Source organism: Eumetopias jubatus, unplaced genomic scaffold (genome assembly GCF_037043125.1).
Source record: "Eumetopias jubatus isolate StellerSeaLion01/CBP00866 unplaced genomic scaffold, mEumJub1_p1.0 scaffold_5, whole genome shotgun sequence".
In the NCBI taxonomy this organism is placed as follows: Eukaryota; Metazoa; Chordata; class Mammalia; order Carnivora; family Otariidae; genus Eumetopias; species Eumetopias jubatus.
The window spans coordinates 119,960,060-120,032,148 of record NW_028274811.1 but is presented as its reverse complement, the minus strand read 5'-3'; the positions used below and the strand labels follow the sequence as shown (position 1 = coordinate 120,032,148).

Below are 72,089 nucleotides of genomic sequence, written 5' to 3'. Positions count from 1 at the left end.
CTTGACATCTTCCACAAACCTATACATCAGGATTTGGAGCGGGGGACCAGTCATTTGAATCATTTTGAAGCTCCATAGGTGATTCTGATGGACACCTCTATTGAGAACCATTGCCTAAAGGAATCAGAGTTTTTTGTTTTGTTTTTTAAAGATTTTATTTATTTATTTGAGAGAGAGAATGAGAGAGAGAGAGCACGAGACGGAAGAGGGTCAGAGGGAGAAGCAGACTCCCTGCTGAGCAGGGAGCCCGATGTGGGACTCGATCCCGGGACTCCAGGATCATGACCCGAGCCGAAGGCAGTCGTTTAACCAACTGAGCCACCCAGGCGCCCGGAATCAGAGTTTTTTAAGTAGCTTGGTGAAACTAAGAGTTTCTGGTTTCGGGGACAAGGGTGACAAGTCATAAAAAAACATTATCTGGTGGAAAGATATGGAAAAATTCAACCCCACTCTGGGCTTGGTTTACAGCCAGATTGTTTCCAAGTGGAGCTGTTAGTCTATTTAGGAGGAAAGTAAGACAGGTGTAAAGGCTTCTTCCCTCTAGGCCTGCCTGGTAGAAAAGAGAGGTCCACAGCAGGTGTGAGCAGGCCTAAGGAGGTTCGGGTTCTAGTCCAGCTTTGCTGCTAATCAGCTTTGAGAATAAGACTATAGGGTAGGGTGAGGATAATTGGCTTCTAATCCCGCCTTTTTTACAAACTGGTTGCATAACTTCAGAGTATGTACTTAACTTTTCTGTAAATAAGGAGTCAGGCTGGACAATCTCCAAAATCCTGCCATACTTCCTCTATAATTGCCCTGTTTCATGCAGTAGCCTTTGTCCATATGTGACCCCTGGGCATTTGAAATATGCTAGTCCAAATTCAGATGCACTGTGAACACAAAATACACACCCAGATTTCAAAGACTTAGTACAAAAAATATAAAATATTTCATAAATAATTTTCATATTGATTACATGCTGAAATGTAATTGGGTATAAATGTATTTGGATATATTGAGTTGAATAAAATACTATTAAAATTAACTTCACTTGTTTCTTTTTACTTTTTTTATATGACTACTCAAAATTTTAAGTCACATATGTAGCTTACATTATATTTGCGTTGGGCAGTTGCTTTGTAAGGTCAAGAGCTAGAGGTCAGAATTGTCCCTCCAGCTGTCAAGATTACTTAAACAAGCTCCAATTTCACCATCAAGAACAACCATAAAAAAGGATGAAATCTTGCCATTTGCAACAACATGGATGGATCCAGAGGGTATAATGCTAAATGAAATAAATCAGTCAGAGAAAGACAAATACCATATGATTTCACTCAGGTGTAGAATTTATGAAACAAACAAAGAAAATAAGAGACAAACAAAAAACCAGACTCTTAAAATATAGAGAACTGGTGGTTACCAAAGGGGTGGTGGTTAAGGAGATGGGTGAAATAGGTGATGGGGATTAAGAGCACACTTACCATGATGAGCACTGAGTAATGTACAGAATTCTTGAGAAACATTCTGTACACCTGAGACTAATATAACACTGAAGGTTAATTATACTTCAACTTAAAAAATAAATACAAATTTTTAAAAAGAGAAGCAAATTAAAAAGAAAAAGGACTGGAGTTATAATAAACTAGGAAAAGGGAGCTTTGGAGTACATGGGTCTAGGCAAAGGTGGCGGCCTGAATGACCCAGTCCTGCCGAGCAGCAGTTCCAGACTCTGCCACCAAACAAGGGGACGCTTCCACAGGTCTAGGTAATAGAGCACAGAGAACCTGCAGAGGTGACCTGCTTCTCCACAGTAGAAAAAAGCCTCTGTTCAGATAAAATGAAGGGTGACTATCGGATAACCCAGAGAGATTTTTAATCCAACAGGAAGGCTGGGCTCAATGTACTTACCCTTGTGTTCTTATTTGCTTCTCTATTTGATGGGACAGTTTCCATTTCACCACATGCCTGCTCTTCTGATACGGAATGTCACCAAGGGCCTGCCAGGAAGAAGGCATAGGGACAGAAATGCAAACTCTTGGACAACAATGGGGCTCCTCCTTGAGTTGTCTCAGATGGTTAGCATTTTCCCTCTCCTTCCCACTTCTTCCCCGGGGGGGCCACTGCAATGAGATGGTGGTATGGCAGACAGGCACCACTCCTGAAATTACCACAATTATTAGAAGGACAGCCTTGGGGCAAGGCTGTTATGTCAGCCTGCTGTTAAAAGGCAAGCCTGACACCCACCAGCAAGAACCAATAAACCACTGGAAAACCTTATGCTGTATTGTTATGTAACAAGAATGAGAGGCATGCTGGGCAGATCAGTTTGATTGGAGTGAGGGCAAATGGAAGGATGGAATTTTTGCCTGGGGAGTACACGGTGCAAGCTACAGTTATGGGGTATGTGTGTCTGTGTGTGACAGGATGTTCACTAGGCAGACACAGAACAGAATTAACTAGGAAGGAGCCTCAAAAGAGTGAGATCAGGGGCGCCTGGGTGGATCAGTCAGTTTAGCGTCTGTCTCGGTTCAGGCCATGATCCCAGGGTCCTGGGATCAAGTCCTGCTTTGGACTCCCTGCTCGGCGGGGAGTCTGCTGCTCCCTCTCCCCCTCCCCTCTGCCCCAGTGGGGAGTCTGCTGCTCCATCTCCCTCTCCCCTCTGCCCGTCCCCCCTGCTCATGGTCTCCCTTTCTCGGGCGATCTCTCTCTCTCTCAAATAAATAAATAAGATCTATTAAAAAAAAAGAGTGAGATCAGAACAACTTTGATTATTCAAATATTTTTATCTGGGTTTGGAGCTTCTACAAAACCAAATGAGGAGAAGCCTGGGAAATGTGTGCCTTTAGTACCTAGGGGATAGTTGGAGGGTAGAGCCATAGAACGAAACAGTTTGAGGACAACCTAAAACTATCTGTGGTTTTGTGTTTTCCATTGTGAAACATCCCTGGCTAAGGATGCCAGGATGCAAACTTTAAAAAAATTATCTTTTAGGGCGCCGGGGTGGCTCATTTGGTTAAGCGACTGCCTTCAGCTCAGGTCATGATCCTGGAGTCCCGGGATCGAGTCCCACATCGGGCTCCCTGCTGAACGGGGAGTCTGCTTCTCCCTCTGACCCTCTCCCCTCTCATGCTCTCTCTCTCTCAAATAAATAAATAAAATCTTAAAAAAAATTCTCTTTTGAATTTTACCAGGAAAAAGCAAATCATTTCACCTTAAAGAAAGTATAAACCTCAGACTTTCATAAAAATACTTGATACCATCCATGCTCTAGGTAAAATGACCAGTGGATTAGGAGGATGAAGATTTCTAAACAGTAGCTTTCACAAAATAAAATTAAGCCAGTGAACTTCCCTTGAAGATTTGTCTTGAAAATAAGTAGATAGATGGACTATTTTGAAAATGGTGTCAGGGGCACCTGGGTGGCTCAGCCAGTTAAGCGCCTGCCTTCAGCTCAGGTCATGATCCCAGGGTCCTGGGATGGAGACCTGCATCGGGTTCCCTGCCCAGTGGGGAGCCTGCTTCCCCCTCTCCCTCTGCCACTCCCCCTGCTTATTTTCTCTCTCTGTCAAATAAATAAATAAAATCTTAAAAAAAAAAAAAAGAAATGATGTCAACATGTCTTAGAAGAATTTACAATTTAATGGACCCCCTTCCATGAATCTTCTGGTGTTGAGAAAAATCACCTTTTAATATATGTGTTATTTGAGTTCTGATTTGCAAATAGTGGATTTGATGAAACAGGGCAGGGCCTAACAGGGAGCTCATATTAAAAACTGGGCTCCAGGGGCACCTGGGTGGCTCAGTCAAATAAATAAATAAAATCTTTAAAAACAAAAAACTGGGCTCCAAGTATTTCATGGCAGGCTCTGAGTTACAATGTTTAGTAATTGTATGCTATCTTTTCTGACTACAGAATGATATTAGGTCCATTGTAGAAAATTTGGAGCTTGTAAAAAAGTATAAGGAAGAAAAATACTTAGATATCCAGAAATAAGCTTTCTTAACCTGTTGGTGCATATCCTTCCAGTTTTCTATGAAGATCTAGTCATTCATACATTGGATAAACCTTTACCAGGACTCTCCTATGTGCAAGATGTTGTGTTACACAGATGGCAAAGGGGCCATGGTCCCTAGCACAGGGAGGACCGGATTATTTATTTTTTATTTATTTTTTAAATATTTTATTTATTTGACAGAAAGAGAGAGCAAGAGAGGGGACACAAGCAGGGGGAGTGGGAGAGGGAAAAGCAGGCTTCTGGCTGAGCAGGGAGCCCGACACGGGGTTCGATCCCAGGACCCTGGGATCATGACCGGAGCTGAAGGCAGACGCCCAATGACTAAGCCACCCAGGTGCCCCAGGGAGGACCGGATTATTAAGCAAGCCATAACAATAGTCTGCTAAGTGCCAATACAGGCAAGTGCTTAGGGTACTCGGAGCAGGGATGTTTTACCCAGTCTGGAAATGAACCAGCTTGAAAAGATGCTTTTTTTTTTTTTTTTTTTTTTTAAGTAGGCTCCATGCCCAGGATGGAGACCAATGCAGGGCTTGAACTCATGACCCTGAGATCAAGACCTGAGCTGAGATCGAGTCAGACACTTAACCGACTTAACCACCCAGTCTTTTTAACTGTTGCATAGTTTAGTATTTCATGATTCGGGGGTATTGTATTTTATCGAACCCACCTCTTAATACTGAACTTTTAGATTGTGGATTTTTTCCCCACTATCATCAATAATTCCTCATCGGATCACTTCTATAATTCAAACCTTTATGCTGATTCTTCAGAATAAATTTTGAAAAGCAGGACTGCATAGTTAAAGGCTATAGTTATTTGAAAGGCTTTTGATACATACTCAGGCGAGGCTGAAAATTTTACCTACATGTTTTTCTCTAGTACTTTGTACAGTTTTCCAGTGTCCTGCAATGATAGCTCTGATGATATAAAGCAAATTATGTGCTTTAAAATGGTTCTGGAGATCACATGGCAGGGCGCTTCTGTCCTCTGGTCTCTTTCCCAAGTCAGGATTTAAAGACTTTCTTGTGCAAGGCCTATGACCCCCTCAGTGCACCTCGTGTAAATAGAAAAAGGTGTCCCTTTCTGGGTGGACCCACAGCGTGACAAGCAGAAGGTACTTGCAGAAACAAAAGCTCCGTTGCTCAGGGCACCTGGGTGCTCAGTCAATTAAGCGTCTGCCTTCAGCTCAGGTCATGATCTCAGGGTCCTGGGATGGAGCCCCATGTCAGGCTCCCTACTCAGTGGGGAGTCTGCTTCTCTCTCTTCTTCTGCCCCCGCCCACTTGTACTCCCTCTCTCAAATAAATAAAATCTTAAAAAAAAAAAGCTCCTTTTCTCTATTAAAAAAGGGGAGGGTGTGCCCCTTCCTCTGGGAAAATGGAACTAGGGTGTATGACTTGGCAAGCAAACATGCAAACACCCTGTATTTTCACCTCCTAGTCCTTTCTCAGCAGGTTGCCTTCCACAGTGCACAAACTGAACAACTGTCCACAGCAACCCTGATTTTCCTGTTTCTTCTCTGATCTCGTTCCCCTTGCCTGGAACAAGCATCCTCTCCCATTCTCTTTCATCCCATCTAGAAAACTCCTCATTCTTTAAGGCACAGCTCCAATGTCACTCTGTGAATCTTCCTGCCCTCCTTGTTTGCTTTCTTACCCCTAGTCTTCCAGGCTGCACCTTGAGAGCAGGAAAGTTGCAGTTAGCTTTGCCTCCCTCAAGTGCAGCTCCAGGCCAGACACATAGAAGTTTCACTCACGTTTGTGAAAGAATGCCTGTTTAATCATTGTTACTGTACTCAACACCTATGTTTTTATAAACTTTTGTTCTGACTTAATGTTCTTGGGGCCTGGGTGGCTCGGTTGTTAAGCGTCTGCCTTCAGCTTGGGTCATGATCCTGGGGTCCTGGGATCGAGCCCCATGTTGGGCTTCCTGCTCGGCAGGAAGCCTGCTTCTCCCTCTCCCACTCCCCCTGCTTGTGTTCCCTCTCTCGCTATATCTCTCTGTCAAATAAATAAATAAAATCTTTAAAAAAAATAAAGTTCTTTGTAAAATACTTATATCGATATAAAATATCTTTATTTATGTTAATATATAATTATATATGTAACAATCTATTGTATGAAAATATAAAAATCATTCATAACCAAGTAGTGCATCAAATATGAACTCTTTAACATTTGGATGTATGTCCTCTTAGATATTTCTCATTGGTCTCTAAGTAGTATATTTTATTCTTACAAAAATAGAGTCATATAACACTTCATATTTTGTGAGATTTATTTTTAGTTAACAGATCAGGAATAGTCCTCTATAGCCATACTTATAGATCTGTAATTTTTTTTTCTTGCAGTGGTTTAATAGTATTCAATCATGTGGTTTTGCTATAATTTATTTCCTTGATTTTCCCCAAATGCTGGCTATTTAGGTAGTTTGGTTATGGTACCTTTCTGGTGTTTATTACTATTATGGAGATGCAATAATAATTGGCCCTATGTATTTTGTTCATTCATCTCATATTTTAAGGAAATTCTTAGAAATGGAACTTCTCAAAGGGTATGCTCATTTATTTTTTTAGATGTATTTATTTATTTGAGTGAGAGAGAGCGAGAGAGTACAAGCGGGGGAGCAGCAGAGGGAGAGGGAGAAGCAGGATTCCTGCCAAGCAGGGAGCCTGACGCGGGGCTCAGTCCCAGGACCCTGAGATCATGACTTGAGCCGAAGGCAGCTGCTCAACCGACTGAGCCACCCAGGCGCCCCGGGTATGCCCATTTAAATCACTTTTTAATAGACATTGCCAAGTTATCTCACCGTATTGTAAACACCTATGTGTGTGCCTCTATCCTCCAGCAGAGTAGGGCTCAGTGAGGGCAGGACTTGTATTTTATTCATCATTCTAGCCCAGTACCTGGTTCAGTGCTCAACAAATACTAGAGGCTTAGTTTGTTGAATGAATAAGGAATTGGATTATTCAAATAAGCAGGACTTCACTATATGGGCAAAATCTTGCCAGTGTGGCCACAGAAGTCTACAATTGGTACTTTTGTTCTTTTCTGAGTATCTATAACCTAATTCGTAATAATATTTTAAATGTTCGTTTCTCAGAAGGAATTGTTTTCTATGCCATATAGAAAACAAAAAAATTAGACATAGGAGTTTTCCTTACAGCATGGAGGATGATTAGTGATAAAAGTATATGTCATCAGAAGATTTATAGGCTTGAAACTAGGACCAAGGGCAGTGAGTGAGTGTGTGTGTGTGTGTTTATGTGTGATATTTCAGAAATCTGTTTTCTTTAGAAACAAGATAGAACATCTTCCAGCCGAGGTGGCTTCTAGGAGAGCCAAGCCAGGCTGTGGTTTCATGATTTACACTCTGTAGTTAAACGTGTGATAGGGTGGGGCATCAGATATGCCAAAGTAAACAGGGAAGAAAAAAACGCAGGACTAATCAGTGAGAACAGAGTTTGAACCTACAGCCAAAGTAGGGAATTTCCCTTGCACTGAATTTCTTATTCCTGGTTAACATTTTAGTTTCCTTTTCAGACTTGAACGTGTAACTGTTTTCTTTTTTAGCATTCATGCTTTCCAGATATGTACACAATCCCAATTCATTCCAATATCGTTATCAGTTTTATAGTATACTGAGGCACAGAAGTTAGGTGACTTGACTAGATTAGTCACTAAATTGGGAATCATAGAGCAGAATACTATCTCAATCTAATAAAAACAAAAAGAATGCCCCCAGGAAAATCTTAAAAAGGAGAGCAGTGGTGGGTAACTAGCCTTTCTGGATGTTAAAATATACTGTGTGTGTGTGTGTGTGTGTGTGTGTGTGTGTGTGTGTGTGTGTATAAAATGCTTGTGAGAATTTAATATATAATAAAGTTAGCATTTTACATCAGGGAAAACTGTGGATTATTCAATGAACGTTTTGAAACTACTGGTTAACCATGTGGAAGAAAATTAAGTTGAAGCTTTAAATTTCTGATGTATTAAATATCTAATGTAAAGAATTAAAATATAAAAGTATCCAAGGGCGCCTGGGTGGCTCAGTCGTTAAGCGTCTGCCTTCGGCTCAGGTCATGATCCCAGGGTCCTGGGATCGAGCCCCGCATCGGGCTCCCTGCTTGGCAGGAAGCCTGCTTCTCCCTCTCCCACTCCCCCGGTTGTGTTCCCTCTCTTGCTGTGTCTCTGTCAAATAAATAAATAAAATCTTTAAAAAGTAAAATAAAATAAAATATAAAAGTATCCAAAGGAAATATTGCAGATTTTTTTTTCAAGTTTTGGGGCAGGGAAGGACTTTATAAGCATAAAACAAGACTCAGAAACCAAAAAGAAAAGAATGAAAAGTTTGTACAAAAAAGTGAAATTCCATAATGGAAAAATAAAACCCAATAAAAGACAAATGACAAAAGGTTGTGTGTGGGAGGGGGCGCCTGGCTGGCTCAGTCAGAAGAGCATGCAACTCTTGATCCCAGGGTCATGAGTTTGAGCCCCACACTGGGTGTAGAGATTACTTAAATGAATAAATAAACAAAAATGTTAAAAAAAAACCACTAGCGTGTGGGAAAGAGGACATTTGTAAGACAATAGACAACAGACAAAGGGCTATTATATAAAGAGATCTTGTATATCAATAAGAGGCCAGTGACCCAATGGGAAAATGGGCTATGGATATGAACATGTAGTTCACAGAAATAAAAAGGCTTATACACATTTTCTTAATGCTTGACATTATTCAAAATTACTTAAACACCCATAAAAACAACAAAATGAGACACATTTTTCACCTGCAAAGCCTGGCAAAGAGTAAAGTGTTTCATGTTACATGGTGTTAGCAAGTGTTGACTCATATGTAGGTAGTAGGAGTGTAAATTGGTGCAAAGTCTTAGGACATTAATTTGGCAATATATGTCAATTTAAAATGAAGATACCCTTTGACAAAAGAGTCTCACTACATACCTACACACAACACACAGATGCATGCACGTGCTTGTATATACGTAGATTTCTGGAACGATGAAGCACAAGTTCTTATTAGCAGTTGCCCCTGTGAAGGGTAAAGGTCTGAGGTGGTAGACAAATCTCCTTTTCATTTTATATACTTTTTTATTGTTTGAATTTTTATTAAGTACATTAGTTTTCTATTGCTGAATAACAAATTAGCACCAACTTAGTGGCTTAAAACATCTGTTTCTTTATTAGCTCGCAGTTTCCATGCGTCAGGGGTCAAGTGTGACCCAACTGGATCATCTGGCCAGGATCTCACCAGGCTGCCATCAAAGTATCAGCCAGGGCCCCAGTCTCATCTGAGGCTCAGGCTCCTTTCCGAGCCCATGGGGTAGTTGGCATTCATTGCCTTGCAGCTGAACTCATGGTGGCTTCTTCTTCATGGTCAGCAGGAGAATCTCTGATCTCCAGATCCTCTTTTAAAGAGCTCACCTGATTAGATCAGGCCAACCCAGGATAATCGCATCTTTGATTAACTTGAAGTCAACTTTAAGGACTTCAATTAGATCTGCAAAATTCCTTCATCATTGCCACATTCTATCGGTTAGAAGCAACTCACAGGTCCCACCTGCACTCAAGTCAAGGGTATTGTACAGTGGTGTGGATACCAGGAAGCCTGAGTCCCCAGGCTCTTCTTAGAATTCTGCCTACCACACCAATATGACCAACTATAAAACCACCATCAGCACCACAATAGTATCCAATACTTAAGTAGAGCTTATTCTGTAGTAGGCACTGTTTCAAACATTTTGCATATATTAGGTCAGGACAATCCTATGAAGTTGGAATTCTTCCTCCCTTTTACAGATAAGGAAACAGAGGCATAAGTTTAAATAGTTTCCCAGGGTCATAGAGCTTATAAGTGATGGCGCTAGCAATGCAAGCCAGGCGGTCTATATCCAGGGTTCTGTGTTTCTTGCTACCCTCTGCATACATCTGGCAAATACAGACAGTGATAAAAAAGAGTTTAATGTTCCAATACCTGAGACTAAGCAACAAATATACCAACATTTGTAGCTTAAAGTACCGCAGCACTTGGTTTGCTCATGAGTCTACTTTTCAGGCAGGGTACGGCTCACACCTGCTCCACTCAGCATCACCCTGAATGGTTCGAGGCTGTAAGTTAGAATCATCTGGAGGGGCTCACTCACTCCTGTACAAGCAGTTGACTCTGGTTGTAGGTTGGGAACCTTAGTTGTTCCTTACGTGGGCCTCTCCGTGTGACGAGTTTGCCTTCCGCACAGCATGGTGGTGGGTTTCCAAGGGCGAGCACCCCATGAGTGAGTGAGCCAGGGAGAAGCTGTATTGCCCTTGATGACCTATCTTGGAATTTATACTGGTTCACTTCTACTGCATTCGATTCATCTGGATAGTCAAAAAGTCCTACCCGTGTTGAAGGGCAGGGGAAATAGACTTCAACTCTCAGTGGTGAGTGGCAAGGTTCTAGAAGAACATGAGGACCTAAAATATTGCTGTCAATCTTCCACAAAAGATTAATCAATTGAGTCCTCCATCTCAGAACCAGTCTGTACTCAAACCATCCCAATAATTTAGCTATTCTTTTCTTCAGAAGCATCAAGAAAAAGGCCCCAAAATCTTAAATAATAAAACAGTAATGTCTTTCTTTTTCCTGTTTTTATACTCCTAGATCACCTTTCCCCCTTACATTTCCCTCAGGGTGGAGAACAAATGAAATTTTAAGCTCCTATCAGGTCTTTGCTGCTGGCTTTGAACCTGAATAATTACATTTTCTTTCTTTTGGCTGACATTTCAGGGAAGATGCCTGAGGTAGGACTATCTAGGACATGTCAGCTCTTATCTTCTAAGAAAATAGGGAAGGATGAAGTAAATATAACCATCCAGTCATTCATCTATTCAGTGGAATGTTCGAGTTTCCCCCTTGCACTGAGCACAGCCCTAGGGAAGAGATGCAGACAACGACTGCCCTCAAGAAACCCAAGCTGGTGGAGGAAGAGAGAAAGAGAAACAACAATTTCAATATTAATTCCTATGGTAGGGTCCATCCTTTTCTGTTCCTCAGGGTGAGTCTTTTGTTACTCTCTCCAGTGGGCCAAATCAAGACAACCACCCTTACCAGTCTCCAGCTGGATCTTTGTCTTGTCTGGGACTGATGGTTCCCAGCACCCGAGCCCTCAGAAAGAAGGCTGCCATTGCATTCAAATTAGTAAGGAAGATCCTAAACTGTGTGTCAAGGCACCCTGGGGTGCTGGGATGAACTCTTAGGGGTGTTGTGGGATATTCTAAATTATTGAGGGAAACAACAGATGTCTGTTGGACACCACCCAACTACTACTATTAAGTCATTTGGATCAACCTAAATAACCCGAGCTACTTGGTATTTCTTTTGACCTAGTGGTATGGTGAAAAAATCACTGACATTAAGAACACCAACTGTAAGCCAAGAAAGTTTGGTAACCTCTGAGTAACTCATCTATCAATCAATCTTCCTGATACTTCCTCACATTTTTCTTCAAAGTGAACACACACTGTGTGAGCTTTTCTTTCTCTAGGACAAAGCCTTCTTATCCCTTGAGCCTCCTGAAGGCACTTCTCCCTGGGCCTTCAGAGGGATCCCTCAGGCAGGCATCATTTCCTATCTCTTCCTGCTTCTGCCTCCCTTTCAGTAGCCTTCTCCCCATATCACACCTTCACCCCATGCTCCACTCTGGCACCTCTCTATGGAAATAATCACGTCTCGATCCTCACAGGTGCCTTGTGGTGACATGCAGATTTGCATTCCTGTCCTTATCTCCTCTGCCCAGGTATTGCTACTCAGTTAACGGTAAGGGTGGGGAAGAAAGGTAAGGGCCATTGTTGGTTCAGCACCCCAAGATTAATTCCCATTTGAACTTCTGGTGATGAGAAAGTGCTATCCCTTTCGTTAACATATCTTTGCACTGGTTGCTCCATAACCAATATCCTGGGGCTATTATCCCAAGCTATCACTTGCCTCACCTGAGCATTCTACTTTAACTGACCATACGGTAAATGCCCAAATGTGTACTAAATTTTTTTAAGATTTATTTATTTTAAAGAGAGAGAAAGAATGCACAGGGGGAGGGGCAGAGGGAGAGGGAGACTCTCAAGCAGACTCCCGCTGAGCAAGGAACCTGATGCGGGACTCGATTCCGGACCCTGGGATCATGACCTGAGCCAAAGGCACCCAGGCACCCAGAACATTACTTCTTAATACAAGGCCTGCTACAGAGTAGAAACATCAAACACTTGTTCAGTGGCCAACTGAACCAGTGTTGTATGAGGGCAAGTACTGTATTCATTTTCACCCAAATGAACTATGGATGTTTAATTGGCCTAGGCTTTTATGAATTTAAATCTTTTTTTTCATGGAGAATAGAGAAATAGTTTATACAAAGATTCAACAGTTCTACATGGAGAAAACAGAGGACAAATAGAACCATAGTGTCAATAGCAAAGGAAAAAAAGAAGGATATTATCTTCCCAAGAGCAAACTTAACTCTGGCAAGACGAGTTGGAGGCTATCTCCCCAGAACTCGAGGAGCCCCACCATTACTGGGACAAGGAGCTGGGATTATAGAAAGTTAGAGCAGGAAAAGAGTCTTGGAAGGCATTTGGCCTATTCCTCATTGGCTCAAAAAGGACATGTGACTTATCCAAAGACATCAGGGTTAGATTCCGGTCCTGTGCACAGGACTCAAAAGAGCAGTCTTAAGTATGTGAGAGGTGTCCTGCCAGCTCATATTAAACAAACAAAACCACCAGCAACAAAACAACAATTAAAAATCTCTAGGGATAAGCAGAAGAATGGACCCCAAAGATCTCCACATCTTAATCCCTGGGACCAGTGAATAGATTACCCTCCATGGCAAAAGAGGCTTTGCAAATGTGATAAATAACCTTGAGATGAGGAACTTTGCCTGGATTATCCAGCTGGGCTCAAGATAATCACATGCATCTGTGAATACGAGAATCTTCCCAACTGTGGCCCGAGAGAGAGGTGACAATGGTAAGAGTTTGGTAGTGCAAAGATCAGAAAGACACATGTGAAGAAAACTGACCTACCATTGCTAGCTTTGAAGATAGAATAAGGGGGCCACTAGCCAAGGGATGTAGGCGGCCATCTAGACACTGAAGGAGCCAAGGAAACAGATTCTTACCTACGAACTCAGATAGAACACCTCCCTGCTGATGCCTTGATTTTAACCCAGTGAGACCTGTTTTGGATTTCTGACATGCAGAACTGTAACACTTATGTTGTTTTAAACCACTAAATTCATGGTAATTTGTTATAGAAGCAAAAGAAGAGTAATTTGGGACACACACAGGCATGCACCCTATAACCCCTAAGCAGGCCAAGTAGACAGGCTTCCCATCTCTCTCCATTCCTTCTTCTCACTCTTTTGTAGTATTTTTACCCTTTCAAAGATTCCCCTGAGGTTTATTTTAATCCCATCTCTCTTGGATTGATAGGTGAAGATTGGAGCAGAGGGCTTGCAGAGTGATTGGCTCTGGGTCTCACCCCTGAGAAATGGCACAGCCCTTTCCAGAAGGATTGGCCTGGGCTACATGACACCCTTCATGAAGCCAAATTGACAAAGAGCGGTCCTGTGCCAATCTGTTTAGCATCTAGAGAAACACTAGAGTCTCTGCTGGCCAGGAGACCAGGCCCAGCACTGAGGGACGATTGTTACAGACTCTGGGCAAAAAGCGTGGCAGTCCAGGAAGCTGGAAGGGTAGTATTTACACACGGTTCTCCAAGAAGAGCAGGGCCTCTAGAGCACACAATGAGGTCGTTATAGCAGGGTCTCTCACGAATACTCTATAAAACTCCAAGCATTCCCTGTGACTTCGTGCAAAAGCTGAGGGTAGTGAGGTATGACCTGTGTCATTTAGATATGTTATACCTGCATGTGGTCTGTTATGTAACCACTATCCCACAATTTATACTTTATTTAGCATCACCCAGATATCTTCGGAAAATGTTCTCTGCCTTCCACGTTGCGTGCATGGCACCAGTGTTGCTGACCTGGGAACCTGGGCGGGGCTTGAATTAAGTCAAATGAACATTTGAGAAATGATTCTCAAATATTCATAATAATAAGTAAATAATGAGAAAGGGTGTGTGAATTCAAATGGGTACTTTCTTTGAAAGCTCACACAGAGTACTGAGGGGGATCAGAATGGGTGTTAGAGCTTGAATTTGACATTCCCCTCCTCTTGCCAAATGTTGAAGCAACATTACTTAATGCTGCTGGGTATGTAAGCCAAAAAACTCCTTGCAAGGTCAGGCAAAGGGTAAAATGCCTCAGAAACACTTAAATTGGCATCATTATTCCTGGGAAGTAAAGAAATGCCAAGGGGACATAGGTGGCAATGCCTTGGGTTTATGCAAAGTGCAAAGTAACTGTGGAGATTGAATATCAATATGAATTTCTCAGATCAGTGGAATGCTGTGAGCTTCCTGGCTTGGGGCTGGATCTAATAGGGGCAGATATTCTGGGGCTTGTCTTGTTCCATACTTGAAAAAAAATTGTTCAGTAGTGAGCAAAGTATTATTAAATCCCCAGTTGAAGTCAGGTGGCAGGTCGAGTCAGCAGGGCTTGGTAACAACTTTCAAAACATGTGGCCTGAAGCGGAACTGGGGAAAGCAGACTATGTGGATTATACGGATTGGCTAATTGGAGAGTACACGAGGGTAGCTGGGCACTGGAGTGCTGAAACAGTACACAGGAACCTCCAGCACCACAGAGGTAGGACAGGAACAGAGTTAAATGTACCTAGCACAGGACTGGATGGACCTGGGGGCAAAGGAAGCTTGGGAAAAATTAAAGGTATCGATAAGGCAAAGAGTTGGCTCAAGGAAGAGGAGGGAAGGGAATGAAGTTAAAGAAACAGGTTGGGTCTACAGTCATGGTTCTTAAAGTGGGGTTCCTGAACAGCTACTTCCTATGGTCAACCTAAAATTGTCAGGAGGCAATAATTAAGAAGGAACGTTTACTTGGGATCAAAGAATTGCAATTCGGGGTACACAAATTTGGGTAGTAACCCAAATAGTGTCCCATTAGAGAGCAAAGTCAGGTTTTTAAAGCAAAAAAGTAAAGTTTGTATAGGTTGTTTACAAAGAATTTTTTATTGGTGTTGACGGCAGAAAGCTACTCTTGACCCAGTATAATTGGTTACTAAGGCTATCACTAAGCAAAGTCTCTTACTATAGCAAGTTGCAGGTGTTCAGGCTGAGTCCTTGGAATATTTGCAGTCTGACCCAGTTCAAAAGTTCATGGATCCATCAGTGAGGATGTGCAAAAGGCCCACCTCCTTAATGGCCTCCCGGCTGCATTTTAAAACCCCTTCACACAAGTGACCCCATCTCATTTCACCTTTCACAGTATCAACTGGGAACTTGTTAGAAATGCAAATTCTTGGAACCTACGGAGTCAAAACTCTGGAGGCAGATCTCAAGCAATCCCTGTTCTAACAAGTCTTACAGGTGATTCTGATGTATGTTAGAGTTTGAGAACCACTGGTCTAGAAAAAGTAAACAATGTTTGAGATCTCAGCAGTGAGCAGTGTCCTCCAAAGAGGTACAGAGGACTGTTGTACTGGTTCATGGCTGATGTGATGTGGTGATGAGTCAGTGGTTAAAGAAGGGAATATTCAGGTGACTCATCTGACGACTGAGGATAAAATCAAGGGTTGGAATAAAAGGAAAAAAGAGATCCAGGTGCTTATATCATCAAAGAAGGTGAAAGTGAGTCTTGGAGGATAGTCTGTGAAGGTAAAGATTGAGAATGAGTAATATATTGGGATACCAAATGAAAGAAACTGAGAACTATGGTAGATAAAAGGTTTAGCCATGACAGTAATGAGCAAGGACCAGAACAGCCCCTATTTTCTCTCCTCTTTAGTTGGGAAAATGGGAAAAACTAAGTAATTGTCAAAAGAAAAAGGAGCCAGGGAGTGTCCGCCTGATTGGAGATAGTGATGGTGGCTGCCTAAGTTGAAGAAAGGAGGGGAGGATACATGGGAGTTTTAACTTAGCCCACCGCTGAAAGCAAACTAGGCTTGAGGATGAGTAGAAAACAGTTCAATGGTGGAAGTTCTTCTGAGTAGTTAGCATAACTAACATGCCTCAAGAACACAGTAGACCGGAAGGTCGATCAGTGGACCAGCCTCCATTAAATGAATGGAGGACATCTAGTGGATGGAGAAAACACATACATGCAAACAAGATATAATCCAATTTTCAATATAATGTACTGACGCAAACTTTTTCAGTAAGATAAAAAAACAAAATGGTGGCATGGGAAGTTGGCTGTTATATTTCTAGACATTACAACCACAGCTGTTATAGACTATTTAGAGGACAAGGAGCATTTCTGATGGTAGAGGAAGGAACAAGGATAAACCCACACTTAAAATCTGTAGTTACTGTTTAAGCAAGGAGTCATGGTCAAAGTGAATTCCCATTCTAATACAAAAAGTTAGAGGACAGCCCCCAAAATGCCAGTGTGATATTCTTATATAAGGTCCTATATTTTAATGGCATTCCTTTGTTTAATATGGAGAAAGAAAAAAGTAGAGTTTTGTAATTTAGTCAGAAAAAGTGATACAAGATACATGTTTTATTTCCATGGATTTCTGAAATTATATACTTAAAAAAAATCTCCCTATTCAAATTTACCCCCACTATATAATATTTATTATACCAACCAAACTGACACAATCATTGCTCTTGAAAGATAACAGATGTAAAATCTAACAGATTCTAAAACATAATTAGATTGCAACCAACTGGCTAACAACAAAAAGAAAAACTAAAGAACGTGAACCTTTACAACAATTTACACAGCTCTGTTTAACTTAATAAATAAGAAAAATATGCTTTGGATAAGCCATTATTTCACCATTTCTCAGAGAATAAGGCACACAATCACTAGCATTACAAATCACAAATGTGTAAGAAAATCTAAAGACAACAAATGGTATTGGGGAAAAAAAGCAAGTGCCATCAGGACATGACTTTTATACCAAAATAACATTAAACTATGAAAATGTAAAATTTTATAGCAACTAAATTTTCTTTCTCTAATAAAGGTTAATCATTTTTAACAGATCACCTGAAAGAACAAAGGAAAAAGCAAATTTCCTAAAAATCCTTCATTTTAAAAAACGTTTTGTTTCTCAGTATCAGTATTTTTTTCCCCCTAAAGATTCTATTTATTTATTTGACAGAGAGAGACACAGCAAGAGAGGGAACACAAGCAGGGAGAGTGGGAGAGGGAGAGCAGGCTTCCCTCCGAGCATGGAGCCCGATGCGGGGCTCGATCCCAGGACCCTGGGATCACGACCTGAGCCAAAGGCAGACGCTTAACTGAACCACCCAGGCGCCCTAAAAAAAAAAAAAGTGTACGTGCCTCCTGAACAAGAGGATTCAGGAACTATAATAATAAATTTAATATGTTGTTAAAAATTCACTTGATAATGTCGGCCACCCTTAATTATCATTATCGGAACCACCTGCTTCTCTAAGACTGGCATACGGTTACCTCAGACGTCAATATGGATCCCATGTTTTGAAGACATCATTTGCCTGGTCCCTGTGAAATACATAACGAACGAACAGATGTGAGGTAAAGAGGAGGTGATAATGACATAAAGCCAGAATGGCAAAGGAGAGGTTTTTCCAAATGGGCATATCCACAGGCCGTGACGAATTCCATCTCGGATATGATGTGAGGTCCACGATATAAATAACATCCAGGGAAGAAAGCACCATGAGTCTTTGAGCTTGAAAAGGTGCATAGTAAACCTCAGGGTCAGAACCACAACTGGTATGACAGTAGAGCAGTGAAGAAAAGGTCTTCGTGGAAGAGTCAAAGCAGCCTGCCGGGGAGAGCAGTAGCTAGTATCATTACCCTCTTGGCAAACAACATTTGGTAGATGCTTCTTAATATTCTAAAACATCTTCTATGAGTCTATTAGAAATACAATGGAAACATTTTCTGCATCACCTATGAATACATGTATTAAATCTGTTACATATAAAGCAAAGAAGAGTGAGTGGGATATTCTCTGCATTAACAATGAAACCAAGATCTCAAGAACATGGTGATTAATTTTTTAAAGCTTCCTATTAGTTGCTTAGAAAAGTCACAGTACAAATGTAAATTTATATCCCAAATGTATAGTTTGTGTAAATTTGGAGTTTTAGAGAATTATCTGGGGCCTCTAAGCATTGAAAAAAATCTCACAACTGAATAAAATATTCTATTAATAAGGGCATGAAAAGGAAATGTTTTTGTTGTAACCACTTTATATTAGCCTTGAATATTTTCAGAATGCACTTAAAACAACATTTAGAAAGATTGTATTATTTTAAATAAGTATATAAAGTTGAGTTAAACTCCAGTAAAAATTTTAAACCAGTACAAAAAATTTAATCAGTAACTAAACAAATGAAAATTTCAGGGTTAACCAACCCCTGAATGATTCTTTTCTTTTTTTTTTAAGATTCTATTTATTTATTTGACAGAGAAAGCACAACCAGGGAAGCAGGAGAAAGAGAGGGAGGAGCAGGCTCCCTGCTGAGCAGAGAGCCCAATGCGGGATCATAACCTGAGCCAAAGCAGATGCTTAACCAACTGAGCCACCCAGGCACCCCCCTGAATGATTCCTGAGTAAGGTTTTGCTCTCATATACTCTAAAGGCTAATTTTCAATTAGATAATTTCTAAATAAAAAGGAAGCCAAGGGCAGTGAAGATTGCCTAAATCCGAATCTCCCCACACATCCTCAAAAACATTACAGACAAGGGCAAATAAAACTATACCAAACCCCACTCAGCATAGACAGAAGCCAGAGTGCCCAAAACTTCAAATACTCTGAAGTATTAAAATACATACCACATCTGTGCGCTTTCTCTCACACTCCCACCACAAGCCAGGAAAGATGAGGGGACCTACGATTGATCTAAAATTACCACTGGAAAGAGAAGTATTGAAAACGGTCCTGGTTGATCAGAGCACTGGCTACAAAGCAAGGACTTAAAAGTGTGCATGTTTCAAGGCTTTAAGAGGCACTGGTTCTGGGGCAGAAGATGGCAAAAAGGAAGGGAGGGGAATCATTTGGACAATGGGTGGTAAAGAGGAAAAGAAGGAGTAAAAAAAAAAATTAGGTACCTATAAAAAAAAATTAGAGGCATGACCTTCCCACCATTAAAATACAAGGCATCCATTAAAGGGATTATACCTTCACCATGTGCAGTCACATGATCCTTAAACCTGTGTCTTTAACTCTCACCTATTGACTGAATATCAATCAAAGAGTTTACGCTACATTCTTCTTCCTTCTCCCTTACGATAAATTCTAGATCAATGTATTTAGGAACCACACTTTTTATGATGCTTGGTAGTTTATTCCAATCTCTACTCTAACATTTATTGTGAACTATTTGCCGGGGTCTGTCCTTTAATGTGCTCATTTAACACCCATGACTGCCCCGTGAGGTAAGTAATGACAGAATCCACACTTTACAGAAGACATTGAGACAAGAAAGTGCTCTAACACCACATACTAGGATTCAAACTCATGTCTTCTGATTCCAATCTCAAACACAATGTTATTCTGCCTTCACCTACAGCAAAAAAGCTAAAATTTGTCTTTAATCAGGAATTACTGATTCCTTACTGAAGTTTTTTAATAAGTGAGACAACCTCTGAGAAATACCTGGTATGTGACACATAAAAGGAAGAAGTGATCATTTCTCATTCGTTCAACAAACACCTACTGAACCCCTTCTAGATGAGCCAGGCACTATTCCAGGCCAGCGGTGAACAAAGCAAAGTCCTTGCTCTGTGAATGTTTACAGGTCATAAGCATGGAAAAGGTAGGCAAATCTGTTGACACTTAGAAAAAATGATCTTAGAACAGCGAAAAAAGACCCAGGAGAACGCTGACAATGACCCCCATTATTTTAAACCAGTTGATTAATGCTTCCTTCAAGACTTGGCGAAGTACCATCCTCTGTAAAGCCAACACAGAACTCCTCAGGTACATATAGTGAGTCCTTAGCTCTGTACGCATCCTTGGCACTTGGTGATGCCAATAACTTGATTAGCAACATGTCTGTGTTCGCCTTCAAGGAAGTACTAAGTGCTCAAAAAAAAGTTGGATGAATGGGCTTTCTTATTTTAAAATAAAGATAATCTTCTCTAGTTCTAAAATGATGCTGTGAAGATCAATATAATGGTGCTAAAGAAATTAAAGACCAGAAAAATTAAACATAAATGCCTCTTACCTTTAAAGATAAAGATCCAGCTAGAAAAAAGTGGTCTACATCAATAACAGAGGCTAAAAATCCAGCTAAAATGATTTCTCCAAAGTCAGTTGTCTTCTTGACTCCAATGACAATTGCCCACAACCACATGCCAATCACACAATGTACGGCGTTATCTGAGAGGGCTCGAAGCCAGTCATTTTGCTGAATTATCGAAAACTGAAGAAGTCTATCGGCTACTAGGCAAAATATCCCCAGACCAAGGCTGGAAATAAGAGACTCAGTGCTACAAGACTGGAGTAAAGCATGGGTCTTCTCAGCCTCAGATGCCATCCCAGACAATCCGTCAGTATATACTAAAAGCCATCAGGAAACAAATAGCTTATTTTTGTTTACATTCCCAGTCACCCTAAAACAGAAAGCAGAGGAAAAGATTAATGCCACGTAACATTTAAACAAAACAATTTCAGCAATAATTTCACAAATACAAAACCAAGCTGTAAAACTGGTATTTTTTTTTGACCATTGTCAGTAATTTCATTTTATTTTTCCCAGCTTCACTGAGGTATAGTTGGTAGATAATACTTAAGTTTAAGGTATATACTGTGATGATTTCATATACAGACATATTGTGAACTGATGGCCACAATAAGGTTAGTTAACATCTCCATCACCTCACATAGTTACCTTTTTGTGCATGTGGTGAGAACATTAAGACTACTCTCCTAGTAACTTTCAAATATAACAAAACTGTACTTCTTACATGTTATATACAATACGCCATGCAGCCCAAAGAGAATAGGTTAGCTTTACAGGAACAACAGTTTACACGTTAGTATGTATCAAGGTAAATTTAAGAAAGCCCACCAACTGTAATCTATTACTTTGAGGTCATCAAATAGTTTCATCTCTCAGCAATGTGTGCTACATGGTAGTGGGCACCCATTGTGTCTCTGTACCCAGCAACTATTTTCCAAACTTCTGAAAACAGCATCTCCTTCATTTAGGAAAACTGCTCATCACAATACCCAAACTCTGGAACTGACCAATTAGAATTCTCTCTCTTATCAGTAGTAGTAATTAATTAGTAATTATTAATTAGTCATCATTTTCCAGTAGTGATTAGACTAGTGATAAATAATATGGTGATTAAGGTGATCCAGGCTGGACCAATCAGACTTCCTTCTAGAATTTCCTAACTGGAGCTGGTGGGAGAAAGTTCCTTTTCTTCTTACAGACCTGGGCTCCACTACATGGAGCAGCATAAGTAAAAAGAATCATAAGGACATCAACTCCTCAGGTCCAATCTTTGAGTTTTTCAGAGCTGCCCTAGTTCTTACAGCTTACCCTTTACTTTACTTCTATGAGCTAACCCAGGATTCTTCCAATAAATCCCTTTTTCTTTCCTGTTGCCTCTAACCACAGAAGTTTAATTGATATAAAAAGGCAATCATAATTCTGTGCTGAGTACTTACCTGGCATAGAATACTGAAATCATTTATCCAGTTAAAGTTATCAATATTATGTGATACCTGAAGTTTTTGTTTTGTATTGTTTTAATTCTGAGACTAAAGAATAACTAAATGATGTATTAAAGATGATTCAACTTTCATTCTGTAATAAAAACTATCCATAGCTCATTATATATATATATTCTAAAATTTATAGGGAAACACAAAAGACTAGAACAGGAAAACAATTTGGAAAAAGATGAGCTAAGTTGAAGGACTTAAACCATCTGACTTCAAGTCTTACACAGCTGCAGTAATTAACGACAGTGTGGTATTGGTATACAGACAGACATGAATAGAGCAATGAAACAGAACAGAAAGAGCAATGAAATAGAATAGAAAGGACGATCAGAAATAGACCCACACAGGGATTCCTGGGCGGCTCAGCTGGTTGAACACTTGATTCCTGATCTCAGCTCAGGTCTTGACCTCAGGGTTGTGAATTCAAGCCCTGTGTTGGGCTTCACACTGGGTGTGGAGCCTACTTAAAATATATATATATAAAATAAATTAAAAAAAGAGATAGGTCCACACATACACTGTCAATTGATGTTTGACAAACATGCAAAAGCAAGTAAATGGAGAAAAGATAGTCCTTTCAGCAAATGGTGCTGAAACAAGTGGATAGCCACAGGCAAAAATAATGACTCTCAAACCACACTTTACTCCATATACAAAAATTAAGTCAAAATGGATCACAGAACTAAAAGTAAAACATAAAACTATAAAAATCCTGGAAGAAAACACAGAATATTCTTATGTCCTTGGGTTATGCAAAAAGTTCTTAGAAGCAACATCAAAAGGCTGATCTGCTTTTTAAAAATTGATAAATTGAACTTCATCAAAATTAAGAACTTCTGCTCTTTGAAAGACTATGTTAAGAGAACGAAAAGACAAGCCACAGACTGGGAGAAAATATCTGCATATCTCATATTTGATAAAGGATTTATATCTAGAACAAAGAATTCTGGAAACACAATAGAAAAATAAACTAATACAAAAATGGGCAAAATATGTGAAAAGGTACTTTACAAAGATGATATACAGGTGATCAATAAGCACATGAAATATACTCAACCTCATTAATTATTAGGGAAATGCAAATCAAGACCACAATGAGATAAAAGACATACCTAATTAGAATGGCTAAAATTAAAGACTTATCATCCCAAACGTAGAAAAGATGTGGAGCAACCAGAACTCTCATACACTGCTGGAGGAAATTTAAAATGATAAACCACTTTTCAGTTTCTCAAAATGTTAAACATACTTCTATCATAGATTCAGTCATTCTACTCCTAGGTATTTACCTGAGAGAAATGCAAGCATACACCCACACACAGACTTGTACATGAATGTTACAGCAGCTTTATCTACATTAGCTCCAAACTGGAACAAGCCAACTGGATAAACAAAACATGGAACAAAAAGAGACAAAAAAGTAATACAAACAAAAACATTGATGAATTTCAAAATAATACTTAGTGAAATAAGCCAAACAAAAAGAAAAGAAAAATAGAGTATACAGTCAAAACTTATGGAACTGTACAACACAAAGAATGAACCCTCATGTAACTATGGACTTCAATCAATATATCAATGTTGGTATATTAATTGTCAGAAGGTATCACACTAATGCAGAATGTTAATAATAAGGAGAAATGTGTGTGGGGGGAGAAGTAACATACGGGAACACTCTATACAGTCTGCTCAATTTTTCTGTAAACCAAAAATTGCAATAAAAAAGAAAGTCTTAATTTTTAAAAAGTAAATAAATGAAGTAAGTATGGAAAATGTTATAATTGTTTAATATAGGTAATGGATATACTATAGTTCATTATATTATCTTCTACTTTTCTATATATTTGCAATTTTCATTTGGAAATACTTTTAAAAGAGTACAGAACATGATTCCATTTATATAAAATTCAAGAAAATGTAAACCAATTTAAGTGACAGAAAGCAGATCAGTGGGGCCAGAAGGATAAAAAAGGAGCATTAAGAAACTTTGGGGGAACAGATGTGTTCATTATCTTGACTGTGGTGATAGTTTCATGGTTTATAGTTTCATATATACATCAAAATGTACCAAAATGTTATGTGTCAATTATACTCCAACAAAGATGTTAAAAAGTTAGGAGAATATACTTTATTGTCAATAACAACATCAGGCTTTCAAAGGAGCACTCTGAAAACAAGAGCTTATGGAGATGAAAAGTCTGATTGCCCAAATAAAAGCTCATCAGGAACAATGCATAGTAAAATGAATGCTTCAAAAAACACAACTAGTGAATAAGAACATTTTTGAAGAATTTTCTCAAAGCTTGTTGGGGAAAAAAATGACAAAGAGTTAAGCACTGAAAGAAAAAATAAATTCAAAAAATAAAGATAAAATCCTTTAGAGTTTCCAAATCCTGCCCTCCCCCCCAGCCAAAAAGGTTATCTGCAAAAGGAAAATGTGATTTGGCAATGCCAAAATACTGTGGGCCAACATTACTAAGCTCTGAGAAATGGATCATGACTGTAGGATTCTACATAAACTAAATTATGGCACCTCTGTGACAATCATGAATTTCATAATTTTGCCTTCCAAATTATAACAGCTATATACGATTTCTGGGGGAAGAAGGATGGAGGAACAAGACTTCTAAATCACTAGGGAGACAGAAGAGGAATAAAGAAAACTTGATCAGTACAGCAAAACAGAAAAGGAAAAAAAAGAAAAAAGACTTTACTGTCACCCCAACCCCCCAAAAGAGTAAAAGGGACCAAACATCAAACACACATGTATTGGGGCGCCTGGGTGGCTCAGGTGGTTAAGCGACTGCCTTTGGCTCAGGTCATGATCCTGGAGTCCCGGGATCGAGTCCCGCATCGGGCTCCCTGCTCAGTGGGGAGTCTGCTTCTCCCTCCTACCCTCTCCCCTCTCATGCTCTCTCTCTATCTCATTCTCTCTCTCAAATAAATAAATAAAATCTTTAAAAAAAAAACCACACATGTATTAAATTTATCTATAAAGAAACAGATCGGGACAAAAGGAAACACCCCAGTTATTGTTCATAAGAAAATATCTCAAACAAAAAGTCTCAGCAATATACAAAATAAAGAGATGAGAAAATGTGTATCTAGAATATACAAGCCAAATAAAGCAGCTGTGGTAGTATTAATATCAAATACAAAATTCATGGCAAAAGACTTAGTGGTACTAAAAGAGATAAAATAAAGTTATATAAGATGCTTACAGGGCACTGGGGTAGCTCAGTTGGTTAAGCGTCCAACTCTTGATTTTGGTCATTGGATAGAGCCCTGAGTCAAGCTGCATGCTCAGAGCGGAGACTACTTGAAAATCTTTCTCCCTCTCCCTCTGTCTCTCCCCCCGCTCATGCTCTCTCTTGCATTCTTGCTCTCCCTCTATAAATAAATAAGTAAATAAATAAAATCTTTAAAAAAAAAGATGCTTATGTGACAAACCACAAATTTGTAACTAATACAAGAGCCAGACCATTTTATTGAGTAAGAAGACAACATTGATGGTGTTATTCTCCTATTCTCCTCAAATAAAATCTATAAATTTAATATTAATCTAATTAAAAGCAGTAAGATATGTAAATTATATCAAGTAGCCAAAAATAGGTATAGATAATCTAAACAATATAATTACAAGTTTGATTTCATATGCAGGTCTAAAATGACACATTTTACATGGAAAACACATTCTTTCCAATTGTCCATGAAACATTTACAAAAGTTAACTACCCATTTACTCATCCACAAGAAAAACTTCAATAAAATCTAAATACTGGAAATGTTCAGGCCAAATTCTCTGACGACAATGCAATTCATCACTTTTTTTTTTAAGATTTTAGTTATTTTATTTATTTGACAGAGAGAGACACAGCAAGGGAGGGAACACAAGCAGGGGGAATGGGACCTGGTTAAAAAGAAAAATACAGTGGCCTAGTTAGCTCAAAGAAACTAAGCTTAAATGGTGGTGCAAGTAATACCTTTAGAGCCAAAAGACTTGTTTTCAAGTATTTATGCTCTGTACACATTTCAGGAAGGAAAACAAAAGTTCAGAGAGCAAGGACTCAGTCAACTTTGTTCACTACTGTATCTTTCATACATACTAAGTGCTCAATAAGTGTTGAATGAATTCATGAAAAATCTTCATATACTGGATCTGTTATCCAGCAGGAATTGCATATTAAATACTTAAATGGCATTTAGCAAAATGTAATATCCATTCCTGGGATCTGCATTTTTAGCAAGTATAACTACCAAGTAATTTTTATATTCACTAAACATTGAGAAACACTAGTTTACCAGAAACCAAAAACATGAAAACCGAGAAACATTACCTTAAAAGTTAGAAACAGTAAAGCTATCAGAATATTGTTCTGGCAGTTTCATTCCACTTAACCAGGCAAGGAAGGGATGGAGGGAGGGGGGAAGAAAATGTATCATTACCTCACCAGGAAGAACAAGATAATTACATTAGTTGGCAAGTGAAATGACTGCCTATTCAAGAGAATCCATTGAAAACCATTAGAATTTAAGTTGCAAATGGTGGCTAATTCAAGATAAATACTAAAATAACCTTTACAATATACAAGTAATCGTCATAAGAAAAAAGTGGGAAAAAACAGTCACAACAGCAATAAAAACCCAAATACCAAGGAATAATCAAAAAATATTTGTGAGGAAAACAACAAAGCTGTATTAAAGGACACAAAAGATCAATCGTTCTTTCGAGCTCTGGTGGCTTCATACTATGTCAGCTCAGCTTAGTTGGAAGCACGTTTTTCAGAATTCCCTTCCTTGTAAAGTTCTTGTATAGTTCCTCCTTGCATGTGGAGCTTGCACATGATCTGTTAGCTTGCCTTGTTGGCATGGGGAAGTGGACTGGCCTGCAGCTCCTTCAGCTTCTCCAAATCCTGGGTCTGCATGTGCAATCCCCGGGTCAAGGGTGCTAGCCTCTCCTGTAGATCATCACCCACAGCATCAAAACTGGAGTTGGTGAGAAGCCAATGCAGATTCCATTCTGTCCCTGCTCTCCTCCACATCCACTTTCCCTTCTCAACTGTGTCTAGCTGGTTTGTAACCTCTTCAGGCTCAACAACAGACTCAGAGGCAGGAGTCTGTCCAGACTGCTTTCCCAGTGCCCCCAATTACAGAATGTCTAACCCCTAAGTCTCAGGCAAAGTAGTTCTGCTTCTTTGATGGAATGTAACTAATACAAGAGCCAGACCATTTTATTGAGTAAGAAGACAACATTGATGGTGTTATTCTCCTATTCTCCTCAAATAAAATCTATAAATTTAATATTAATCTAATTAAAATCATAAAGGGATTTTCTTTTAGGAACTTCACAAAGTGTTTCTAAATTTCATTTAAAAGAGTTAATGCCAATAAACTTGGAAAAGCAGAGTGTACTGAAAGGTGAATACAAAGTCTAGAAATCGAGTAAGTGTGTGTATGGGGGTATGGGGAATGTGTATATAATTCTAAATTGGTAGAGGAACAATTATTATTTAACTCTGATCCTGTATCGTTAGGATTCTTAAGTGCATGGAAAAGAAAACACTCTGGCAGTAAATGCAAAAAACAAATTTATTAAAAGGATACTGGGAAATCACAGATTTGCCAGGTTTCAAGAATCAGGCCTCAAAGCTATGCCTCAAGCACCTCAGTGAAAATGACACCAGACAACTGGTCTGGTGAAGACCTCCCCACCACGGAGCCCAACTTACACTGCCTAACCCCCTGTCACCAGGTATTACCACTGGCACTGAGTCAGTGCTGCCCTGTCCACTGCTGCCGTGGAAGACTCTTGACTGTATTTGCTTATTTGAGCTCATACACTATTTGGATGGGGGAGGGTATGTGTCCGATTGGCTGGGCCTACATCACATGACTAGCTGCAAGGGAGGCTGGAAAAGACAGTATTTGGCTTTCTCAGCACATATTGTGGAAAGTGGGCTCTGTTTCTTCCAGTTGCATTAGAACAGCATACTGACAAATATACTATGCTGGACAGAAAGAGCCGTCCACACTAGTAGGCAGTCTGTTAGGCTTTAATTGCTAAGTAATACTGGAGAGAGTCAATCATCAGACGAAACCTGAGATTGGATCATCTGCTTTCAATCTATGCAATGCATAGTTCAATACAGTAGAGTTGTTTAATCAAACAACTCCAGGTTTCAAAATGTCACATCCACACAGATCAGTTTTGCAACGTAATAGAACATTTCCCTGGTTAAATTAACAAAGGGAATCAGTTTCGTTGACTAGCCCTGGAAAATGTCTATGATTAGACAGCTTTTGTAATCAGTTTGGTTATCAAGTTTGGGATATTTACATGAATTTGTAAACAGACTTCTACATAGTCGAGCTAGCTTGACTTTTAGAGAGGAGCTCAAAATTATTTTTATTTAAAAAATTTTTTTTTAATTTATTTGTCAGAGAGACAGTACCAGCAGGGAGAACGGCAGGCAGAGGGGAGAAGCAGGCTCTACACTGAGCAAGGAGCCCGATGCAGTACTTGATCCCAGGACCCCGGGATCATGACCTGAGCCAAAGGCAGATGTTTAACCAACTGAGCCACCCAGGTGTCCCTCTAAATTATTTTTAAAATATTGATAGACATGACTACATAAGAATGTAAAACTTATACATGGCAAAGTTAAAGACAATGGAGGAATTGTGATTCTCTTTATGATGGGGAAAGATTCGAAGTTTTACTTTATTAAGGACTCTTAAAATTAAGAAGAAAAAATAAGTATTCCAATAATAAAGTGGGCAATGTCCATCAAAAGGCAATTTGGAAAAGGAAGAAATACAAATGATCAAAAAAAATTATTCGAAGGTTTCAACTTTATTAGCAATCAATTGAATTATATTAAAACAATATTTCAATGTACAATTGACAAAAGATTGCTAATGCTTTCTGTTAGTAGTGGTAGGAAGATGATCACTCGTACTGTTTATTAACAGGAGTATAAGTTAGTATAATTTTCTAGTACACAATTTGACAATATATATCAAAAATCACTTAAAAATAAGCAAATATGGGGTGCCTGGGTGGCTCAGTGGTTAAGCGTCTGCCTTCGGCTCAGGTCATGATCCCAGGGTCCTGGGATGGAGCCCTGCATCGGGCTCCTTGCTCAGCAGGAAGCCTGCTTCTCCCTCTCCCACTCCCCCTGCTTATGTTCCCTCTCTAGCTGTCTCTTTCTCTTTAATAAATAAGTAACAAATCTTAAAAAAAAAAAAAAGAAAGAAATCTTTAGGGAATTATGGGTGCTTGGGTAGCACGAGATCCCAGGACCATGGGATCATGACCGGAGCCAAAGGCCGACGCTTAACGACTGAGCCACCCAGGTGCCCCTCCCTAAAGATTTCTAATGTCTTTCTATTATGACCACAAAACAAATAAAGCTACTCTGAAATTAGTCAGAAGTCATTAAACAACTCAGACCACGATGCTAAAGTCAGTCTCTTAAAGGTATAATTTTTGAAAAGTAGAAACATACTTATAACATTAAAAATATGTATTAATAAAAATATTAGAATATATAACATCAATAAACATTAATAAAATTTTATACAATTCTTTTAAGTAAAACTGATAATATAAAAATAATTTGTTCATGTTTATGTATTAGTTGACACATGCAAAGTCTGTACAAAAGATTTCTATATCTCCAGGTGAAAAAAGTTATATAGATACCTTTAATTCTTTCATATGGTGAAGAAGACTTGCTTTGCACTGAACAACTGTTTTGTTAATGATAATGGAGTCTACAACAATCCTCAAATTCTTGGTCATTTGCAATAATGAAAATTGTTCTGAAAAGCACTAAGATTGGGTTAAAGTGTACAGATTCTTCCAGGATGAGGAAATGAGTGATTTCAACATACTTTCAGGCAAGACCAAAATGTAAAAAATGCAAAAGATACGTCCAAGTCATGAAACCTTTCTATAAACTTCAGGATTTACAGTCCCATAAATTATGAAGCATTTGTTTCTACTTTACAAAATAAACTCTTGACACTTGCATGGATAAAGAAGTCAACATGTTTAAAGGTTCGGTGCATATAATTTTAAAGTTTATAAAATATCCCTTTGAACCAAAGACAGATGCCAATATCCACTTAGCTGGATGGGAACTGGGACACACAAATTTCAATTTACGACCACGCCAGAGAAGTACTACACTAGCAGAAAAATTCCCCTCCTTCAGTAAGCTGTGGCCTGCAAATTAGCCCAAAGAAGAAAGGCCACCAGGTGAATGAGCATAAGAATGTAGGCTGGACACACTTACATAGAAGTTCAAGAGAAAAGCTCTGCTGCCACTCAACTATGCTTATATCTGCATTTATGACAAATTTATTTTCAAATCTTATCCCAGAAAGGGGACAAAAATAAGAGGTCATTATCCACTTAATTGCAAATTGCATGATGCTACTATAAAGCCACTGCATTACATCCATCTTCTTTTACTCTTGTAAAAGAGGAAAATTTTTCATCACCCCAAATATATTTAAATGTTACTTACCTTGTGTTTTAAGTTCAGATTTTAAAAAGATGGAGAGGCTAATGATGTGTTACGAGCAAAGTGAAGCATCAAAAGATCACTTCAAGTCTTTAAATGATGATCCAAATTTAGTGACCTGAAAAAGAAAACCCTATCGTTTATAATAATATAACTATATCATGGTTTATGATTAGGAACACATACACATAATGGGGCAGCACGAAATGGATTTTATAAATGGAGAGTATACAACAGCTTGCTTGATGACAGAGGAACAAAAAGCTAATGAGTGAACATGGAAGGAGATCCTTCAGCCCCAGTCAAGTTTTTAGATGACTAGAGCCCTGCAAACGTCTGGACTATAACTGCATGGGCCCCTGGGCCAGAATCATCCAGCTAAGCCTCTTGCAAAGTCCTAGCCCACAGACACAGTGAGATAATACTTGTTAAATGTTTTAAGTCTCTAAGTTTTAGGGTGATTTGTTATACAGTAATAGGTATCTAACACAATACTCTTTCCATTTTTATAAAGGTACAATTATGGTCCCAGAAACACAATTCTGACATCTATTCCACTCTATTAGGGCATATATTTAACATCCTTAGCTTAGATTCTGAGCATGAGGATAAGAAAAAAATATTTTTGGCGGGGGAGAAAGAACATTAATAAGTGTACTGCCTTTAATTTACTGTCTCTAAGACACCCAAGTGTACCCATTTTTCTTCATACCTTTTTCTTCCTTTTTCCACTCCCCTACAAATAGAATGGACCCTGGAACCTCAAAAACTGTAACATAACTTTGTTTATTCTACATACTTACTTTTGTTGGGTAGTTCCCTTAAGAGTAGTAATTATAATTTTGTTAAGCCTCTCATGCATAAAATCAATGTGCTGAAGGTATTTAATAAATATTTCATTATACTAATACAAAGGGTAAGCAGGTAAGCAACCCTCAGCCTATGAACTAAAAATATTTTGGGGATGACTTCTTATCTCATAATAGCCTAACATGTCCTTATGACTTGCAGCCACTTTCTACAATGGTCAAACTGCCACACCCCATTCCATTATAGTAAAATATCGTCAAATATGGGGCCTTTTAAGTATACATAGTAGTAATCTTCCCTGTCCTTAACTCCACAAACATAATTAGCCAGTCACTTTAGTTATACACTATTATACAGTTTGTTAATCATTTTAGACAAATATTTCTGCCAAAATAAAGAACAAATTCCCAAAGTAAATAGCATTTGCTTCACTCTTCCCATCACACAGATATTCACAAAAACCTGAGGTAAAAGCAGTCTAAAATCTGATAACTACCTTTAGTATTGTTTCACAAATAAGTCTTTTTCAATATCAGTACTGTGAAAGTTAAAATATTTAATTTTTTCTTAATTTTAATTTTTTAAAGTAATATCTACACCGGATGTGGGGCCTAAACTCACAACCCCGAGATCAAGAGTCACACACTCCACCGACTGAGCCAGCCAGGCGCCCCTAATATATTTAATTTTTTAATGCTATAATACCTAAAGCAGATGCCAAATGCAGCTAATTTGCAAAGGTAAGAAACACAAATCCTGCTCAGTTTCACAGAAACTTTTGTTTAGTTCCTACACCATTAGGAATAAAACATACAATTCTGAATTTAAACATTTATCGAGTCTCAGCAAATTCCCCAAATCATTCTTTCCCAAGGCTGGTGTGATGCAGTAATTTTAAAATGCCCATTAAGAAAACAGGGTAGGAAGCCCTGGCGTCATAGCATTTCCTATGCAAGGAAGGGATCCTGTCACACTTACAGTAGTCACGCCTTCAGGGACCCGGGGCGCCTGGGACTCTCATGCCTGTGGAAGAGGGCAATGGGCAACTCCGGCAAGAACCCCGTCACCCCGCTCTGGGCCAGGGAAACGCCGCCAGGGACAGAGCCTAGGCAAGGACTGGGTGCCTGTGGAATCTCAAAGGCTCCAGGAAGCCGGAGGAAGGAGCCGGGGCTAGGCGCACATCCCGGGATCGTCGGACAGTGCCGGCGGTCAAGCACACCCCGCTGGCTCTCGGGTCCCGCGCGCTCGCCGCCCCTGCACGCCCTCCCCATCTGGAACCTGGGGCTTTGGCTTCCCACCTCAGGACGCAGTTTGGCGGCGTCCACTCCGACCCCCTCCCGCCCGGGCCCTCCCCGAGCTCAGCCGCGCCCACCTTCGTCTTTCCAGCCTGAAGCCCGCAGCGCAAACGGTGGCCCTGCCCCTTTACCGTCCACGCGGCCGGCACCATAGAGAAGCCGGCCGCCGGCCGCCGGCCAGAGCGGCTCCAGCCCCCAAACGCCGGCGGAGAGGACGCCGGGATACCGGCCCCATTCTTAACGGACGAGAACCAGTAGCTCGGTTTTTTTTTTGGAGGAGGTGGTGGGTACTATGAGTTCTTCCCCGCCGTGCCCCATAAGGAAACCTTTGGGACAGCGGGGTGAGAAGTGCCAAGTGCCTTGTTGGTTTCCTCTGTCAAACCTGAGCATTCGTTCTTGGCTTTGCCGGCGCCGTGCCCCAGACTTAGCAGCCGACATACGACGCACCCCTACTGGCGGCTGGGAAGCTGGGGACGAAGTGACCTCACCTAATGTCGGATGTGCGGGCCCAACACCCAGACCTTGAGCTAGGAGCCACGGGCCATCTTGGGTCTCGAAGGGATAGAGAAATTTTCGGCTTCCTTTACCGGGTGTTTCAGGTTGGCCGCCGGAGTTTTTCCACGAGATGGAGGGACAGCGCGATCCTGCAGATCCGCCGCTTCTTCATAGCGCTCCATCGCCCCCTTGGGGATTTCTTGATAATTATTCTTTGCCACTTTGTGGGCGGACGGTGGGGGGCTACCACTTTATTGTGGCATTGGTGACAGGGCTGAATCATTTAATCATGACTACTAAACGCACAGGAGTTGGAAAAAAACTGCATAAAAGGTAGCTTGACCCTAATTAACCGGACTCGACATGCAGCTCTTTAATGGGACTATGACCAGGTCCCAGCCCGCCTTTCCGCCTGAGTGAGCACCAAGATGTCTAGCTTGGCATTGGCTCTAGGAAGCACTGGTGCAAAATAGTCTCAAAAAGGTGTATTGCTTTCTTCTTCCTACCTAGTTTCTCAAAACAAGGGTGAGATGGAAAGCAAGGGAAATAGTGGGGTTATATTTTACAGTTGAAAGACAATTCTATAGCAAAAAGTGAGATTTTCAATCTCAAGCAAACTCCTAGGCCTCCCTCTCACAGAACCCTAAAGCGTGGCTCAGTTTCTTAATGCTAGAACTTTTCACTGCTTGTCTTGGTTCTTAGCCAATGGAAAAAACTGAGGGGGAAAATGATACACATTTTAACCCACATAATTTAAAAGCTAATTAAAAAGAACACATTAACCACAAAATGGGGTGCTTTTAGTCATGTTAAGGACAGTTTTGTCTGCAGTAACAATTTCGCATTGCCCTTATGGCAGCACTGTACATGTCTTATACTCTACGCTTTCTAGAGCTGTTGAACAACATGGATGGCTGCCTGCAACCAAAGCAACGAAATTGTTACAATTCTTTTCTCTGTAATCACCCTACAGCCCAAAGGCACTGATTCATTTATACAACACATACTGAATGCTCTTTGTGCCAAGCACAATGCTTGGTAACAGGCTACAAAATGACTTTATGGAGCTCAAGTTCTAGTGGAGGATCTAGGCCATAAAGAAACAAAAGTTGGATGGCTGTAGTATGAGCTGTAAAGGAAATAAACAGGGTGATGTAATAGAGACTAAGTGGGTGAGGCCCTTCTGAATAAGTGGTAATTTGTGCTGAAACCTGAAGGTAGCAAGGAGCCCAGGGTGAGAAGAGCTAACAAGAGAATATTGTGACCATTCAAATCACTGACATTATCACTCCTAATCTATGCTCTGCTTGCTTTGTTCTTTTTCTCCTTGTTTCCTCTGTTGTTTCTTTTATGTCAAGAAGCTGGTCTTTTCTAGAAATCAGAAGTTAATTAGAACATTTCTGCTATATTGGTCTAATCTTGAAGTCTCTTTAGATGTGTGGTTTTGTGCTTTCCCAATAAACAGCACTAGGTTGCAGTAAATAGCACTTTTGATGAGCTATTTTAGTTTCACACAGTTGTGTAGCATAAGTTTTTTTCCGATGTTCAAAAGAAATGAAAATAATCAGACAATTCAGATAAAATTTGGTCTTTGCTGAAGTGCTCGATTCTTAGCTTGAAGCAATATTTCATATATAAAGATCTAATTCTCTTTTGGTAGTTCTGTTGAAAAATATTTGGAGAGACCAAATAGCAAATGACCAAATGCACACAATTCTGCATATTTAAAAAGGAAAAAAAAACCTTGAGGATTAATAGTGAATGCTCCACAAGATAAAACAGCAACTATAATTTTGTTTTTCTCATAAATCTGAAATAAATTGTTCAAAATCCTAAACAGTTCTTTATTAATAAAATACATTATAAACATATAGTTTAAAATTTACAAGTTAGGTAACCTCCAAAATTAAATGTCATTGCACAGAAGTAATATATATAATTTCTTGGCTTACTAGTAATTTTATACTAGTCACTTGAACCAACATCCTTAAGGTTTATAATAATTCCATTTTTCACTTTTTAGAACTTGATAGAAGACAGTCAATATCCTGAAGGATTTCAGAGGTTCTTTTCAATGCCACTGATACTCTCTTTTCATTAACTTCTTCCAGCAAGGTTTCTGGAGATTTTGGTTCATAATGATCAGATGACTGTTTGTTTTTTTTGTTAGAAATCTGGTTTAGGATACCACTATTCTCCAATAACACTAAGTTGCTTAGTTAAGGAGTTTTTCCCCGCATTTTTCATTATACAAGTTCATTTAATTTCAGAAAGCCTAGTCTTCATATTAAAATATTATTTCTCTATTAGGTAGATCCCTTGGATTCATAATAGATTTGGTACTTCAGAACTTATCAGGTCTACCCCTTACAGATGAAGAAACTGGTTAAGATAGAGGAGGGGCGCCTGGGTGGCTCAGTCGTTAAGTGTCTGCCTTCAGCTCAGGTCATGATCCCGAGGTCCTGGGATCGAGCCCCACATTGGGCTCCCTGCTCCGCGGGAAGCCTACTTCTCCCTCTCCCACTCCCCCGGTTGTGTTCCCTCTCTTGCTGTGTCTCTGTTAAATAAAATCTTGAAAAAAAAAAACAAAACAGAAAAGGAAGAAAAGAGTACCTATGTGTATTTGGATGGAAGTTTGGTGATAGGGAGGAGATAAAAGAATTAAAATCTCAACATTTCTTGAAGTGAAAAGTGATGTGGAAATAAAAGAACAAAAGTAGGAGTGATAGGAATATAAATAATCTGTGCAGTGTATTTTTAAATTTTTTTTAAGAGAGGGATCCAGGGGAGTGGCGGAGGGAGAAAGAGAATCTTAAGCAGGCTCCGCACCCAGCACAGAGCCTGATGCAGGGCTTGATCTGACAACCCTGAGATCATAACCTGAGCCAAAATCAAGAGTCGGATGCTTAAATGACTGAGACACCCACCCAGGCACTCCTAGTGGGCATGGAGCCTTCTTAAGATTCTCTCTCGGGGCGCCTGGGTGGCTCAGTTGTTAAGTGTCTGCCTTCCGCTCAGGTCATGGTCCCGGGGTCCTGCATTGGGCTCCCTGCTTCACAGGAAGCCTGCTTCTCCCTCTCCAACTCCTCCTGCTTGTATTCCTGCTCTCGCTATCTCTCTGTCAAATAAAATTAAAAAAAAAAAATTCTCTCTCTCCCTCTGCCCCTCACCTGCATAAATGAATGAATGAATGAATGAATGAATGAATGATATGGAGTGGAAAGAAACCTGTCCTCTGATGCAGGGCTACTTTATTATTTGAATAGGACTACAGAAAAATCACATGATAAGGGTGGCTGGGTGGCTCAGTTGGTTAGGCGACTGCCTTCAGCAGGTCATGATCCCGGACTCCCGTGATCGAGTCCCGCATCAGGCTCCCTGCTCAGCAGGGAGTCCGCTTCTCCCTCTGACCATCCCCCCTATCATGCTCTTTCACTCCCTCTCTCTCAAATAAATTAATAAAATCTTTAAAAAAAATCACATGATAAAAGAAATTAGATGAATGGGGTAGGAATGTACAGAACAAAAGATTTCATAAGAAAAATGAGTCAAATTATAATTGGACAACCTAGAAGAAACAGGTAATTCCTAGAAACTGGGGCACCTGGGTGGCTCAGTTGGTTAAGCGGCCCAGGTCATGATTCCAGGGTCCTGGGATCGAGCGCCGTGTCGGGCTCCCTGCTCAGCAGGGAGCCTGCTTCTCCCTCTCCCTCTGCCTGCCGCTCCCCCTGCTTGTATTCTCTCTCTCTCTCATAAAAAATCAAAAATAAAAATCTTTAAAAAAAATTCCTAGAAACATACAACCTACCAAGACTGAATCTTAAAATAGAAAATCTGAATAGACGGATCACTAATAAGGAAATTGAATCAGTAATCCAAAACTTCCCAACAAATAAAGAGCCCAGGACCAGTTGGCTCAGTTCATTAAGCATCTGCCTTCGGCTCAGGTCATGATTTCGGGGTCCTGGGATCAAGTCCTGCATCGGGCTCCCCGCTCAATGGGCAGCCTGCTTCTCCCTCTCCACTGCTTGTGCTCTCTCATGCTCTCTCTCTCTCAAATAAAATCTTTAAAAATAAATAAAATTCTCTCTCTCTCTCTGTCCCTCCCCCTCCTCTCTCTCTCTTACAAAAAAAAGAATAAATTCAGTAGAGTTTCAGGATATAAAATCAATATACAAAAATCAATTATATTTCTATTCACTAATAACAAACTATCAGAAATTAAGAAAACAATCCCATTTATAATTATATCAAAAAGAATAAAATTCCTAGGAATACATTTAAGAAAGGAGGTGAAAGATCTGTATACTGACAGACATTTATGATGGAAACTGAAGAAGACATAAATAAATGGAAAGATATTTTGTACTCATGAATTGGAAGAATTAATATTGTAAAAATGTCCATGCCACCCAAAGCAATCTATAAATTCAATGGAATCTCTATCAAATTTCAACAGCATTTTACAAAGAAATAGAACAAACAATCCTAAAATTTCTGTGGAACCACAAAAAAACCCAAATAGCCAGAACAATCTTAAGAAAAACAAAGCTGGAGGCATAATGCTTCCTGATTTCAAACTATATCACAAAGTTATAGTAATCCCAAAAGTATGGCATGGGCATAAAAATAGACACATAGATCAATGGAACAGAATAGAGAGCCTAGAAATAAACCCATGCAGGGCACACGGGTGGCTCAGTCAGTTGAGCATCTGACTCTTGATTTTGGCTCAGGTCATGATCTTTGGGTCATGAGATCGAGCCCCACATTGGGCTCTGTGCTCAGCACAGAGTCTACTTGTCCCTCTCCCTCTGCTCCTCCCCTAGACCACATGTGTGTGCTTTCTCTGTCTCTCAAATAAAATCTTAAAAGAAAAAAAAAAAAAAGGAACCCATGCATACATGGCCAATTAATTTACAACAAAGGAGCCAAGAATATACAATGGTGAAAAGATGGGCTCTTCAATAAATGGTGTTGGGAAAACTGGATCCCTATCTTACACCATACACAAAAATCAACTCAAAATGGACTGCAGACTTGAACATAGGACCTGAAACCGTAAAACCCCTAGAGGAAAACAGGGGGTAAGCTCTTTGACATCAGTCTTGGCAGTTATTTTTTGGTTCTGATACCTAAAGCAAAGGCAACAAGAGCAAAAATAAACAAATGGAACCACATCAAACTAAAAAGCTTCTGCACAGGAAAGGATACCATCAACAAAATGAAAAGGCAACTTATGGAATCAGAGAACATATTTGAAATATATATCTGGTAAGAGGTTAATGTCCAAAATACATAAAAAGCTCATACAAATAGCAAAAAAACTGATTAAAAAATGGGCAGAGGAACTAAATAGACATTTTTTCAAAGACCTACAAATGGTCAACAGGTATATGGAAGGGTGCTCAATATCACTAATCATTATGGAAATGCAAATCAAAACCACAATGAGGTATCACTGATACCTCATGACAGAATGGCTATCATCCAAAAGATAATAGTTAATAAGCGTTGGTGAGGATGTGGAGAAAAGAAAACCCTGTGTACCTTGGTGTAAATGTAAATTGGTTAGCCACTAAGGAAAACAGTATGGAAGCTCCTCAAAAAATTAAAAAAAAGAACTACCATACCATCCAGCAATCCCAATTCTGGATATGTATCCAAAAGAAATGACATCAGGATCCCAAAGAGATCTGCACTCCCATGTTCACTGCAGCATTATTCACAATAGCCAAGATATGGAAACAACCGAAGTGTCCATCAACAAATGGATGGATAAAGATATGGTATATGTACACAATGGAATACTATTCAACCATGAGAAATAAGGAAATCCTGCCATTTACAACAACACAGATGGGATCCTGAGGGCATTATGCTAAAGTGAAATAAGCCAGACAGAGAAAGACAAATACTGTACAGTGTCACTTATGTGTGGAATGGAACTTTTTTCAAAAGTCAAACTGACTGAAACAGTGTAAAAATGATGGTTTCCAGGGGCTGGAAGGTGGATAAAATACAGACTGGTTAAAGGATACAAACTTTCAGCTTTGAAAAGTATAAGGTCTAAGGATCTAATACATAACACGGTGACTACAGTAGATAACATTGTGTTGTATGGTTGAGGTTTGCTGGGAGGATGAAACTCAGATGTTCTTACCAAAAAAAGAGTGGGGAGGAAGGGACAGATATGTGAGGTGATGTAGGTGTTAATTAACAAGACAGGGTAATCCTTTCAAAATATATATGTGTCTGAAATCACCATGATGTACACTTTAAATATCTTACAATTTTGTTAATATCTTTAAATATCTTACAATTTTTGTCAATTATACCTCAATAAAGCTGAAATTAAAAATAATTCATAATAAATATCCTAAAAAAAAAGAAAGAAAAAGACATAGGTCTGTCATAATTTAGAATATAATTATATAAGTGAATAAGTCTCCGTAGGAGACCTATCCCTAGTTCACTGTCTTTTGCCCTCTTTAAACCCACTCAAAAGTATAATATTGACATGATGTACCTTCTATAGACAAGATATATCTTAATGTTATTCAATAAAGCTTCAGAATATATAAGTATGGATTAATATAAAGTACAGAGTTATGAAGTAAGCCTAGAATGGAAAGGGGTAATTATGCAGGACAATAAATTCAGTTTAAAGGATACAGTTAAACTTCTTTATCTTTTCAAGTTCAGAGGCCACAGACCTGTGCAAAAAGAAAAAGTAAGTTCATGGTAGTTGTCTGAGTCTTTTATAGCTACAATATTTCAAATAGGCATACTTGATTTTTTTTCATAAAATTTAGAACTGTAGGTAGAAGAGCCCAGAAGTTAAGAATTCTCTTTATAGGGGTGCCTGGCTGGCTCAGTCAGGGCAGCGTGTGACTCTTGATCTTGGGGTTGTTAAGTTCAAGCCCCATGTTGGGTGTAATTACTTAAAAATAAAATCTTAAAAAAAAAAAGAATTCTCTCTATATTGGCTTTATTTAGCAACACATCAACTTGACTCAACCGATACTTGAGTGCTTTGAATGAATAAGGAAAATGAATAAAAGTCCCCACCTCAAGGACTTTTGAATCAGGTATTGATGTTTGAATGTAACGAGCATTCTTGCTATAACTCTCTCTTTTTTTAAATAACCATTTTTTTCTATTTATTTGAAGCACAGTTAAAAAAAAAAAGGTACACTTTGGAAATTCAGTGGCATAAGGTACACTGCCATAACTTGAGGGACATTATACAGTTAATAAAGAAAGGAAATAAAAAGGGAAAAAAATTCCCATTTGAAACACTGTATTATCTAATTTTACCTGCCCAAACAGACCACTTGCAAATATTAGGTCAATAAACTGCGAACATCCATAAAGAGGTAGCTTTCTCACTAAAATGCAAGAATTTAAAGGACTGGTATCTAACCAAGAAAAGACAAAAACAAACTGTAATGAAAAAATAAAATAAAAAAAATAAAATCAGAGCTTTTTGTTTGGGCCTTCATACTCTTCTCTCCCTCCACCATATGTTGCTGGAGTGCCAGGGACCATTCCTTTAGGACCCTGTCTACCCACAGGCCCTGCCTGCTACTTCTTAATACTAACCTGGCATACCCTCTGCTTTCCTCCTCAGACTTTAGTCAAGCTTTAAAAACCTACTAAGATTAGGGGTGCTGGGTGGCTCAGTCAGTTAAGCAGCCGACTCTTGATTTCGGCTCAGGTCATGATCTCAGAATTGTGGGATGGAGCCCCGCATCAGGCTCCATGCTCTGTAGGGAGTTGGTTTGTCCCTCTACCTCCTCCTCTGGCCCTCCCCCCATTCTTGCATGTGAGTGCATGCACACACTCTCTCCTTCTCTCTCTCTCTCTCAAATAAATAAATAAAATCTTTAAAAAAATAAAAAGCTAGTAAAATCCTATCACTTCTATGAAAAGAGTGCTCTCTCCTTCCTTGAATTCCTATAGCCTTATGTCAACTAATCATATACTTATTTGCAATACCGTCTCTTAAACTCTTTTAATTTTCTGATCTTCACACCTAGATTGTCTTTTTCAGGAGAAAGGATGTTTTTCTTTTTCTTCTGTACTTTGCACATATAATAAGACCTCATTTATATGGAACTCTTAGGAAACAGTTTTGGAGAGCCAAGTTTTTACACAGTTGAATTAGGTGTCAAAACATAGTAAGTCCTTCCTTCCCTTCTATTTCCTTCCCTCCTTCCCTTTTCCTTCCTTCCTCCCTCCCTCCCTTCTTCCCTTCCTTCCTTCCTTCCTTCCTCCCTCCCTCCCTTCCTCTCTTCCTTTAGAGAAGGAGAGGGTGGGGGGGCAGAGGGAGAGAAATAATCTTAAACAGGCTCCATGCCTAACATGGAGTCCCACACAGGGCTCAATCTCACAACCCTGAGATCATGACCTGAGCCAAAATCAAGAGTTGGATGCTTAACCGACTGAGCCACCCAGGTACCCCCAAATAAGTATTTTCTATTAAATTTCTTCTAGAATAGACTACTGTTTTCTTAAACACAGTGTACTAAACATTCTCTTCTCCTTGATTGGAAGGGTTAACATGATGAACATTAGCTCTTACCATGTTCCACAGAAACAGATATTGGGGCAACTGGTAAGGGGCAGAGGGCTAAATTTACACAACTTCAGCAGAATCTCTTATGCGTGTGTTCTTTTTCCTCATTAAGCTAGAATGAAATATGAGCAGTGGACACAACTAGAAAACACTGTAACTCAACTAGCTCTCTGCAAAATTAACGAGGACTTTAATATCTAAAAGATCTCTCTATTCAAGTCACTAGAAGAGTCTTCACAGTTCACAAAGGGGTATAGAACTTGTCTGCTTTACTGGCTTTACTACAGCCCTTGTCAACTGGCACTCTTTCCTGTACTCTAGCCTCTGGATGGAGAATGAAAGAGATCTTTCAACATTTTAAGCATCTGTGGTAAAGACTTGGATATGACTTACTCCAAAGCCTGCTGATTCTTCATCATTGCAAAACACCTTTTTTCCCCCCACATATGACATATTTTTCTGGCCATAAGCAAATAATACAAACTACCTTTATGCTGTTGCTCATATGATGAACCAACCTCTTGTGAACGATCTGCTGTTCTATGTTTTGACTAGCATCCCTATTAAGAAGTTGAATCAGGGGCTCCTGTGTGGCTCAGTCAGTTAAACAACTGCCTTCGGCTCAGGTCATGATCCCAGGGTCCTAGGACTGAGCCCCGCATTGGGTTCCCTGCTAAGCCGGGAGTCTGCTTCTCCCTCTCCCTCTGCCGCTCCCCCCCTGCTTGTGCTCTCTCTCTCTCTCTGTCAAATAAATTAAAAAAAAAAAAGTTGAATCAGTAAATTAATAATAGAAGGTGAGTTGGAAAAAAATACTGAAATAAATTCAGGTAGCTCTTCATTGTGCAATCACTTCTCTTCCTTCAACCCTCCTTCTCTGACAAGAAAACAAATTACAGTGGAGAGGTCTTCGGCTTTGCAAAGGAAATGGAGCTATTGTCAGGGACTGCCTCTCCTCTCCTTACTCTTCCTCAGTTCCTTTGTCTTTCTGCTGCTCCTTGTTGCTTCCCCCCAGAGCTACTATCACCAATATGCACTTCCCTCAAGCCCTCACTTTGTAGTATGTCTTGACAGTTATCCTCTTCAAAGACTTCATATGAAAAGGCCAGCATCTTAAAAACCTTGTCAGCAGAGCGATGATGAAGTGACCAATCCTATAGTCAAATACAATTTCCCTTTCATCCCAACTACATTTTTTGCCAGCTACTTGGGCAACTTTTCAGCTCCCAAACAGGCTGTAGCTGAAGAATGGAAGATCTGGAAAGCTGAATCCTTAGGAGACCTAAGATATTAAATAACATTGACTGATTTGATTTGTATCTCTTTCTCTAAGTAACTTAGGAAAAGGTGATAAGGATCAGGCTTAATGTTTATATTTTTTTCACCATGCTATGCTAAGACACCTTACAAAACTACCTTAAAGCTTCCTAAATTGTTCCTGTTATACCTCTTTTCCTTTTTTTTTGAAAAAGGTTTTATTTATTTAACTGACACAGAGAGAGAGTGCACAGGTAGGGAGAGCAGCAGAGGGAGGGGTGAAGCCGACTCCCCAATGAACAGGGAGCCCCATGCAGGACTCAATTCCAGGACTCTGGGATCATGACCTGAGCCGAAGGCATACGCTTAACCGATTGAGCCACCCAGGCGCCCCCCCTCTTTTCCAATACAGGTTTCCTCCACTATCCAAAAGCTGAAAAACAATTACCATTAATTTTTATGGAAAATTTTTTGATCATTCCCACATGCAAAAAATAACCTCTCTTAGGCTTTTTTTTTTTGACACCTGAGGACTCATCTTGCTAATGGATGCACGAAATAAACTGAAATGAAGCACAGAGGCTCACAGACACGTTCAAAGTTATGGCAGCTTGAAGCTGAGATGCTGAGTATAATTCCTGGGAAGGAGCTTGGAGGTACCACTCTCCCTGCTTGGGGTGCAAACTGCCTCTATAAGAGCTCATTGCAAAACAAATACTGAATGCTATTTTCACTTTTTGCCTTTTTTCTTAAAAGCGAAAATCCTTTTTGGATTTCTTTCAGTTAGCAAAAACAGGTACATACTCCCATCCAAGTACTAACGAGGCCCCACCCTGCTTAGTTTCTGAGATGAGACAAGATCAGGTGTGTTCAGGGTGGTATGTCCATAGAAAAATGGGTACACACTGATGTAGGTCTTTAGTAAAAGCAAAGTGGTGTAATGCAAACTTTCAAAAAGTGGGAGATACCTGTATATTCAGATTATCCTCTCAGTGATACTAACCTTCCTAATGACCTTTCTTTCTGCCATTCGTTCTACTTAGGAACTTGTAATTCTATCAAGTCTGAGCTCCTCTACTGATCACAAGATCCATTTCTATCCACTGAAACTCACACGACAGCCTAACAGATAGCTTCTGCTCCATAAAAACTGTTTTCTCACTGTCTCCATAGGACAAAATATGCTTTTTACCTCTGCTCTTGCTCCCTCCCTAAAATGTCTTAATTTTCCTAAATATTCCTTTGAAGCCCAGTTCCAGTCCCCTGCACACTGAAAGGCACACAGGAAGGACTAACATACTTTATTTGTTGATTTTCCAGTTAATTTGGGAGAGGTAATTAACACGATAGAAATGATTTCAAAATCAACTTTTTCTGAAAGTTTATTATGTTAGTCAACATTTTATTTCTTTTAATATTACTAAAATTTTAAAAATCTCTTTACATTTTTCCATAAAGTTTTCAGGATGAATTTAGCACATTAAAAGTCACCCATTTTGATATGAAGTTTTCAGTGCAATTTTCTGACCTCAGATAAAATATGATGAAATGTAATAAATTAGATATCTGATTAAAGATAAATTATTTTCAAGCTTAAGCTATCAGGAAAAGTCTTAAGAGTTTGCCATTTGACATTTTTAATTTTTGTGTCTCTTCTACACAGATGAAGTTTAAAAGAAATATAAATACCAATTTTCTTCAATAACAGAAGATGAACAATGTGTGGGCATCTCTCTCTGACCAGTCTGGGTCAGTCTTCTGCACCATGATATAACTGCTATCACATAGCTAGATTGAAAACATAAAAGAAATATTTGAAAAATGAACTAGTATAATATTTATAAAAGTATTTTTTAAAAAGGAAAAATCATTAAGACAACTTGGGGGAAAAGGATAAAGAAATTCCCAAGTGAGGCATTTACTGGGCAATTTTTTGAATCTTTTTTAAAGGAAATGGAAAAGGCAAATTTTTCTCATTATTCAGCAAGGAGAAAATGATTTACTCATAGTCACGATTAATAAAGATGAGATTTAAGAATCAGAACAAAGTGATACTTGGATTTCACTCAAAATTAAAATTCAAATGTCTAAAGTATCCTTTTAGTTTTACAAAGTAAAATGAGTTTCGTTATGTTTTATAACGAAAATGTCTTTACGACTAAGCTAGCATTTGCTTTCTAAAATTAAAAAAATATATATAAAAAAACAAAAAACCCCCACCAAAAATAAAAAAATAATATTTAAACCGGAACACACCCATTAATTCCCCCCCACACACATACATAAATGTGTAATTATATATAACTCACTGAATATACAAAACAAGTATCAAGGTCAATAAAATGAATGATCTGAAGTGATGGGCCGAAACAAATAGTAATGCTTGCCAAAGACTGTAGTTTTTTTAAAGCTTTATTTATTTCTTTTAGAGAGAGATAGAGCATGCTCGGATGCACACGCAAGCAGAGGGAGGGGAGAGGAGGAGGAGAGGGAGAGAATCTCAAGCAGACTCAGGGCTTGATACCACAACCCCGAGATCATGACCTCAGCCAAAATGAAGAGTCAAATGCTTAACCAACTGAGCCACCCAGGGGCCTCAAGACACTGTATTTTTGATGCAAATTATTCAAACTAGCAATGAATGTTGGAGCATTTAGACCAATATGCGATAACTCCCAAAAGAAAAATAAATTCATGAGGTAAAAAAGCAATTCTTTTGTGAATATTCTCAAGTAAAATCACTAACATGTCGAGAACATTGCAAGTTGACTGATAACAAATCACATAAAACAAAAGCAAAAAAGCATATTCATAAAAAGCTGATTTCAAGAATCTTCTCCAACTTAAGCATCAACAAATTAATTTTATTCCACTTTACAGAAATATACCTAAGTTTAGTTATTTGTGCAAACCTTACCTCAAATTGGTTAAGGCATTTAGTTAATTGGTAACACAGCTGTCCAGAGTCCAATTTCCACAGCAAGCCAGTTATATTTAAAACATTTGTTTTGACAAACCACTTGAATACAAATGGAAATGATTAAAGTTGACTTGATTTATTTAGTTATGCTAGATGTCAATATTATATTACTGTAAATTCTGAAACCTGTTGAAATGACATCATGTACATTATCTACCTGGAAAAACTAAAAATATATATAACATTTAAATCATGTTTATATGCTTCCCCTCTGTCTAAAAGTAAAAGTTCCTATCATGAAAATAATTTTTAGGGGCACTTGGGTGGCTCCCTTTGGCTCAGGTCACAATCCCAGGGTCCTGGGATCAAGCCCCAGGTTGGGCTCTCTGCTCAGCAGGGAGCCTGCTTCTCCCTCTCCCTTTGCCTGCCGCTCCCCCTGCTTGTGCTCTCTCTCTCTGTCAAATAAATAAATAAAATCTTAAAAAAAAAAAAAAGGAAAAGAATTTTTAAAACTGCTTTTCAGTACCTTTCATATGGTCCAGGGTGTTCAATTTGAATTAACTGATCTTGTCCATCGGGAAAAGTTAACTTACACCAACCTAAGTTGAGACCTTGATTTACCTTAAGAAGCAAAGAGGAAAGGTAAGTTTTATCATTCCAAAACTGAAACAAAAAACATAAAATGCAACAAAAGCCTCTTTAAATTATCAATTTAAAAAATAAGTAGATGAATCATTAAAACTTTATTTTGATTAATTTAAAAAGTTATCTTTCACATGGATTATGGGTATTATTTAACCACCCCTCTATGCCAGTCCTTCTCTATATAATCAGTTACCTTTATAAAAATGATTCTTTGTCATCCTTTCTGATTTTTGCTAGGAAATCCAATGAGATCACTAAAGCTTCTTAACAGATTTTATACTTCAAAAAATAAATTGAAATAGTGTGGTACTTTATTTTCTTTGTTCTATTTCCACAGATAAAAAAACAATAAAAAATAGATTTCAGTCTGAAATATAATCACCTGTCTCTTTTCAATAAAAGAGCTGAAATTCCAATTTAGGGTTAGAGTAATGCCATCTAAAAAGACAGCATGTACTTTGTCATCAGAATATGCAAGAAATCTTCCCACGCTGGGTATGACTGATTCTCTCAAAAGCAAAGGCAGTATATTGCTATCATTTATCCCAGGTACCTAAAGCCAAGTTAATAAAAATAGCAGGAAAGAGAGTTATCGATTATTACTTAAATGATTAACAAACTCTGAAGCAACTTTATTCAGAAGTTGAATATTGTAGAATCCTTACATATATTCTGACTTTTCCAGAAGTGGATACCCAAATTAGTCTATTACAAGCAGATTAAGTTCTAATATCTTTGGAAAATCACTGTTCTGCTGAATTTTACATAAAACATAGAAAAACATTGGGAACTACAGCAACGTATAGGTTTATAACTAAATTAGTACAGATACAGAAATCAAAGTCTGAGAATCACTTCCTTTAAGTCAACGTTAAAAGAATTTACTTGTACAGTTATGGAAATACAGTAGAATACTGTAATATCATAGTTTAAAAGAACTACATTTCCACAAACTTCAAATCCAATCAATTCCTTGCCCTTCCCCCTCCACTAAGAAAAAAGAAACAAAAACAAATTATAGACAAAGTATAACATAAAAGCTGTATTTTGCAGTGTTTTTCTAATAAGTGGATATTTTTCTGAATAAACCAATATTAATGTTACAAAGAATTTCTTACATGACTTAGATGAAAGTAAATTGAACTTAGAGGTATGTATGCAAACAATAAAATAATTTTAAAAATCTTGTTTCTAAAATAATTTTAAGGGACCCCTGGCTGGCTAAGTCAGTGGAACATGTGACTCTTGATCTCAGGATTGTGAGTCGGGCCCTAAATTGGGTATAGAGATTACTTAAAAATAAAAATCTTCAAAATAATAATAATAATAATTTTAAGATACCATTTTCCAGCAGCATATACGATAATTATGGCTTAAAGAAAGCCTTGTCTTGGCACAGTGTTGAAGAATTCTGTGAACATGAAAAACAGTACTTAAACATTTGCAAATAATGGCATTTTCCAATTCTAGCAACGCATTCTTACTGCTATACATGTTAGGCAAGTAACTCATTTCCACTAAAATATGTTCAGAACACTTTTCTTCCAGAAATCCTTTATGCCCTGGAAGGGGGGTTGCTTTCCTTTGTGTTAATCTTATATAGTGAAGGCTACTCCTCTAATTTTTTAGCAATGAAATGACTCCAAATAGAGACTTTTCAGGTCCTCCTTTCTAAGAGGTGATGGATTCACAACCTGCAAGGTTTGTCTTATAATGATGTGATTACCTTATTTTATAAATGAAGAGGCCAGAAAACTTGACAGATTCTACCAAAGACAAGTATTTCCACTGTACTACAAATTTTTAATCTTCCCCTAACCATCAGAAAATGTATCAGGATTCTCAGACACATAACACTTAGGTCAGATGAATGTGAAGAACTTACCTGGTTGCCTGTTTAAGTAGAGAACACACAGAGAACAGACTTCCTGGTCTGTCCGGAGGAAGGTTATTTACTGAGTAAGTTTTCTCTTCTCTCTGAAAATTAATTTAAAATGAAATATCTCAATAATAAATCCTGGCCATTATTAGCTAACTCTTTTTTTTTTAATTTTGTATTTATATTGTGACGATGCAAGCAGTTATTTTAACTTAATCAAAAGCCCATAAAAGGTATATTTTTAAAGTTATTTTATGCTTTTCCTTTTTTCCCATTTTTTCTGAAGTCTAGCTTTCATCCTGGATAGTTACAAAAGTTGCATTCTGATACCCTATAACTTACTGCCCACTTTAAATTCTGGCTGTACTTAATATGGCAACCAAATTAATTTTCCTACACATTAGCAGAAAACATCATATAAGCCCCACTTTACCTTTAGACCAAAAAAAAAAAAAAAGCCTATATAGGTTTAAAAAACTATTTTAATTGAACAAATTATATAATTTTATTATGTTTTGTTAATGGAAGAACTATCGCTACAGTTTATGGAAGGCATATTATTTATAAGCTCAGCTTCTTGAATTAAAAAAAATTGTTATTCCCTCTTTCTCAGACTCTTTAATACTTGTGTTTCCCTGGGTTCTGTCTTCAGCCTTGTTTTCTGATTTCCTGACTTCTTCCTGGGTAATACCAGCAAAGTCCAAAGTTCTGTTCATAATAAATATAATATCAACAGCTAACATTTATTGAACAGATACTATATGCTAGGTGCTATGCTATGTAATTTACATGGTTATTTCATTTACTCTTCAAAACAATTCTGAGATAAGAACTATTAATGCCTATTTTTTTTAGGTGAGGAAATCGAAATTTGAGGGCTAAGAAGTAGCACAGATCTAATTTGAACCACAAGAGAATATAGCCCATACATGCTTTACCATCAGTGAGAGAAGATGGGCTTTGAAGTTAAGACAAAGCTGGATTCAAATCACAGGTATGCCTCTTACTAACTATAATGATGGACAGGTTTATGTAACCTTTTGGGTTTTTTTAAGATTTTATTCATCCATTCATTCATTCATGAGAGAGAGAGAGAGAAAGTGCATGCAGCAGGGTGGCGGGGCGGGGGGCAGCTGGCAGAGCAGGGAGGAGAGGGAGGAAGAATCTGAAGCAGACTCCACAGTAAGCAGGAGCCCCACCCAGGCAGGCTCAATCTCACAACCAGGAGAGAAGACCATGACCCCAGCTGAAACCAAGAGTCATTGGTCCAACCGACAGAGCCACCCAGGCACGCCTTATGCAGACTTTTATAAACCTCAGTGCCTACAACCTGTGAAATGGGGATACTACCTACCACCTAGACTGAGGATTAACGATATAATACATATATAAAGCACCCAGGACAGAATTTAGTATAGAGTAGGTACTCAAAAAATAGTCCTTCCTCTTCTCTACTAAGCTTCTCCGCTGGATATCTCACTTCAACATGTAGAAAATGGAATTACCTTCATTTCAAAATTCACATTTTCTCCTTCTCTACTTCATATATACCTTTGGTGTGTTCCCTCTCCTTGGAATTCAGTTCCCTCCTCCATCATCTCCCTTTGTCTAATGCCTACTTTTCCTTCTTCTCAGGGAAGCCATTACTGAGGTCCCACAGACTAGGTGAAATCCCTAGTTATGTCCACAAGCACAGTACCCTCCACTCTAGCTTCTTGGTTTTCATTATGATTTCAATTTAATACTTTTTTACTGAATGTCTGTCCTCCCTGCTAGAATAGAGCTTCGTGAAGGTAGGGGCTGTGTCTGTTTTACTGACCTCTGTATCCCCAGCATTTATTAGCAATGTGCTAAGGCACATGATAGGCACTCAAACTATTGCATTTTAACTATTTACATCTTTTTCTTTTGGATACTGAGTTCCTTGAGAGTTCTTGTCTTTTCCACTGCCCTATTTCATCAATTCTAAGATGCTCATTTTTCACAATTTAACCTCTATGACATCTGGATATATCTTATAATTAAGAGTATCTCACTTTTAGGCACATGGGGTTGAGATCTAATAGAATTTAAATGTTTTATTGACACCACCCAGTAAGATCAAAACAATTTAGATTTGATAAAATTTTGGTTTAATACTGTGCCTGCCACCACCACTCATTGATTTATTCAATAATTTAGATTTGATAAAATTTTGGTTTAATACTGTGCCTGCCACCACCACTCATTGATTTATTCAATAATCTGCCATCATTTTCAACTCCTTCCTCATCCCCAATATCCAGTCGGCCAACAGTTCTGTTTCCTTAATATTTCTTGTGTCCATTCCTATGTTTCCATTCTCATTACCACTACCTAGTCCTCAAAACAATTTAGATTTGATAAAATTTTGGTTTAATACTGTGCCTGCCACCACCACTCATTGATTTATTCAATAATCTGCCATTATTTTCAACTCCTTCCTCATCCCCAATATCCAGTCAGCCAACAGTTCTGTTTCCTTAATATTTCTTGTGTCCATTCCTATGTTTCCATTCTCATTACCACTACCTAGTCCTCATACTTTCTTCCCTGAACTACTATAAATGTCTTCTAACTGGTCTACCTCTTCCCCACTCCAGTTTATCTTTCTCTAAAATGACCTAACAAAAATAGGATGTCACTTCCCTACTTAAATCCTTCAGTGGCTCTGCAAAAGCAATATGGTTTCTCATGACCCATTTATGAGCTGGCCAAACTTAGTGATTTAGTCTCTTCCCCGGACATTCCCCCCCACACTCGATCTCTACAGCATTCTATCTATAGCATTTTCATTTCCTTCAACACTCCACACTCGCCCCAGCCTCTAGTTAGGTGACATTTATCTACCTCTTCTATGCTCTAGCGATAATAGTGTGTTGAACAAGATAGGGCTTACTTCTAGTGTGGGCTAGTTAGCAAACAAACATTAATCAGTAAGAAAATGTCACATAGTATTAATTGCTGGGAAGAAAAAAAGAGGAGGGTACCATGACAGAGAGTGTCATAGGTAGCTTCTTTAATTTGGATAGTCAGGAAAAGCCTCCTTGAGGAGATGACATTTAAATAGAAATTTTACCAACAAGAAGCCAGCCAGGCAAGGAGTGGAGCAAGTAGTGTTCCCTCAGCTATATACTCCTCCAACCTCTATCCTTCTTCTGTATAACTCCTTCTTTAAAATCATAGGTCTAGGGACACCTGCCTGGCTCAGAGTAGAGCATCCAACTCTTGATCCAACTCTTGATCTTGGGGTTGTGAGTTTGAGCCCCATGTTGGGTGTAGAGATTACTTAAAAAATAAAATATAATTATAGATCCTAGTTCAGCCATGTCATCCTCCAGAAGACTTTTCCCCCAAACTAGGTCAGGTGCCCCTCCTTATGTGGTTCCAGAGCACCAAGTTCTTATCTCTACAGAAGCAATTACATCTTTCCTATTTAAAAATTTAAGTGTTGCCCCTCCCCCCTCATGTGCACGCTCTCTCTCTCTCTCTCATTCTCTCTCTCAAATAAATAAATAAAAAATCTTTAAAAAAATAAATAAAAATTTAAGTGTACAAGTAGCAATACATCACTATTTTTTTTTTTGGAAGAAAACAAAGCTAAAAATATACAAGATTTAAGTCCCTCCCTACTTTTCCTCCCTCACAAAATCCCAAACTCCTCCCCAAAATTAACCACTTCAGTTTTAAGGTTTAAGAGATTTATCTATTTACTTGAGAGAGAGAGAGATAGAGAGCACGAGTGGGAGAGGCAGAGGGAGAGAGAGAATCTCAAGCCGACTCCTTGCTGAGCATGGAGCCTGATGCCGGGCTCGATCTCACAGTGCTAAGATCATGACCTGAGCCAAAATCAAGAGTCAGACGCTTAACCAACTGAGCCACCCAGGTGTCCCTTCAGTTTGGTTTTTATCTGCCCAGATCTTCCCCTGTGCATTTACATGTGTATTATATACAGTAATATATTTGGGTTTGGGGTTTTTCTTTACAGAAGATACCACTGTACATGTTCTTCTGCAACTTTCCTTTTTCAGTGTCTTGGAGATCTTTCAATCTCTCTCTCTCTATGCATCTACATCTTCCTCATTCCTTTAAACTGCTGCACAGCAGCCCCATAATCTGGCCACACAGCTCATTTCACCATTTCTCTACTGATAAGCATTTAGACTGCCTCCAGTTTTTTGCTACTACAAACAATGCTACAACCCACAACCTTGGCCGTATTTATTTGTGTATATGTGCTAATATTCTGCTAGAATAGATGCCTAGAGGCAGAATTTCTAGCCAATTTAACTTGATATTTCAAATTGTCCTTCATGAAGGGTGAATCAATTTACACTCCAACCAGCACTATGAAACACCCTTTACACCACACCCTTGCCCATAGTAGACACTATCAACCTTTAGATAATTTCATGAGTGAAAACATACGTTATTTTAATTTGCATTTCTTTGATGCAAGCAGTAAAGCCTAATATGTTTCCACATATTTGGAGTTATTTATATTGCCTTTTCTATGGCTTAACCATTCTTATCGTTTACTCATTTTTCTACAAGAGTTTGTGGGGGTTTTTTGGTCTTTTTATTCTGATTTATAGCGTAGAATATTTTCTTCTAGGCCTCTGCTTATCTTTTTGGCTTTATCTAATTTAACAGAAGTTAAATATTTAAAATTTAACATAAGTTTGAAAATTTCAAGGTTGCCAAACTTTTATTTTATGCCTTCTGGTGTTTTGTACTGTATTTAAGAAGACCTCCGTCCCCCAAGATTATAAATATTGTTCTTCCATATTTTCTTCTAACATGAGAAAGTTTGGTTTCTTACATTTAGCCCTTTAATCCATCTGGAATTTATTTTCGAGTATGGGTTAAAGTAAGGAGCAAACAATTTTATCCTGAAAAGATAGCCAATTGTTCCTAAATCTCCTCATTCAAGTGGACAGAGCTGAAGTGTTGCTCACAAAGGTAGTCTGAGAGTGAAGCCTGAAGCAGTCCCCCACAAAGGCACAACTGGTCTGGACCTTCTGTTTCATCCCCAAAGCTCATGTTTCTCCTCCTGATACGTTGGCTTCAGTATAAAAATTATCATCACTGGGGCACCTGGATGGCTCAGTCAGTTAAGCGTCTACCTTCAGCTCAGGTCATGATCTCAGGGTCCTGGGCTCCAGCCCTGTGTCAAGCTCCTTGCTCAGCAGGGAGTGTTTCTCCCTCTCCCTTTACCCCTCCCCCCTACTCATGCTTTCTCTCTCTCTCAAATAAATAAAATCTTTAAAAAAAAAATTATCATCCTTCCCCTTTACACCTTTGAGTAAAATTGAAGCTCCAGGAAGATGTAGCATATTTATTGTACATTTTCAAATTCCCAATACATAGCAGTCAGCAGTGTAGGTATGCATACCCACTGTATTTGCCTGTTTACTTGTCTCATACACTGGACACACACACACACACACACACACACAGAATACTGGTCACACTTTTATTTCATTTGCTCGTTTGCCTATCTGACTGACTACTAGGTTGTGAACCCTTGAGGGCAGGAGCTCTTCATCCTTACCCAGTGCCTGACAGAGTGTCTGCCTAGGAGTATTCAATTAATATGTACTGAATAAATGAACACTTTCCTACAAACAGACCCAGTGGGAAATCTGTTCCTATATATATGTTATATATATATATAAATATTAATGAATGGAAAGATATTTGGGATTTACTTAAAATATAAATAGGGAGTGGAGGGGGCAGTGGGAAGTATAGATGGAACAAGTGGATAAACAAATGATCACTCAAAATTCCACTCTGTAATATGGAAAGAAACATACTCATTATGTTCCATCCTGCAAAGCAAAGCCAGGGGATACTACCGTGATCCTTACATAATGGTGGATGTCAAATGTCAGATTGGGAACGAGCAAATTTAGACTATTAATAATATAGCCATATGACTACATTTTGGTCTGATAGATTAAATATATCATGTTATGTTTTGCTGCTTTCAAAAACAGAGAACAATCTTGTTCAACATTCTTTCTTTCTTTTTTTTTAAAGAGGGTGGGAAGAGGCCGAGGGAGAGGGAATCCCAAGCAGACTCCATGCTCAGCATGGAGCCCACCACGGGGCTCGATCCCATAACGCTGAGATCACAACCTGAGCCAAAACCAAGAGTTGGACGCCCAAGTGACTGTGCCACCCAGGTGCCCCTTGTTCAACTTTCTAGTTGTATATAAACATTTAGGAGTTAGGAGGTATTTTAAATATGCAAACAGTTACATGGTGGGGAAAAAAAGAATGTGCATACATTAATTCAAAGAATACTGATTCAAAGTAATGCTGCTGGTTTTAGTGTTTCCTTATTGATAAATTCTATGACATGAGAAGTTTAAATTTAACTTCCGATTTAAACATAAATTGGGGCACCTGGCTGGCTCGGTCGGTAGAGTGTGTGACTCTTGATCTCAAGGTTGTAAGTTCGAGCCCTACCTTGGGTGTGGAGCTTACTTAAGAAGAAAATCTTAAAAAAAAAAAAAACAACACAAATTACTTAGGCAAATGACTGGCAGAATACAGGATAAAAATGCAATAAAAATAAGGTGACTAGTAATCACTGTGACAATGTTGGCAAAACGTTATATGAATTCTCCAGACTGCATAGTAGTAGGCAAGCAATGTTATGTAAAGATCAAATTTCCTATATATATTCAGAATTATTTAGAAATAGCTATATACAAATTCTTGAGCTGAGACCTAATTGTCAGCTTACCTCTTCTGATCCTTCTTGAATGGAATAATATGTAAAATACCTCCCAAAATAAGCTCCCTCTGATTTGAAAACAGATCCATCTCCAGGATAAATCTCTATTGAGTTCACATTTTTATGGTTTAGTCTAAGGAAGAAAAACAATCATTAATTTTTTTTTCTAATTGAGATTAAAACATAAATGAGAGCAATCAAACAAACAAACAAATTAGTATGGGATTTTGCCTATCCAGCAAAATGGATAATTTCAAACTCTGCACCCAACCAGCTAAATTAGATTTTTTGCAAAAAATAAATAAAACACATAGAATTGGTTAACGTACCTATTTCAACAACTGAGCCTAGTTTTTGGAAGTCAGGCATCTTATCATCTTGGTATCCCCACTGCCAATCATGGTAGCTGGCATATACTAATCACCAAAGAAATGCTCACTGCAAAGAAGTTAAATATGACAACTCCAGAACCCGAAAATAGGATATTCTTCAATAATGAAACTAGTAGAATCAGTATCTGATGAATGAGATTAGCCATGTGTAAAAGGAGCCATCTCTAAGAGAAGGTGACTGATCATATCTGAAGCAGCCAAGTACAATCAAGGGACTGGGTATATAATGTACAAAAACTTTAGCCAAGTCTATTTTTTTTTTTTTTAATATATGAAGAATATATTGTCCGGAGGGAGTGGGCTTTCATGTATAAAACGAGAGCCCAAAGAACAACATTTTGCAGTGCTTTTCTAGCATTATTTATAGTAGTGAAACCATGAATCTAGCCAATATTAGTATTCTAGTCACCAGAGAGGTATACTTTGTGGTGGGGTAGGAATAATTCAATGGGATAGTGCAGACACAGAGGAGCCTCTAATCTTCTCTAATTCCATGCTCAACAGGCAACATTTTGATGTGACTAATTCAGACAGCTAGATCCCCTGATGCTTGGAAGAGGAATCCTAAATAACTGACATGAGTATTTCATTCACCAGGAAAACTAATCCTCACTGGCTCTGGAGTTGTCACAAAAATCCTGTGAATATGGTTAATGTGAATTAGTCACAAGACCCCTATGTGCACTCATAAAACTAAGTTTTGAGACCTATAATATTTAGGACCAAACAGAAGAATGATGGCCCTGGCCAAACTGTCCTTTTGTGGGAGTCTGTCTGCAGGGCTAGTCCCCTCCCCTCTGACATCGCTAAAGAGCTCCCATTCCAACACAGGTGCCTTACCGGTAAGTTACACCTTTGTACCAAACCACTTTCACTAGCTCAGCATAGGAATATTCTTCATCAAACTGTCCTTGTGAAAGTGAATCACAAAAATTCCACCTGTGAAGGACAAAGTACAAGCTTGTAATTCTGGTCACTTAACATAATTACCTTTAGAATTCAACAAAATAGTGCTACTGTAACAAGATGTATTTCTTGTGCTCACTTCAGCAGCACATGTACTAAAATTGGAACAAGATGTATTTCTTGCTTAACTTGCTAGAGCAAAGAAAAGCAAAAATTAACATAAAGGTATATGAAGGAAATTGAAAACTTATTTTTCCATGTATTTTTTTCAGTATTTTTAACAATCTCACTATTCAATCTCAGCACAATGACATAAATGAACAGTTTTACTAAGCTTTAAAATTTAGGATTCAAACAACAAATATTTCCTGCACTATCTATGCCACACACACTGGGGATATAACACCCAAAAAAGCAGACACAGTCACTGCCCTCAGTGAAGATTCTTATCAAGCAGGGATGTTAAACAGTAGACAGAGAACACAAAAAAAGGAGAATTGCTGGATGCTGTGGGACTGTAGAAGAACCTAATCCTGTCTGGGAACTTTAGGACAACCACCCGAAGGAAGAAAACTTCTGCTGAGACCTGGAAACGCACACAAGTTAGCGAGCTGAGAAAGATAAAGCAGTGCTCCTGGCCAAGAACAGAGCAGGTGAGGTGGCAAACAAAGTTTGGACAGGCATTCTAGAGATTGTAAAAAGGCCACGAGTAGAAAAAGCAAGGGAAGCGTGGTGAGGATTACAGATGTAGGAAGGGATCAGAAAATGGAAGGCCTATTAAGCCATGCTTAAAGATAATGGACTTTAAGGTTAGTGGCAAGTTATTGAAAACTATTCATCTGGAAGCCTAAATCTCTTTCAATGTGTACTTATAACACTGGAACTTCCAATTTTAACTAGATAATCATGACAAGCCTGAAAAATCACTCCCCTGTTTTGCTTTAAATAACAAATATATATTCAGAGACAACCTGGGATCAAAGCCCAATTCTACACATGCTAGCTATGTGACTCTGCTCAGGTTATTTAACCTTCCTGCATCTCCAGGCTATCAGATTGGATAAAAAAACAAGACCCATTGATATGCTGTCTGCAAGAGACTCATTTTAGACCCAAAGACACCCCCAGATTGAAAGTGAAGGGGTGGAAAACCATTTACCATGCTAATGGACATCAAAAGAAAGCTGGGGTGGCAATCCTTATATCAGACAAATTAGATTTTAAACCAAAGACTGTAATAAGAGATGAGGAAGGACACTAGATCATACTTAAAGGGTCTGTCCAACAAGAAGATCTAACAACTGTAAATATCTACGCCCCTAACATGGGAGTGGCCAATTATATAAGTCAGTTAATAACAAAAGCAAAGAAACACATCGACAACAATACAATAATAGTGGGGGCCGTTAACACCCCCCTCACTGAAATGGACAGATCATCTAAGCAAAAGATCAACAGGGAAATAAAGACTTTAAATGACACACTGGACCAAATGCACTTCACAGATATATTCAGAACACTCCATCCCAAAGCAACAGAATACACATTCTTCTCTAGTGTCCATGGAACATTCTCCAGAATAGATCACATCCTAGGTCACAAATCAGGTCTCAACCGGTACTAAAAGATTAGGATCATTCCCTGCATATTTTCAGACCATAATGCTTTGAAACTAGAACTCAATCACAAGAGGAAAGTCGGAAAGAAAACAAATACATGGAGGCTAAAGAGCATCCTACTGAAGAATGAATGGGTCAACCAGGAAATTAAAGAAGAATTTAAAAAATTCATGGAAACAAATGAAAATGAAAACACAACTGTTCAAAATCTTTGGGAAGCAGCAAAGGCAGTCCTAAGAGGAAAGTATATAACAATACAAGCCTTTCTCAAGAAACAAGAAAGGTCTCAAGTACACCACGTAACCCTACACCTAAAGGAGCTGGAGAAAGAACAGCAAATAAAGCCTAAACCCAGCAGGGGAAGAGAAATAATAAAGATCAGAGCAGAAATCAATGAAATAGAAACGAAAAGAACAGTAGAACAGATCAATGAAACTAGGAACTGGTTCTTTGAAAGAATTAACAAGATTGATAAACTCCTGGTCAGACTTATCAAAAAGAAAAGAGAAATGACCCAAATCAACAAAATCATGAATGAAAGAGGAGAGATCACAACCAACACCAAGGAAATACAAACAATTATAAGAACATATTATGAGCAACTATATGCCAGCAAATTAGATAACCTGGAAGAAATGGATGCATTCCTGGAGATGTAGCAACTACCAAAACTGAACCAGGAAGAAATAGAAAACCTGAACAGACCTATAACCACTAAGGAAATTGAAGCAGTCATCAAAAATCTCCCAACAAACAAAAGCCCAGGGCCAGATGGCTTCCCAGGGGAATTCTACCAAACATTTAAAGAAGAATTAATACCTATCCTTCTGAAATTGTTCCAAAAAATAGAAATGGAAGGAAAACTTCCAAACTCATTTTATGAGGCCACCATTACGATGATCCCCAAACCAGACAAAGACCCCATCAAAAAGGAGAATTACAGAGCAATGTCCTTGATGAACATGGATGCAAAAATTCTCACCAAAATACTAGCCAATAGGATCCAACAGTACATTAAAAGGATTATTCACCACGACCAAGTGGGATTTATCCCTGGGCTGCAAGGTTGGTTCAACATCCGCAAATCAATCAATGTGATACAATACATTAATAAAAGAAAGAACAAGAACCATATGATCCTCTCAATAGAAGCAGAAAAAGCATTTGACAAAGTACAGCATCCTTTCTTGATCAAAACTCTTCAGAATATAGGAATAGAGGGCACATACTTCAATATCATAAAAGCCATCTATGAAAAACCCACAGTGAATATCATTCTCAATGGGGAAAACCTGAGAGCTTTCCCCCTAAGGTCAGGAACACGGCAGGGATGTCCACTATCACCACTGCTATTCAACAGAGTATTAGAAGTCCTAGCCACAGCAATCAGACAACAAAAAGAAATAAAAGGCATCCGAATCAGCAAAGAAGTCAAACTCTCAAGCTTTGCAGATGATATGAAACTTTAGGTGGAAAACCCAAAAGACTCCACCCCAAAACTGCTAGAACTCATACAGGAATTCAGTAAAGTGGCAGGATATAAAATCAATACACAGAAATCAGTGGCATTCCTATACACCAACAAGACAGAAGAAAGAAATTAAGGAATTGATCCCATTTACAACTGCACCCAAAACCATAAGATACCTAGGAATAAATCTAACCAAAGAGGCAAAGGATCTGTACTCAGAAAACTATAAAATACTCATGAAAGAAATTGAGGAAGACACAAAGAAATGGAAAAACGTTCCATGCTCATGGATTGGAAGAACAAATATTGGGAAGATGTCAATGCTACCTAGAGCAATCTATACATTCAATGCAATCCCCATCAAAATACCATCCACTTTTCTCAAAGAAATGGAACAAATCATCCTAAAATTTGTATGGAACCAGAAAAGACCCCAAATAGCCAGAGGAATGTTGAAAAAGAAAAGCAAAGCTGGTGGCATCACAATTCCGGACTTCAAGCTCTATTACAAAGGTGTCATCATCAAGACATTATGGTACTGGCACAAAAACAGACACATAGATCAATGGAACAGAATAGAGAGTCCAGAAATGGACCCTCAACTCTATGGTCAACTAATCTTCGAAAAAGCAGGAAAGAATGTCCAATGGAAAAAAGACAGTCTCTTCAACAAATGGTCCTGGGAAAATTGGACAGCCACATGCAGAAGAATGAAACTGGACCATTTCCTTACACCACATACAAAAATTGACTCAAAATGGTTGAAAGACCTAAATGTGAGACAGGAGTCCATCAGAATCCTAAAGGAGAACACAGGCAGCAACCTCTTCGATCTCAGCCACAGCAACTTCTTCCTAGAAACATCGCCAAAGGCAAGGAAAGCAAGGGCAAAAATGAACTATTGGGACCTCATCAAGATAAAAAGCTTTTGTACATCAAAAGAAACAGTCAACAAAACCAAAAGACAACTGACAAAATGGGAGAGGATATTTGCAAATGACATATCAGATAAAGGGCTAGTATCCAAAATCTATAAAGAACTTCTTAAACTCAACACCCAAAGAACAAATAATCCAATCAAGAAATGGGCAGAAGACATGAACAGACATTTTTCCAAAGAAGACATCCAAATGGCCAACGGACACATGAAAAAGTGCTCAACATCTCTCGGCATCAGGGAAATCCAAATCAAAACCTCAATGAGCTATCACCTCACACCAGTCAGAATGGCTAAAATTAACAAGTCAAGAAATGACAGATGTTGGCGGGGATGCGGAGAAAGGGGAACCCTCCTACACTGTGGGTGGGAATGCAAGCTGGTGCAGCCACTCTGGAAAACAGTATGGAGGTTCTTCAAAAAGTTGAAAATAGAGCTACCATACGATTCAGCAATTGCACTACTGAGTATTTACCCCAAAGATACAAATGTAGGGATCCGAAGGGTATGTGCACCCCGATGTTTATAGCAGCAATGTCCACAATAGCCAAACTGTGGAAAGAGCCAAGCTGTCCATCAACAGATGAATGGATAAAGAAGATGTGGTACATATATACAATGGAATATTATGCAGCCATCAAAAGGAATGAAATCTTGCCATTTGCAATGACGTGGATAGAACTGGAGAGTGTTATGCTGAGCGAAATAAGTCAGAGAAAGACATGTATCATATGACCTCACTGGTATGAGGAATTCTTAATCTCAGGAAACAAACTGAGGGTTGCTGGAGTGGTGGGGGGTGGGAGGGATGGGGTGGCTGGGTGATAGACATTGGGGAGGGCATGTGCTATGGTGAGCGCTGTGAATTGTGCAAGACTGTTGAATCATAGAGCTATACCTCTGAAACAAATAATACATTATATGTTAAAAAAAAAAGAAGATAGCAGGAGGGGAAGAATGAAGGGGGGGGGAGTCGGAGGGGGAGACGAACCATGAGAGACGATGGACTCTGAAAAACAAACTGAGGGTTCTAGAGGGGAGGGCAGTGGGAGGATGGGTTAGCCTGGTGATGGGTATTAAAGAGGGCGCATTCTGCATGGAGGACTGGGTGTTATACGCAAATAATGAATCATAGAACACTACATCAAAAACTAATGATGTAATGTATGGTGATTAACATAACATAATAAAAAAATTCATAAGATTCCTGTATCTCAAGTTCCTCTGCAAAATGGGGTGATAACAGTACTTACCTCATGCAATTTGTATGATAATTCAATAGGTGAAGTACCGAGGTGCCTGGCACGTAAGCACTTTGTGTCAGCTATTACCATCACTACTGTGCTATTTACAGAAGTTATTCACCTCTTAGTTGAGGGAAAATGTTTATATCTGTCCTCCAGAAACCTCTCCACGTTTACCACTTTTTTCAAAAATGTTCAATGAATCAATTTATAGTCAGCTAACCAAAGATAGGTGTGGCCTCTAAGACTAGGTATGAAAGAAAGAACCCAGGATCATAAATCAGTCAGATCCATGCTCCAGCAACCAATGCAAGGACTCCACAGAGGCAGCTGATGTTTCTCTGTGCTCCCCACCACAGCCCTGTGCCAACACTTAGCACACTTTAATCATCTTTTCAGTGACAGTGACCTTCATAGAGTCTAAGCTCCTAGAAAGCAGGGACTGTGTCTTGGTCATCTCTATAGTCTCTGTGCTTTACAAAGTATGTAGGGTACGGTCAGCCTTCCATAAACACTCAATGCATGGGCACAGAGTAAGGAACATAAGCAACACATGGGCTAGGGAAATGATTTACTATCGGTTATTAGCAAAATTTTGGATCACTGAACTTTCCTTAAGAATGGTAGCAGATGACTGAGAAAGAAAAATTGTCTTTACTTAAGGACTGGCTCTGACAAGAGCTTGATGACAAAGAAGCCATTCTTCCATTACCTGTGCAGGTGGGGGACAGGACAGCTGAGTAACAGGGCCCTGGGAAGAGCAGAAACCTCTTTTCCTCTTTCCTCTGAAATCTCAGAAGTTAATGTTCTACTCCGGGTGATGTCTGCATCACTTCTTGACATACTGCTGATTTTACTATGAAAATGAAGTGCTAAAGACAAAGGATACTTCCATTCCTCTGGGCAGGAGGCCACGGGCCAGCGCTGCTTCACCCATGTGTATACACATGTGTGTCGTGTACTAGGAGGGGGTGGCTCCTCCCTCCCTTCAGCTCCACCTACACAGCTCTTCTCTAAAGGTTCCTTGGATTTCGTGAGCTGACAATAAAGGTCATTTTCTTTATTCTTCAGTCTCTGTCTTGATAAACTTCCATATGTACAGATTTTGCCTGCTTTCTCAACTAGTTTGTCCTTTCCGGCTTGATTCTTCTTTTCCGACAATACTATAGACGAGTCTGGCTTCTGGCTTACTTTACACAAAAAATGTACTGTAAATTCATGCTGCGATCTGGGAAGGCAAAGGTATGCGTGCCCATCCAACGATGCTATCTTCACACTGCCCCTCTCCATAGATACCACGCCATCAGCAGTGTCAGGACTGGGCCATCTTGCTTCTGAGAAGTCAACGAAGATACGCTGAGTAGAGGGAGAAAGAGAGATGGGGAGCATTTTGTCAGCAGTCCAATGTTTCCATACATTTGATGCTTATATATTGTGTAAGAAAGCTCTTGAAGTTGGGTTTGTGTTTTACTACCTAGAGAGAATGAAAAATGGTGAGCCAGGTGTCGGCCTATATGTATTTTTCCACAGGATATTTGATATTGTTAAGATTATTTCTCTTAGAGGGCGCCTGGGTGGCTCAGATGGTTAAGCGTCTGCCTTCAGCTCAGGTCATGATCCCGGGGTCCTGGGATCAAGTCCCGCATCGGGCTCCCTGCTCGGCGGGAAGCCTGCTTCTCCCTCTGCCTCTCTCTCTCTCTGTCTCTCATGAATAAATAAATTAAAAAAATCTTTAAAAAAAAAAAAGATTATTTCTCTTAGAGAGATGTAAAACACACACACACACACAGATAAAAAATGAAAGAGAAGAAAAAGAGATAGATTTTCAGCCCTTCCCAAAAGTCTACCCTGAAAAAGAATATTAATGAGGGAAGTCCAGCACTACAATGTACAACACCACCACAACGTACTATATTCAAAGCAATCACAACTTAAATGGTATGGAACTAGTATAAAAATCATTGACAGAGCAACTCAAATAATAAGGAAATAGAATCAACCATATTTTAAGATGTTACATGTGATAACAAACTTTTCAAAACAAGGAGGGAAGGGGAGAATGACTTAATAAATGGTACTGGAATTACTGAATAGCATGTGGGAAACGCTATCTCAAAAGGGTTATTCAATAGACTAAATAAGATAACATGTATAAAGTACCTATCCTAGGTAGCACCTGGCATACCATACCCTAAAATAAATTCCAGGCAGCTTAAAGAGCAACATTTTTTAAAAACTGAATTACTAGGGGTGCCTGGGTGGCTCAGTCAGTTGAGTGTTGGACTCTTGGTTTTGGCTCAGGTCATCATCTCATGCGTCGTGAGATAGAGCCCTGTGTCGGGCTCTGTGTTCAGCGGGGAGTCAGCTTGGGGGTTCTCGCCCTCTGCCCCCCGCCCACTTGCACGCACCCTCTCTCCCTCTCTCTCTCAAATAAATAAATAAATCTAAAAAAAAAACTTAATTACTCAAAGGTAAACTGATCCTGACCAATAGCAAACAGACTTGTAACAGGTGCCAGTGCCTACTACATCTCTTCATATAAGATAAAAACAGTAGGTGTCACGTAACAGTCTTTTTTTAACCCATAAATATTTTTTATTATTATGTTATGTTAATCACCATACATTACATCATTAGTTTTTGATGTAGTGTTCCATGATTCATTGTTTGCGTATAACACCCAGTGCTCCATACAGAACGTGCCCTCCTTAATACCCATCACCAGGCTAACCCATCCCCCCACCCCCTCCCCTCTAGAACCCTCAGTTTGTTTTTCACGTAACAGTCTTTTAATCAATTAATCTTGGCAACAGTTAAACATTTCAGTTTCCATTTATATAAAACCTTAAATTTACAAAAACTAGTATCAAGGAAGCCTCTTAAACTTATAGTGCTATTTATGTGTACAGATGTTAGTACAGTATTCACTGATGGCAAAGCTGGCTTGTAAGGATGGTCAGTTAAGAAGGTTCTCTTTTCGGGGCACCTGGGTGGCTCAGTCGGTTAAGTGTCTGCCTTCAGCTCAGGTAATGGTCCCAGGGTCCTGGGATGGAGCCCTGCATTGAGCCCCATATTGGGCTCCCTGCTCTGCAGGGAGTCTGCTTCTCCCTCTCCCTCTGCCTCTCCCCTCACGCGAGCTCTCTCTCAAATAAATGAATGAATCTTAAAAAAAAAAGTTCCCTCTTCTAGAATTAGATTATCTAATAATCCTACTACAGCGTCAGCAGCAAATACCCTTATAGACTAAGTTACAGCTTAGTTTTTCTTGGCTCCTTTGCCATCATGACAGTAGCAGAAAGTGATTAAAAGACATAGTCTTCAGAGTCAGATAAACTTGGTTCAAATCCTGACTGCCTTTTAGAAAATGTCCACGAACAAGATTAGGTAAACTCTCTGAGATTTAGTGCCCTCACCTGTAAAAAGGGGCTGAATATACCTGTTTGACTGGCTGGACATCCATTTTGATTATCAGGAACCCATGCCATACTGACTGGTGTTATTAAATATGTTTACTATCATTCCTAATTCTTGACACAAAGTAAATCCTCAATAAATGATAGCTATATTATTATTCATAAAAGTTCAAAATAGAATATGAGCAAAAAAATAAAATGTACATATCTATAAGTAATTACACATCTCTATTGAACATTAACTGCACATAAACTACAGAAAATGGCCACATAATTTCTTAATTTTTTTTTAAGATTTTATTTATTCATTCATGAGAGACAGAGGGAGAGAGAGAGAGAGAGAGAGAGAGAAGCAGAGAGAGAAGCAGGCTCCCAAGGAGCAGGGAGCCCGATGCGGGACTCGATCCCAGGACCCTGGGATCATGACCTGAGCCGAAGGCAGACGCTTAACCATCTGAGCCACCCAGGCACCCCAATTTCTTAATTTTGAATACCTCCGAGAATCAAAAAGTCATCAATCAGAAAAATTCTGAGTAGAATCTTTGGCTACAAAGATTCTGGCAGGAAGATGAACTATGTACCTTCAGGGTCTCAATCAATATTTAACATACCAGAACACCCTAGTCTGGTGAAAAATATAAGCCTATGCATTCTACAGCAACATGTGTATTCCCAAGTCTCATAAAGAAAAAGATTAAATATGAAACTACCTGTTTCTAATTACTTGCCCTCAAATATTACTTATAAAAAAAAGCTTTGAAAAATTACCTTTTTTCTTTCAGAAGGTATGATGCTTTCAGATAAAAAAGGGCAAACGGCAAAAGAATTTCGAAAATCTAGGGCTCGCTGTAGTTGCTCCTACAAAAAGAAATACAAAATGTAACCTTAAAAAATGTAAAATAATTTGAAAATCAATTTAGAGTGACAGTAATCTGGAATACTGATTACTTTCCATACTCTGACTACCTTAACAATATTCTGGCATCAGAAAGAGTTGTTTCTGTGTCATCTTTACTTACCCGGTAAGTGCTAATAACGAAGTGTGTCCTTTGACGAATTCTTTCTGGTTGTTCTAAAGGATGTGCTGAAACAGGAGGTGCCTTTTCAAATAAAAATTCAGAGCCACATGGAGAAAGCTGCAGTCTGGAACCATCAACATATTGCACTTGCACTGAATCGTCTTCATAAAGTACCATTCGCACCTCTGCTGCCATTACTAGGACTATGGATAAAATGTCCTTCCAAGGTGAAGACTGAAGGAAATAGGAAATAGGGTAGCACAAATAGTTTCTTTAATGTACAAAAGTTCTATAATAGAAAATGGATGCATTTTCTAAGAACATAAGCAAAATGTATTTCCTTGTATTTTTGTTGGAGGAAAAGTGATTATTGGGGCACCTGGGTGGTTCAGTTGGTTAAGCATCCGACTCTTGGTTTTGGCTCAGGTTATCTCACGGTTGTGAGATCTAGCCCCACGTTGCGCTCTGCACTCAGCCCAGAGTCTGCTTGAGATGCTTCCCCCCTCCCTTTCCCTCCCCCTCTGCTCCTCTCCCCATGCTCTCTCTTTCTCTAAAATAAAAAAAAATTTTAAGAAGCAAAATAAATAAATTTTAAGAAGCGACTATTTTAGGGGCACCTGGTTGGCTCAGTCGTTAAGCATCTGCCTTCAGCTCAGGTCATGATCCCAGGGTCCTGGGATGGAGCCCTACATCGGGCTCCCTGCTCCGCGGGAAGCCTGCTTCTCCCTCTCCCATTCCCCCTGCTCGTGTTTCCTCTCTGTCTCTTTCTGTCAAATAAATAAATAAAATCTTAAAAAAAAAAAAAGAAGTGACTATTTTACTACATACTTTTAAATTATCTGACATTAACAACCTGAACAGAATGCCTTGATTAACCCCGAGGGCTTTACTCCAATGTGGGAAGATAACCTAACGGGATAAGAAAGCCCACCAAGTTATAACTGCCTTTGTAATTTCAGTAGCTTTAGTTCTCCTGAAGTTTAATTTCTGTAAATTATATGCTCAGTAAGTCAATTCATATAATAAGCAAATTCCAGCTTTGCGATAAGAATACAGCAAATCATTTGTAATATATGCAAAAGGCAGGCCAAAAGTAACTATTAGGCCTAAGAAAAAGAACACTGAAAAAGAAATCCCAATACCTGGATTTTTGTTCCTAGTCTGACATTAAGGAAGTAGTTCCATGGTCACTACTGAGCAAGCTAAGTAATCTTCTAGTGTCTTAGACTCACTCTTATTTCACTGAATTCAATTTCCTCTTCCCTACCTCTAAAATGACTGTCATCACCTATGCTTTCCTTATAGGGTTGAATGAAGGGCAATTAGAGGGTTGGATTCCATTCATGCTCCACCATTTACTAGCTAAATGCTTCAGGCTGTTTGTTTCCTTATTTGTAAAATGGGGCATGGTAACAAGATTGTTGCAAGGATTGAACAAGACAACACATATGCCAGTGCCAGAATTGCAATGTCGCTTTGTAGGAGCCCAATTAATCTTTTTTTTTAAGACTTTATTTATTTGTCAGAGAGAGAGAGAGAGAGCACAAGCAGGGGGAGCGGCAGGCAGACGGAGAAGGAGGTAGGGGGAGAAGCAGGCTCCCTGCTGAGCAAGGAGCCTGTGCAGGACTAGATCCCAGGACACTGGGATCATGACCTGAGCCGAAGGCAGACGCTTAACTGACTGAGCCACCCAGGCGTCCCATGAGCCACCCAGGCGTCCCAGAGCTCAGGAAATCTTACGATTCCTTTCTAACACCATCGCCATGCTCTCTGACACTTACCCATCTCCCTCTAGAACATCATCCTTTTTGTTTTAATATTTATTCATTTATTAGAGAGGGAGAGAGGGTGGGGGAGGGGCAGAGGGAAAGAATCTTCAAGAAGACTCCTCGCTGAGCGTGGAGCCCAACGCAGGGCTCCATCTTACTACCCTAAGATCACGACCTGAGCTGAAACCAAGAGTTGGAAGCTTTACCAACTGAGCCATCCAGGTGCCCCAAGGACATCATCCTTTTTAAGACTTTCCTTTCTAAACACTAGCCCATCCTCTTCTAGGACATTATCTCCTACTACTCAGGTGATCAACTTCCACCTGACAGAAAAAAGTAGCTTTCCTCAGTTTACCCTTTTTGCCTACCAAAAAACTTCTCAAGTATAATATCCACTCATTGTCTACTTTCTCTCCCATCCATCTTCCGTCCATTGCAATCCAGCCTTCCTCCACCTTTCTACTGAAGTTGTTTCACCACGGTCACCAATGTCTTCCCACACCCAGTAACTTCAGTCTTCATCCTACTAAACTGCTCACTCTGTGATACTGCTGTCTACTTTCCCCCGCACCAAACTCTCTTTCCCTCTGCCTTTTATTTTTTTAAAAAAGGAGGGAGTGCCATGGTTTCTCCCACTACATCTACCTCTATTTTTATTTTAATTTTTTTAAATTTTAAGTAGACTCCACACCCATCATGGGGCTTGAACTCATGATCCTGAGATTAGGAGTCACATGCTCTACTGACTAAGCCAAACAGGGACCCCTACCTCTGTTTTTAGTTTAATCATTCCTTTCACCATGCTCTTAAATCAAGGATTTAAGACCTGACCTTATCATATCATCTCTTACTATAACTACTTATGTTGCTTTTATGCCCACCTTTGCTTTTTAGAAAACTCTTACGCCCTTTCAATGTATGTAATCAGCTACATATGACTGGCCTATAATCCTTTGTAAAATATGTCAGACTATAAGTACACATTAAGCCATATGGTCTCTCCTGAGGAGATTCACACAATTTTATTAATTCCCCTCTCTAGAAAACTTCCAAATCCACCTGACCTCTCCCCAGAACTTTAAGCTGCCTGCTAGACCTCTCTTCATGTCCTTGTCCCACAGATAAATCACTCAATGAACATGACTAAAATGGAACATCGTCACTCCCACCAAAGCAGACTTCTGTAACATCTCCTAATTTCACTTTCACTCTTACGTCCCTCCCTCAAGTCCAGTCTACATGCAGTAGCCAGAGGGATCTTTTAAAATAAAAATGAGATCTATCACATCCTGGCTCACAATCTACCATTTTGCACTTAAATAAAATTCCAAACCATGACCTATAACAGCCATACAATCTGGCCTCATCTTCCCCTCCAAATGTCATCTCCTAACTCTCTTCTCCTGTTCAGGACACTTTAGCTACAGTGGCCTTTTTAATGTTTTTAAAACAAGCTGTTTCCTATCTCAGAACCTTTGCACTGTTCTTTCTGCCTAGCATGTCCTTTCCCTGGCTTATTACATGGCTGGTTCTTTCTCTTTTAAGCTTAAATATCACTTCCTCAAAGGCCTGACTTATTCAACTCAAAGTTGTTCCCAACCACCTCCCAATCACTTTTTTTTTTTAAGATTTTATTTATTTGTCAGAGAGAGAGGGGTGAGGGGAGAGAGTGCACAAGCAGGGAGAGTGGGAGAGGGAGAAGCAGGCTTCCCATGGAGCAGGGAGCCCGATGCGGGACTTGATCCAAGGACCCTAAGATCATGACCTGAGCGGAAGGCAGACGCTTAACCAACTGAGCCACCCAGGCGTCCCTCCCAATCACTTTTTATCCATTTCACCTTTTTTACTCATAGCATCTATCACTATCAAAACTGATTCTATTCCTTTCCCTGCTTTTTGTCTTTTTCCACTAGGATATAAACTCAATCAGACCAGAGATCTCATCCGTCTTATTCACAGTAGTATTCCTGGCATTTAAAACAATATTTAGCAAATAATAAGGGTGCAATTGATATTTAGTTAATGATGAAAGAATAAGTAAGTGAATTTCAAAATTCCTGCTCCTCCGGAATTTGCAATTTGAGTTAATGGCATCTCAATGTTAGCAATATTTGACTTTTCACTCTCTCTCCACTCCCCTGTAACATGTCTTGTTGATTTGGTAGGTTTCTTTTATGAACCTGGCTCCTTTTCCATTTCCGTCCATCAACTCTCCCCTCCGTTTCTGCACCTATCTGGAACCTTCTTCAGTTTCTTCCCTCTCCATTTCCAGTATTGCTGTTATAGGTAACTTTCCACAATCTGGACAATACCAACCACTTTTCATCACTTGTTTACGTGCTTGTTCATGTCACAAGCAATAAATATTCATAGCAATAAATGTATTTATACTGCATACACACACATATACATATAAATCTCAGATATCTACTTGCTATTTCAGAAAAAAAAAAAACACGTCGGAAAACTTGTCTTTTCTGATTGCCAATTAGGAAAATGTCTCTATGTTTGGCCAAGTTTTTAATTTAAAAAAAAGGGGGGAGCCTGGGTGGCTGAGTTGGTTAAGTAACTGCCTTCGGCTCTCGGGTCATGATCCCGGGGTCCTGGGATAGAGGCCCGCGTCGGGCTCCCTACTCAGCGGGGAGCCTGCCTCTCCCTCTGCCTCTGCCTGCCACTCCCCCTGCTTGTGCTCGCTCGCTCTCTGTCAAATAAATAAAATCTGTTTAAAAAAAATTTTAAAAAAAGTTTACAGAGATATAATCATTATTTATTCAACAACAAGCAGACACAAGAAACAGTGGAATATCTAAAGATCCCGGCATATTATTAAAAAAACATAATCCGGCTCCAACCCACATTTCAGCCTCATCTCTACTGTCGTATTCCTGTTTGTTTTCACCACCCAGTACATTACGTCAGAGTGTTTAACGATCAAAAGCCACAAGCCTGTACTTGACATCAATGGGACCTCATTCTTCCAAATGGCAGTATCTAGTTACAGAAAAAGCCTCACCAAAACAATAACCAATGTCTTGGACTCACACGGCAGTTCTGAGACGAAAATTCCTGGAAATGAGGCCAAAGGCCCCTTTAATTTGCCAAAATGCTTGAAGCCTGCCCACGACCGCTTCTCCAGGGATATTTCTTGAATTTGACAAACTACCAACGGTGATGTTTCTTGATGAGAGAAAACAATCACAGCCGCAGAGGAATAAGGTCACAGAGAGAGTGTTCGGGCCGAGACGTCCATCGTGTCAGGGTAGCGGGAGAGAGGCGGCAGCGCCAACTATGAACCCACAAAGAAAACACAGGAAATCAACAGCAATTCAAATCTTCCCGCAACCTGGGGAAGCGTCTTTCCTCTCTGGAAAAAGACCGGAAGTCCCGCCCAGTCCGCGCCCTCCGCTCCGGGCGCCAATCTCCGTCGCGCTCCTCGCGAAGGGCGGGACCGGAAGTAAGGGAGGCGGGCTTTCCCTGTCCTGAACGTGGTTGCTTCCTTCTTGATCTTTACTTCCGATGCTCAGGTTGGGACCGGTCCGACCTAGCTGTGATTCGTCCTTGTAGGACAGTTCAGCCAAGAGCTGTTAGTGGAGTAATGCGTATTTAAATAATCTAAACAGCAATTATACCTTAATAAAGCTGTAAAAAAAAAAAAACCAAAAACTTGGACAAAGATAGAGACCTCTTTTCCTAATTTGGTATCGTGTATCTGCACTTTTTTTCTAAAATAGCAAGTAGCGTGGCTGCTAAATTTATTGTAAGTATTTATAGGGAACTTACTATGTGCTTGGCACCCTGGGGATTAAGCAGGGAATGAGACCCAGGGTCGAGGATGGGGTCTGGAGATTAACTGGAAAGAAAGGAGTAGACAGTAATTTGGTCACAGTAGTGGTTAAATATTCCTAAACTAAAATACAGAGGTCTGAGGTCTGTGAGAGCATGTAGTGGACAATTTCCACTGAAATCCAAAGGGTAAGTATGTTAGCCAAGTACAATGTGGAAAAAGTGTTTCAAGCAGAGCTAACAGCCTGTGTTAAGGCCCTGAGGCCTAAAGGAAAGATCTTGTCCCCTTCGAAAGGCCAGTTTGATTTAAGAATGATTGAAGAGGAGAGAGAGGCTTTTAGGAGCAAGAAGCCTGAATGGGGGCTTAGAGATAGGCAAGGGCCAGATCATTATGGATTTATGAATGATGGACTTTATCTTAAAAGCGATGGTAAACTATTACAAGGGCTTTTTTTTAGATTTTTACTTAACAGTGCGATATTGGTTCTAGAGTAGAATTCGGTGATTCATCACTTATATACAACACCCCTACCCTCTTTAATACCCATCAC

General features: G+C 39.2%; 2 protein-coding genes across 4 annotated transcripts; both read right to left on the bottom strand.

Moving 5' to 3' along the window:
- Nucleotides 1-17,127: 17,127 nt before the first annotated feature.
- Nucleotides 17,128-32,263, bottom strand: TMEM267 (transmembrane protein 267). Its single transcript, XM_028098061.2, has 4 exons — nucleotides 32,129-32,263; nucleotides 30,344-30,458; nucleotides 20,299-20,686; nucleotides 17,128-17,886 (listed from the first exon to the last, which is right to left on the bottom strand). The coding sequence occupies exons 3-4, from the start codon at nucleotides 20,608-20,610 to the stop codon at nucleotides 17,551-17,553; spliced, it is 648 nt and encodes a 215-aa protein (XP_027953862.1). The 5' UTR covers nucleotides 20,611-20,686; nucleotides 30,344-30,458; nucleotides 32,129-32,263; the 3' UTR covers nucleotides 17,128-17,550.
- A 2,581-nt stretch (nucleotides 32,264-34,844) lies between these two features.
- Nucleotides 34,845-70,885, bottom strand: CUNH5orf34 (chromosome unknown C5orf34 homolog). 3 transcript variants are annotated; one of them, XM_028098018.2, is made up of 13 exons: nucleotides 70,798-70,885; nucleotides 65,987-66,220; nucleotides 65,736-65,825; nucleotides 62,267-62,910; nucleotides 56,218-56,316; nucleotides 54,995-55,118; nucleotides 48,226-48,317; nucleotides 47,682-47,751; nucleotides 46,723-46,893; nucleotides 46,222-46,316; nucleotides 44,465-44,563; nucleotides 39,616-39,656; nucleotides 34,845-35,146 (listed from the first exon to the last, which is right to left on the bottom strand). In XM_028098018.2, exons 2-13 carry the CDS (start codon nucleotides 66,179-66,181, stop codon nucleotides 34,953-34,955), a joined length of 1,914 nt encoding a protein of 637 aa, XP_027953819.1. In that variant the 5' UTR covers nucleotides 66,182-66,220; nucleotides 70,798-70,885; the 3' UTR covers nucleotides 34,845-34,952. The 3 variants fall into 3 exon arrangements, with proteins under 3 accessions (XP_027953819.1, XP_027953822.1, XP_087879824.1); XM_088023698.1 differs by lacking the exon at nucleotides 34,845-35,146 and adding an exon at nucleotides 38,715-38,943; XM_028098021.2 differs by lacking the exon at nucleotides 46,723-46,893.
- Between the last annotated feature and the right edge of the window lie 1,204 nt (nucleotides 70,886-72,089).

Bases quoted from the DNA above. Each gene is read 5' to 3' on its own strand.
- TMEM267 (XM_028098061.2), bottom strand. From the start codon at position 20,610: ATGGCATCTGAGGCTGAGAAGACCCATGCTTTACTCCAGTCTTGTAGC. The intron at 17,887-20,298 runs GTAAGAGGCATT...TCTCCCCGGCAG, and splicing joins CTGGATCTTTATCTTTAAAG to GCTGCTTTGACTCTTCCACG.
- CUNH5orf34 (XM_028098018.2), bottom strand. From the start codon at position 66,181: ATGGCAGCAGAGGTGCGAATGGTACTTTATGAAGACGATTCAGTGCAA. The intron at 39,657-44,464 runs GTATTTATATTT...CTTTTTGCACAG, and splicing joins TCTGTTATTGAAGAAAATTG to GTCTGTGGCCTCTGAACTTG. The intron at 35,147-39,615 runs GTATCCTTTAAA...TAAGCAACTTAG, and splicing joins AAAGATAAAGAAGTTTAACT to TGTTATTGGAGAATAGTGGT.